Consider the following 67275-nt stretch of genomic DNA (forward strand, 5'->3'; position numbering starts at 1 on the left):
CCCTTATCTGCAACACGTCTGACCCTGGCTGGCCCTGTCCCGTGGGGAACACTGGGACCCTACGGGGATGGCGCTTTCTCCCCTTGTTTATACCATCACAGTAAGTGACTGAAGGCTTGACTGTTACCCTCATTTCAGCTTGCTGTCTTAAGAGACTACTGAGAACGTGGCATCTCAGCTCTTGACAACTCGCTCAACCCGCCTCTTTCAAAACCTTTGTACCAGAGCCTCCGGGTGTCCAGCTCTTCCCTGTACTGGCCTTGGTTCCCATGCCCAGGCTACCCTCAGACCTTCCTACTCTCTGCTCTCCATGTCCTGGCAACCCTCTAGTTCCAGGGTCACATCTTTTTTCATCTGGCTGAAGCCACTTTTGACAAAGCTCTCACTGTGATCTCAAAAAGAGATGCCCTAGTTAGCTCTCCAGAGTATCAGATCCTGCGCTGATAATGACAGCAGCCAGTATTTACTGGGCACTTGCTATGTCCGCCCTGGGCACACGCTCAGTGTTTTCCGTGCATGATCTCGTGAAATGTGTTCATACGTACAGTGCTTAGAATAGTGTCTGGACATACTAAGTGCTCAGTAAATGTGTAACACCCCATGTCACCCCTGTCAGGTACGGACTATCATTCATCATCCTTATTTTCCAATGGAGAAAACTGAGGCCCAGAAAAGCTGAGACACAGTGAATAAGGGGTGGAGCCCATCTCAAGCCCAAACCTGCCAGAGCCCATGTCCAAGCACTGCCTCTCCCGGCCTGCTGTGCAAACGTATTGAATAAGAAACCTCTGGGTAAAATACAGTTCACAAAGGGAATCTCTGTGAAAGACTTCCAACAAAATGGCTTAAAATGTAAAAGATTTCAAAACTTGAAGTAGTAAGCGTCAGTGGCCTGGAGGATTTCCTTTACACAAAACTCCACATTTTAGGAAGGATTCCAAAGAAATCGCTCCCATATAAGTGACCGTTCTCCACCAGCGCCATCAAGGTGCAAAACCACCCTTTTCCCTTCCCTTTGACACTTGAAAGGGAACACAGTGATCTCTCCTATAGGGAGTAGGAGAGATCACTGTGTTCCCTTTCAAGTGTCAAGAAGAACAATAACACAAGCTGCCTTCTAGGCTGCCTCATTTACCTGGAAACTCGAGGTCGGGCTCAGATTATCTCTAAGTGATTTCATATCTCACTGGCAGCAAGGTCAGGATAATTAACAGTCAAGAACAGCAATTACATCTATCAAAACTCATCAAATTGTTCGTCTCAAAAATGTGTAGTTTACTGTACAGGAATCACACCATAATAAAGGTGTTTAAAAAAAAGCAAAGAGTTCAGAACAGCAATTTAAAAATATGGGACACTCCAGGGGATAATGTAGCTGTGTGACTTTGGGCACGTTGTTTAACCTCTCTGATCCTCAGTGTAAATTGTAAACTGAAAACGGCATTAGTATCTAATTCATGGGGCTGTTGCAAGAAGTCAATAAGGTAATGCTTATAAGGCCAGAGTAGGGGCTCAATAATTGTCAGTTTTATTATCACTAAATACTGGAGAGTGATAACTCTGTCCAGAAAGGCTGGGCTTCCTCCAGAATGAAGGCTGATCTTAAGTGAGAATCTGCTTGGCAGGACTTTTCAACTGTCCAGAAGAAACTCCTAGAACCAGCACTCCCTGGGGGCATTATCCCAAGTCCAGCTGAGTTTAAGCCTAGTCTCTGAGCCAAAGTTCTTAATCTTCAGAAAACATGAGAATCACCCAGAGAACTTGTTTACAATGCATATTCTTAGAGCTCTCCCTCCAGGAGTCTCTTCTAGGTTTTGGATGAGGCCAGGAATTGGTTATATTTAACAAACACCCCAAAGTAATACTCATCCAGAGTCTGAAGCACTGCCCTAAACCAGGGATGGGCAGGCTTTTCTGGAAAGGACCAGAGAGTAAATACTGTTGGCTCATGGCCCAGATGTCTCTGGCCCAACTACTCAACTCTGCTGTTGTAGCAGAAAAGCAACTAGACATTAAGTAAATTAAGGGGTATGGCTGTGTTTCAATAAAACTTTACTTACAAAGACAGCTGGGGGGCCGGATTTGACCTGTGGGACATAGTGTGCCGGCCCTTGCTCTTGGCAAGCCTATACATCTTCCATATATAACCAGTGAAGACACAGATATGTGTATTCTTTTTAAAAAGTGGTATTTCTTTAATTTAAAATTATGACCTGGAAAGAACCAGTCAGTTTAAGTGATCTAAACCTCCTCTTTATACCCAATTGGAACAGACACAACATTGGTTCAGATTGCCAATCCCAGAAGGTAACCAAACCAAGCTGCAAACCCTCAGGGAGTCCCTGAAGCTTCTCTGCTGGAGCCAGTAGACTCCATGGAGGGCGGGTGCCCAGGCTGCCAGGGGCCACCGTTTTCTAGACAGGCTGCCACCCAACTCCCTCACCAGCCTGATTCCTCTCCATTGCCCTGTAGCTGGCACTGCACACGTCCCCTACAGAGAGGTTGGTGGTGTAGAAGTCACTGCTTAATCGTCTTTGGGGGCATCTTCCCGTAATTGCGACAGTGGAGCTGAGCGATTCTAAACGTGCCCAGAAGGGCAGCACCTTCATTATTTAGCTGAGATCTGGAGCCTTGAGTTGTAACTATCGGTCACGTGTAGCCAAGGCGTTAGCAACAAAATGGCAAACTTGGGAAATGACTGGGGAAGATGCAAGGGTCTCGATGGTGATTCTGAAAATGAAACAGACAAATGCCATCCGGGTAAAGTCTGTACAAATGGGGAGAAAACATCAGAACAGAACCGGGAACGCCACCTCTTTCAGCACTGAGGTTGGTCTGCTCTTCCCCGAGCACAGAAGTCCAAGATCCCACTTCTTAGGTCAGCTTCAACTCTCCCACGCTGCACATTCAGGGCCAATCAGGCCTCCAGATTCACCCAACCCATCAGTGAGGGTCTCGCAAAAGCATGAGGTGCTGAATGATGTGAGAAAGGAGTCCAGGATGTGATACGATACTGGGCAGGCTTTTTTCTGCACTGAGTTTTGGAAACGCACAGTCAGTAGAGAGGCAAGGAGGAAGGGTGGGGTCTGAGCTGCCCTCCGAGGTCCTAGAGGTCTTCCCAGAGGGGTTCGTGTACAGAATAAATACAACTAGCTTGCAGGAAGCCTTCTGGAAGAAGCCTCAGACCCACTGCAGTGGGGCAGGAAGTAACATTTACAGCACCCAAAGCCTGATGCTTGACCTGAGTCAAAGCTGTCGGGACAAACCACCAAAGGGCTGCCCAAGGACGCAGTGGAAGACCAGATGGCAGCCAAGCTGTCCCCACCACACCCGGCACTGCGGCAGGCCACCGCCTGGGTGTACTGCAGGGGCAGCTCAGGGCACTAACAAGGGCCCCTGCTGTGCCTGGGTGTGGTGGGGTTGGGGGAGAGCATGGCATTAACTAGAGTCCCCTGAGAACTGAGGCACAGTGAGAAGGAGATAAGGGTGGGGTTTCCTCCTCACGCCCACCAGTCACTCTGCCTCCCAAGGGAGGAAGAAGTGCCACTGCCAGCACCACGGACATCTTACTGAAAGGACGGCACCTGGGTGGGGCGGCGGGTATCTCAGCACAGACCCTCGGCTGTGAGACGGCCCCCAGTGACGGCCTTCCCTATAGTTGTTCTGGTCTGAGTCTGGGTCATGTCACAAGCCCTGGCTCATGACAACGTGGGCCCCATCACCAGCGCCTGACCCCCAGGTTGTTAGCAGGACAGTTCCAGGGGTGGGGGTAAGAGAGTTGGGGTCCCAGGAACCCAACAAATTCTTCTTCATTTCTCAGAAACAGTGGACCCCTAAATGTCTCTCACATTGGGAGCTGTCCACATGGCCGGCCCTAGCCTAAGGCCAATTGCACAGCCCACTTACAAGACCATGGCGGTGTCATCCAATCACAGCGGAAGGCTGGCTCGACCCCCAGCCCTCACTGGATGATGCTGTCTGGCTGCCCATTCTGGGCCACTTGTCCAGGGTCAGAGGCAGAGGCGGGGTTAGGCATGTTGCTCTGCAGGTAGCGGCGGAAATCCTTGATCATGGGCCGGAGGACCTGGATGAGGACGCTCAGGGCTGCCTGGGTACCCTCCATGGCCTGAGCCTGGCGCTCCTGGGCGCAGGCCTGCACCTCCTGGGAGCGGCGGATCATCTGCAGCAGGTCGTTCTGCTGCTCCAGGTGCTGGGCAATCTCCTTCACGTGTAGGTTGGTGACCCGCTGCTCCTGGATCAGCTTGGCTGAGTTGAGGGCTATGCGGCTCTTGAGCGCCTGTGGCTTGACCGAGGCGTCCGTGTGCTGGGTCATCATCTCCACTGGGGCCTCGGCCGGCAGGGGCGGGGGAGCCTCGGCCGTGCAGTACTCTACCACTCCCTCCTCCAGCGTGTGATAGGTGGTCTCTGCGGGGACTGTGGGAGAGAAAGAGCAAAGGCAGGGGCAGATCACTTTCTAGAAAGAGTGAGGCTGGCCATGTGGGGTGGAGACGAGGCCATTAAGCCCTGTTCTGGGGAATTCAGGTCTCCTCTAGCTTTACAGCCTTTCGTGTATAAATCTAGAATCTAAGGGGGTTAGAATCTTAATCTACTTAATAACCAAAGGGCCAGCCCCAGATCTGGCAAAAGCAAAGATGCTAATAATAAGACCAGCCAAAAATGTAGAGCACCACTATGTGCCAGGCACTGTGCTAACCCTTTGCACTCATTAGCTCCACGAATCTTCATAATGACATCCAGAGGTCATTTTCAGAGACGAAGAGATAGACTCAAACATGGAGTGCCTTGCCTAAGGTCACACAGCTCATTTAGCAGGTCCAGGAAGCAAATCCAGGTCTCCCTAATATCAAAGTCTAATGTGCTCATAGCCGCTCACTGGGCCATTTCTGGCTAATAAAGGCAGGGCCACATGTTCCCTGAAGTGCCAGCACACAGCAGGCATCCTGGATGGGATTTTCTACAGAACTGTTTGCAGCTAGACCTACCTCCTTCGCTGCTTTCTTGACTTCCATGTCTTTCATGGCCAAGCGAAAAAGGAGATGGGAGTGGGGCGGCAGGAGCTGAAGAACCTAGTAAATGCCTCCCCATCTCCTTGACTACCTTGGTCAATGAAATACCTAAAGGCCCTGCCTGTTCCAGAACAGCAACTGGTGTAGACGAGTGTTTGATCCTCTTTCCCACCTCAATGTCCTTGAGAAATAAGACATCACAGGGGGATGGCACTCACACACACACACCCAGTTCCCTCAAGTCCTATTGGGAATCACTGAGTGATACAGTTTCCAGCCCATCACAAAAAGCAGTTAACAGTCACTGGTTCAAACCCTTATCTGAACTAAAAATTCCAACCAAAGCGAGTTCTCTTGTCATCTGTAGCTGAGAACCTTTAAAGGTACTCTAACTGGGCTGTTCGGGTCTCCACACATGGGGGAAAGATCAGTCTTCTCCATCCTTTAATGCCAACGACAACTGTGTGCCCCCACCCCCACCAGGAAGCCCCCTTTCTCTTTTGAGTCCTTAGGTTCTCCCAACTGACGGTGCAGTTACTCATACATGTGTCTTAACTGTCTGACTAGAATATAACCAGCCTATCTCTTAGACACCTTGATAATCCCAGTGCTAAGCACAGGGTTTGGCACAGAATTGCACTGATGTTTGATGAGTGAATGCAGGAACAGATTAACAACAAGTTCCTCAGCAGTGCCTGATAAATATTCACCACACTGAAAACCAGAATGTCTTTGTCCAGAATCGATGTCCATCTACCTATTCATTCAACAAATATGGCCTAGTATGTGCCAGGCCCTGTGATAAGTCCTGTAGGGATATAAACATGGTCTCTGTCTTCAAGGACCACATGGTTCAGTCATGGACTTGAATGGTGGCAAAACACTGGAGAGCAAGCCAGCCTGTCAGAAGTCCAGACTGTGTGCTGAGGAAGTCCCAGAGAGAACAAGATCACTTCTGTCTGGAGAAGCTCTTGGAAGGCCTCATGGTCTTCCAAGACTCCCATCTGACCTCTGACCCTTAGCGGCCAACCTTCCCTGGGCTGCCCCAGCTCTTGCTGGCCCTTCCCATTTAGGCACGCCGGACTGGGCGGGAGAGGTCACTCACTCTGTGTCAGGGTGACCGTGGCTGCGGCTGCGGTGGCCGTGGGTCCAAGGGTCACGGGGTGGATCTCTGTAGTGCTGGGCAGGCTGATGATGGTGGCCTCGCCCAGCAGGTTGCAGATGCGCTGTTGCATGGGGGTGAGCAGTACTGGGGCTACAGCAGGGCCACCGCCGCCACTACCCCCACCTGTCCCAGGCCCACCAGCTCCGTCTTCCTCAGTGGGCCCTGGGGCCTCACCACCCTCCACGGCCGCCCGGACCTGGGCAACCTTGCGACGGACCTCGGTCTTAAGGTCAGACCACTTCTTCTTGACCTCAGGCAGCTCCCTGCGGCAGGTGGCCACGGCGTTGACCCTTCTCAGGATGCTGTGCCACGCCGCGCTCTTTGCAGCCAGAGGGACCCCAGCGTTGAAGTGGTTCACCAGCAGGTGCTTCTTCAGTTCCAACTCCTCCACGATGATCTCCACCTCTCGCTCAGAGAAGTTCATCTTCCTCTTCTTGGCTGGGACGGCCATGACCTCTCCCAACTCTGCTTTTTAAAGAAATTATAATCCCCTAACGGCCCCAATACCCCTTCTCTTCTTCCTCAGCCTCGCTCGTCACCCACCCCCCCTCTACGGGGGATAGGCCGGGCTTGCCCAAGGCCAAGCACCAGGCCTTTGGTAACCCCCCTCGCTACGTAAAGTGCGTAGGGCCCAGCCCCGACCGGCTCAGCCCCTGCCAGCCAGCTGCGTAATGGCTTCCTGAATCTGCCTCTTCCGCCGGGGTGTGCGGAGATCCGCCCACTTCCCCTCTTCCCGCCTTCCAGAGCCTCTTCAAGGGAATCCGCCCTCCCGGTTGGTCGCGGCTCAGATATCAGGTCGATCACTGGTTCCCTTGATCTGTCGCTCAGCTAAAGGGCACGCCTACTTACTGTAATTGGTCTGATCATTGGTCTAAAGGTGTGTCTGTCGCTGCAGAGCGTTCCACCCAACTTAGCCTTTACTCAGTTCCATTGGAAAATCGTTCTGTCGTTCAATCATCAGCATTATGACTTTAATGCCGTTAAATTCAGCTATTTTATTGGTGGTTTAGGGAGTTAGATTACCCAGACCCGGCCTCCTAAGGATCCCTAGTGCTTTCGGCCTTGAGCCGTTGGCCAATTAATTTTTAATTCCACCCAAGGGCGCAGACTCTGCCTTACAACCACAGTTCACAATTGCTCCTCACGTAAATCCTATTTGCCACCGGAGATCAAGATCTCCCCGTACACGACAGCTCCTCCCATCCTTACGATGCCACTGTCCAAACAGCGCTTTTCAATGGAACTGGGACGCGGGGTCCTTCCGCCTGCCAATCACAAAACTTCTGCCTATCACTGCGTGATCGCCTCTCTCCGGCCCGGCTCAGCCAATCCCTACCGCCCTTAGTTTGAATCGGCCCGAGACTGAGCGGGGGATCGCCCCGCCCTCTCCATTGATCCGGGTAGTCTAAGGCTGCATGGGCAGTCCTCGGAGAGGCTCCGCCCCTAAGGGGGCCGTCCGGGTCTGTGACTGGCCGGCGTGCGGCAGGGCGGGGCTCCCGGAAGCGGCCCATCCCTCCAGCTTGCCGGCTTTTCCCAGCCCGCGCTAGCCGTCTGAGGACACCCGCGTGTCTTCCGCGCTCTCCCCGCCGTCCCGCCGCTCCCGCCCCGCGCCCGTCGCCCCGACCTCGCGCCCGATGGTGAGCAGTGTGTTGTGCCGCTGCGTGGCTTCCCCGCCGCCGGACGCCGCCGCCGCCGCCTCGTCGTCCGCCTCGTCCCCGGCGTCCGTGGACCCGTGCGGCGGCGCCGTCTGCGGGGGCCCGGACCACCGACTGCGCCTGTGGAGCCTCTTCCAGACTCTCGACGTCAACCGCGACGGCGGCCTGTGTGTCAACGACCTGGCTGTGGGGCTTCGGCGCCTGGGACTGTATCGCACCGAGGGCGAGCTCCAGGTAGACAACGCGCACCGTTTGCGTGGGTGGGGAGGGTCCCCCTTCGCGCCCCAGCATCTCCGGGAGGTCCAGGTGACAGGTCTGGTCTGCACCACCGGCTTCTTGGGTAGCCCCTTGGATCTTGGCAGGCTTGGTGGACGACCTCACGGGCTAGCTGGAACCCTCTGGGTGACAGATGGACACCCCACTTATGCCCTGGTGGGAGTGGAACTTAATCTCTGTGAGCGCTTGGGTCTGCGGGAAAGGCTCTTACTGGGTACAGGTGGTCACCCCCTGGGTATTCTTTTGGTAGAAAAGTCCCTTCTTTCTCGGACTTTCCTCAAAGTAGAAGGCCAAGTCTCAAGAGTCTGCCCTATGTCACCTCTGACCTCAGGGTTAAGCTTTGATGTTCCCTTCTAGCCACCATTAAGTGGTTTCATCCATCCTCTTCCAGGGGCACCCCTCCTTCCCCTCTCGTTTCCATGCCATCCGTGGGCCCTGATCTGGTTCCCCTCAGAAACATGTGGGAGTTGAAAAAAAATGGGAACTGGGGTTTCAGGCAGATTGGTGACATGTGGGTGGTTAGACTCATCCCCACTGACTTGCTTATCCAGGAGGTGGGATTGTGGTCTACAGGGCTGCAGATTGAAGTGAAAGATTCTAGGGGGAAATTTTTCCTAAAGGTAAAAGTGTGGTCCACCTAGGAGGGATATTGTTACTCTTGTCCTGGAGTGGGCTCCTGGCCAAGGGGGAAGGGGACAGAGAGGTGCTGTCCTTTTTGTATAAAAACCTCTAGCAGAGGCTGTTTCTTGCCCTGCTTCTCATATGTTTTTCTATGTGACTTTTTAGTTGTAGCTACCCTTTTCCATGTATTTCATTTACTGTAGCTTAACCTGATTTATAACCTGGAGGAGGAATACCAAGTACTTTACCTAGTAACCTGTTTTTCTTATAGCTGTTAGTTCCTTTGGTCCATTTGTACATACCAGAATTAGAGAATCTCTCATGGCTAAGTGTGAAAAAAAAATCTTGTAAAATGCCAGTGAATTAAGCCAATTTGTCAAGTAGGTGTATGTAAAGTGTTTTTAACTTATGTCCAAGATATCTTGGATCAACATCCAAGATATTTCACCTGCTTAGGATGAGCCTAGGAAGACCAAGTATAACACTGTGCAAGATAAAATCATTGGGTTAAGTCCAAGAGCCTTAGAAACAAGTTTAAAAAAATCTTTTAAAGTGTGTTTCATAGAAAATGATGTGAGCTGGATATTTTCTCATCCATAACCGATGAATAAATCACTTGGAAAGACGGGATGGCTAAACTCAAAGGGTCTGTGCCTTGTGGGCTCAGGGAGGTGTGGGCCTAGGTGAACCTTTCTTCTTTTATGAACCTACCACATTGTATATGCCACTAGGCATATTGAGGTCATCTGGCTGTGGGAGTGTATTTGGTGTTTATACCATGCTTTCTGCCTCAACTGGGAATCACAGTGTTCTTTCAGTTTGTGGCACATTTGATAGTGATCTTAATCCATTTTGGGAGCAGTAAATTTCTGAGGGCAAATAAGGAGAAAGTGATCATTTTTCTTTCCAGTGTTGAAAGGAAAACCTTTTTGATTAACCAAAGGGAGCCTAGCCCTTTGGGGTCACATTGGCTCTAAAATCTTCAGCTCTGACTAAGTTCTATGATCTAAAACAATTCTCTTTTATTCTTTTGGTGTGTGGATTTAGTATGGACTCTGTTTCTACAACTCTTTCAGCCTTGAATGGGAAATTATACAGCTTTGAGAGCTTGGGAATGATCCATTTTATTCATTTATTACCGGTGGAGGAGCACAGGTCAGTTCTGTGGCAAACAGTTTAAGAATTAAAGAAAGAACCTTCCTTTTTGTGAATAGCTGGGCAACAGGAAGACAGCCTGCCTCCTGACCCCCACCACCACTTCCTGTTGCAGTAGTATCAGTATTAGCTACAATGCAGAAAAAGTCGTGCTGCAGTTTTACAGAGCTAGCAAAGGCAAAAGAGAATCTGGAGGGCCGTTTAGTTTGAAATGGGTTCTGTGCCTCGGGACTAGGTACTGAAAACCACAGCATCAAACTTTGGCAGCTTCTTTGTGTGACCCTGTAGGACCAGTCTGAGAGGCTCAGGTTTGCACAGGAATCAGCTAAGTGATTTTCAGTAGGTGATGGGTGAACCCGGGCCTTGTGACTGTACAAAGCCTCCTGCTAGGTTACAACCTTTGGGTCAAGTTTTCTTTAGAAATGAACCAGCAGGTTTGGGCATCTGCCTTTGTTTTAGAAGAAATGGGGAGTCAAGGAAAATATACTTAAAATGGCAGTGGGCAAAAAAAACAGTGGCGGCCAGCCAGGGAAATTTTCTTTGTAAAGAGCATGTGAGCACGAAGCCTGTTCGGGGACAAAAGAAGGGAAGAGTTTATTAGGGAAAGAAAAAAGATGACGACAACAGTAGCAACTTCAGGAGATGAGACTTCAGCTAGAGCTAATTATAGCATTGCCTATTTAAGGCATTTCCACGTGACCAAACAAAATGTCTTTCTGAAAACAAATAATAACATAGGTTAGAACTCGGGCAGCCAGTTAAGGAAAGAACACAAGCTGTGTTACATGTCAACAGTTGTTTCTTTAGCTCAGGCTTGTGAGGCTCTCCCAAGGGGCTTGTGTTTGATGCAGGTGAGGATTCTAGAAGATGGTGTGGTTGCGTTTGCCCATTCAGAGACTTGCATACACACCATCGAGTTTAAGCCTCACAAACTGGGCTTTTGGGAGAACTTGAGGAGCAATCCATTTAGAACCCCATCTGTTATTCCCAAAATAGGTGTCAAGATTATCCAGAGGTTATCCTGTCAAAAATGAGAATCCACCTTGCCCTAATTCTCCCCTTAACCTGAGCAGTATACATGAGGCAAACTCTGTTGATTTGAAATAATTGAATGGAACATCTTTAATGTCAAGTTGGTGTTGCTTAATCAGACAGTATTATTGAACTCTATACCTTTTAAATGTTTGGCCATTTGTGGGCAAGTATTTACCTAAGTAGCTGGATTTAGATAAGATAGGCTAAGAAGAGCCATTTCTGTAGAAAAGGGGTGGACATAATTTGATATAATATAATGACCCATTAGAAAAGGAAAAATGCAGACAAAAATGCTGTTTGCAGACTGGATTGAGTTCATACATTAAACTAACTGCGGGGGGGTATAGCTCAGTGGTAGAGCATAGGCTTAGCATACACGAGGTCCTGGGTTCTATCCCCGGTACCTCCATTTAAAAAATTGTTTTTAGTAAATAAATAGATAAACTTAATTACCTACCCCCACTTTAAAAAATTAAAAAAAAACTGACTATGTTATTATATTGTTGTAAAATTGGTTCCAGGCATGAAGAAATTATCCTCAAGTCAACTAGAAGATATTTTTAAAAATTAGTTGATACCTGGAAAGGTGGAGCTAGGTACCCTGATTCTAAAACCAAGTGATAAATAATGTACCAGAGTAGGTCTGATCTGGAGCTTCAAGTGGTGAATTCCTTTGATGTTCAAAGAATCATCAATTGTTGAAGCCTCACAGAAACCACAGGGAAATGAGACAAGCAAATATTTGGCTGGTATTCATTTCTAGTCCAGCTGAGCACACAGCCGTGGGATGAATTCAGTGAACAAAACTGTACTCAGAGAGGACTAGCTTCATTAAACTAAATCAGAGCAGACTTTCCATTTTTAACCCCTTCTTCTTTTACTAATGTGAATTTGGCAGAACCAAACAACTTAGTCTTGGGTGTGGACGGGTCACTGGCCATTATAGGCTGGCCTCCCACCCAGTAAGGGGAGCATTGCTGCTGTGGCTTCCTTCACAGAGGGTCATTCAGCCCCTTCGTCTGTGGACCTAGTCAGGTTCATTGTGAGTCCTTTCTTAGACCAGGCTGAAGTCCGTCTACTTGTTATCTGCTGCTTATTTGCCCCAAGTGATCCAAGGGTCCCTGAAAACATTTGTCTTATCTTCCTACAATCTCTGCTGCTGCTAAAAGCCATAGATTTCACCAGGCTTTTCCCACATGACATGCTGTCCGTACCTTCACGGTCCCTTCACCAAGGCCGTGTACCTTGGAGTTAAGAGTGCAGGCTTTCCTTGCAAACATGACACAAAGTAAAAGAAGTCAGTCCCAAGGAACCATGTATTACATGATCCATTTTCTATGACACTCCAGAATGAGCAAAGTTGTGGAGACAGAAAGTAGATTAGTGGTTGCCTAGGCCTGGGAGTTGAGGGGAACAGAGAGATAGGAAGGTGATAATTAATAATAGGTATGCTTTTTTTTTTTTTGAGGTGATGAAAACAGTCTAGAATTGACCATGGCGATGGTTGCATGGATCTATGAATATATGAAACGCCACTGAATTGTACACTCACTTGAATGATTTGTGGCCTGCAAATTGTATCTCAATAAAACTGTTTAAAAAACCCCACTAGAGGCTTTGTGGTATAAACCTGGGTTCTAGTATTGTCCCTGCCGCTCGCAAGCTATGTGACCTTGAGCAAGTCACTCAACCTCTCCAGGTCTCCTAATCCATCTCCTTATCGTGGTGGTAGGACTACTTCAGTGGGTTGTTGTGGGGTTGAGTTAGATGAAGTCCGTATAGAGCCTGGTACAGGGTCTGACACAGAGGGTGTTCAACACCAAGTGACTTTTCCCCATATCGAGTCTTTCAAAATAAGATGCCCAGAGTTAGTCGTAATCGGTTATATTTTTTTTATAGGTTGCTAAGATGAAACATGGACTAGAAGGAAGGAGAAAGGCTGGGTGGGTGGGTGGGGGGTAATAAAGGATGGTTGGCAGTAAAAGGTGTGTAGCCCCTGGGACAGGACCAGCTCCTGTCAGCTGACAGGGCTGGGCTCTCTAGTCTTTAGGAAGATTAAAACAAGAAAATAATCTTTGGTGGCAGGAGATTTTGAAAAAGTTACTGAAGTGTCACCGTCACTTTACACACAACGATGTCTTTGGCTCACAGGTTTCCCGGAGGGAAATGGGCCCCACGAGCTCTGCTCTCACCAGCCTGTTGCCTGTTTCCCAAGCCATGGATGGTCTTTTCTCAAAGATGGATTTCACTTTGAAGCTGTAAACAGGGAAGCTTCAAGTAGCGCTTAATTAAAACTTTTGGAAATTATCTCACCTTGTCCTTTTGTGGAAGTGGGACTGGGGCTCGGAGGTCAGGCTGATTGAAGGCAAAGGCAATGGCAGAACCCAAGGTTTGGACTCTGCCCAGTTTAGCTCAGCATACACTGCCTCCTTCCTTCCATGGCTGGAGGTCCTTCTAATGAGCCCTTGAAACTTTGCAACCTTTATTTTTACAGTTTAAGACATGGATGTATCTGTGCATGACCTCAGCTCAGCGTTTTTAAGACCCCTGATGGTGCTCAGGCAGCAAATGACTGAAATGACAGGGACATTCTTCCTAACTGCGGGCTGTATGAGGCACAATACCTAAAGAAAAGAAGATGTTGTCTTAAAGATGTGCCTCCATATAAAGTAAATGAATAACCAAAGTAGACCATAAGGAGCTGCTTATCGGCTTTAAACTCTTGGCTGGGAAGCTTGAAAAAGGAGGTGAGTCATGGCTTATTTTCCCAGGGTTCAGGGGAAACTGGAGACGGTGGCTGTCCCTGTTTCTGCTGCTCCTTTGTGAGGCTTCCCACATTCCATCCACCCCTGGCCTCCTGCCTTCTTTCTCCCAGCCCCCCTCCCCCCTTTCTTGGCTGGAGTCTGATGTGACTCTTCTTACCAAAAACAAGGAAAACCACCTAAACTTATGTGAGAAACTACCCCCCCCCCAAAAAATATTGACATGCCAGTGGTGAGAAAAAGATGGGCAGGGAGTAGTTCAGATCACCAAGAATAAAGCAGAGTGATGGATCCTTGTCTTTGGCCTGACACAATTAAAGAGCTGTGTTGGTTGAAACCACTTCTACAGTGGACACCTTCACCATCCTCTTGGCCTGTTCCCCACCCCACTGTCACTTTTGGTTGGTGGCCTTAGCTCAAGTTTGAACCCCTACAATGTTAGAACTGAAAGGGCTTTCAAGGTTTGTCCAGTTCAGAGAGGTTAAATGACTTGTCCAGGATTCTTCTACAGAAGCACCTTCGGGAGAGATGACATCCCGGTAGCAGCCCTGAGTGATGCATTTATGGACACTGATTAACTTTTTCACTTTTTTCATGCATGTCTTGGGTGTAATTTTTTGCCAGACTTGCTTCCTTAACCTATGTAAGCAGTTAAAGTAGAATCTGGTAAATAATACCTTTTCTGAATTGTTTCTGAGTGCCGGCTGGTATAAACCAGTCATCCTTACACGAATTCTCCCAGCTGCCCTTCACACCCTGAGCAGTTCTGATGTCTGTTTGCTGAAGGCAGCCGTCTGTCCGGTGGGTTTCATACCTGAGTCTGGGCTCTTCCCTGTGAAGTCCTCCCCGAGTACAGAGCAAGCAGCCTGTGACAGCTATGTTTGCACTCATTCAGACGGTCTTAATTTTAGAGTGCAATCCTGAAATCAGCTTTAAGAGACTGCAAACATTTAGTGTTGTTTTAATAATAAACCTGCTGCTTTGCCGTTTTTATGTGGGCGAAGAGAAGGAACGAATAAAGATCAAGTGGGCTGAACACGTGCCTATGGTTTGGTTCCCACTGATCAATTTTGGGTTGGTTGAGAAATTTCTGATCATTTTAGGTGATTGGATTTTTGCATGCCGGCCTCAATACCAGATGCTCCCCATCCTCCTTACACTTGGCATATTTCTAATCTGAAAGGAGAACCGTGCTCTTACAAGAGCAGGAAAAGAAGAGGACTTCACGCTGCGTTTCTGTGCAGGCTCTTGCTTCCACAGATCTTTAAGTTACGTGCTACATCTCAAAATCCTATACTTAAAATTGGGTTAATTTTGTACACCCCTAACTTTCCTTTAGAGAAAAGAGAAAGACATCTTTATTAGTTGGCACTGACCTAGAAATTGGGACCTTGGTGGAGACAGGTTTTTTACCAGAAGTTAGCCGTCCAAGAGAATGGGGTGTTTTCTCTGTGGGGCACTTCTCTTTTCCACGGTCACAGGAGTTCGCTTCACGGAGTTTTTGCCAAAGCTAGATTTTCTGGTTTTACTTCCTAAAATGGAAATAGATCGGGGGATTTCACCTTTTTCATTACCGCAGCTTTGTTACCTTCACTGCCAAGTGAGGCCGGTGCCCGGCTCCTCTTCACTGTCTAATTGTGGGCTGAGTCGCGGGTAGGAGGCTGTTTAATTTTAAAGTCCTGCGTGATATCCTGAAGCCATTCCTGCGGTGAGGCGGCCTGGGACAGCACCTAGGATCTAAGTGATTTTTTTTTTAAATTACAACCATTTTTTTCAGGATCTAAGCGTTTAAATTCACCAGTTGTTTCATTTCAGAGGAGAAGGATAGTCACCTTGCACAGTGGTGCCTATGAAATGGCGAATCATTCCTATCAATGTATGAAAGAGATCCTTCAAACTCTTTTGCTCCTGTACCATCTGAAAAGAATTTTAAGAAACGATGGGCCCCTGGCACATTGTTAAGTTGACATCTAAAAATCTGTCAGAAGTTTAGTAGCTGTGGAGGAAATAATTTCTGGCATACAGTATATCTGCTATAAATGTTTTCATTTGTTGGTTTTAGTTTTGGTCAAAACCTTAGAGTTTTGCAGATTTGAATCGTTCAATTTATGAAAAATGCTCTCCACATAACCTACTTGGCCAAGCCAGTCCTCCTTTTCAAATCACATCAGTTTGGCTTTCTGTCAAATAAAATCTGGCTTTATTTTTCAGTTAGAAATAAAGTGTTAATAGTTTTCTGACAGCATCTCTTCTGAATGCTAATTATAATTCTAAGATAGATGGGTATTAAACCTGGTGGAGACAGACAGGGAACATTGCCTGGAGTCGGTCGTGGGAGAGCTCTCTGCCCTGTTACAAGACTCCCTCAAGGAATCTCCAGTTGTCCTGTGTGATGTTCCAGGGTCTTTTATACCCTGGGCAGTTCATCAGGATAACTTGGAATGGGTTCCCACCAGTGGTCCATTCCATTAGAATTTGTTGTTTTCTCTGAAAAATATGGGTGATCCTGTGACACATTTTTACCTGCCAAGTCTCTATTTTCTAGATTCTTGGAAGAGTGGGTTACTTCTGCAGGTGATTAGCCTCATCTTAACCAGGTTCTGTTGATGTTTATAAATCTACAGTTACAGAAGGGTAATGCTTGCCAACCCTGTCTCATACCCAAGAAAGTTAAGTGAGTGGAGTTGTGTTACATATACTAACTGCAAATGAAACTACTGGTCTACCAGATACTGGTGGTTTTGGTGATGCTGTGGTATAACGAAAGAGATGTACTGCATTAACCCACGAGGAAATCAAAGATACTAGAAAAAGTGCTTTAAAATAAAAAAATTGGCAAAAGTATGCAATTGAACAGATTTTCATTAATCCCTGTGTTGTTATCAAAAATTCCTGCGCTGGATGCACAGTGAGGCCAAACAAACCAAAACAAAAAAGTCTGGATCAGAAAAAGGTCTATTGCAGGGCCGAGCAAGGAGGACGGGTGGCTTATGCTTGAAAGACCCGAACTCCCCAATGGTCTGGGGGGGAAAGCTTTTGTAGGTGAAATTTGGGGTGAGAGCAGCAGGGTGTGTGACTTTCTTCTGATTGGCTGCTGGGGAGGTAACGGGGCAGTGTTCCAGGAATCTTGTGCTCAGCCTGAACTTGACACCCTCCACCTGGGTTGGGGCCTTAGTTCCTGCCAAAGAACTCAGAGATACTGCGATGTATATTCCTTAAGAAGGAGCCAGGACACTGTCCCAAGGCTGCACTATTGTTTCTTGACTGTTCCTCCCTTGTCTCTGCATTCCCTCCCTTCCCTGATTAGCAACTGTTTGAATCTGCCCTTTGGAACTCAGGGCAGGTCTAGGAGGCTGAATGAAGCCTATTTCCTACAAACAAGAAACAGGGGACACGGAAAGGCTTTGTACTCAGGAGGACCCCACAAGGTCCTGCTCTGTTTCAGTCTTAGGTGCTGGTCAAGGGAGATTTTAGGACAAATAAGGCCTGGTCTCTTCCTTGCCTAGTTATTTTTTTTCTTCTGCTGACTTTAGGTTTAATTTGTTCTTTTCTGGTTTCTTGAGGCGGAAACTGAGGTCACTGATTTGAGACCTCTGTTTTCTGATGCAGGCACTCCCTTCTAAGGACTGCTTTGGCTGTACCCCCCAGGCTTTGATGTATTGTGCTTTCACAGCATTCCAAATACTTTCCAGTTTCTCTTTTGATTTTCTCTTTGACTCATGGATTATTTAGAATTGTATTATTTCATTTCTAAATGTTGAGGTATTTTCTGGATATCTTCCCATTATTGATTTCTAATACAATTCCACTGTTGAATCCTTTTAAATTTCATGAGACTTGTTTTATGGGCCAGAATATGTTGTGTGTGTGCTTGAAAAGAATGTGCATTTTAGTCTTGCTGGGTGGAATGTTGTTATATAAAGGCCAATTAGGTCAAGTTGGTTGATAGACAGTGTTGTTCAAGTTTTGTGTGTCCTTACTGATTTTCTGTCTGCTTCTCTATCATTTACTGAGAGAAGGGTGTTAAGATCTGACTATAATTGTGGATTTGTCTCCTTTTCCTCACAGTTCTGTTGGATTTTGTCACGTGTTTTGAAGCTCTATAATATGGTACAACAACATTTCGGATTGTTGTATCCATTCTTTTACTTTTAACCTGCTTGTATCTTAAAAGTGTGTTTCTTATAGGTGACAGATAGCTGGATCTTGCTTTTTTTAATCCAACCTGACCATCCCTACCTTTGAATTGAGATGTTTAAACCGCGTACATCTACTGTGTTGATAGGGTCGGGTTAAAATCTGCCGCCCCCCTGTGTGTTCTCTGTGTGCCATCTGTTCTGCTTTCATTTCTCTCCTCCTGGCCTTTGTGCTGTGGTTCTCATACATTTTTACTTCTATATTTGTTCTAAACCCACAATACATTATTTTATTTTATTTTTGCTTTAAACAGTCACTTACCTTCGAAAGAGATTTAAATAAAAGGAAAAAGTTCTCTATTTACCCACACAGTTACCATTTCTTGTGCTCATCATTCCTGTCATTCCATCCCTCATCCGGTGTCATTTCCTTTCTATCTGAAGGACTCCTTTAACATTTCTTGTAATGCAGATCTGCTGCTGATCAATTCTTTCCGCTTTTGTAAGTCTGAAAAGTCTTCTTTTTGCCTTCCTTTTGGAAGGTATTTTTCTAGGTATAAAATTCTGGGTTAACAGTTTCTGGTGGAAAGTCCCCTGCCATTCTGATTTTTCTTCTTCTGTGTGTCATGGGTCTTTTTCTCTAGCTGCTTTTAATAAAAATTTTTCTCTTTATCACTAGTTTTCAGAAATTTAACTGTGATGTTTCAATAAATTTGGGGAAAATCTCTCCATTATTGTATTTCTTTAAATATTTTTTGTCTCCACCTTCATGAACTCCAGTTGAGTCACGTTAGTTAGTGGTTGTCCCACAGCTCACTGATGCTCTGTCCATTTTTTTTCTATTGTTTTGTTTTTTTCTCTGTGTTTCATTTTGGAAAGTTTCTACTGCCATGTCTTCAAGTTCGTTCACCTTTTTTTCTGCATTCTCTAAGTATAAAACCACCTAGTGTATTTTTCATCTCAGCCATTGTCGTTTATCTAGAGTATCTGCAGTGTCTGTAACATGCTTGGTCTTTCCGTTAGCTGCTTGAGAGTGTGGGATACACGTGACTTTTAATATCCTTGAGTACTAATGCTATCAAACATGCCATTTCTGGGTCAGTTTCAACAGATTGATTTCTATTCTCATCACAAGTCATCTTTCCCTGCTTTACACTGCTGTTAATTTTTTATAGGGTTTTATCTTGGGTATATTTGTATTCCTATAAACATTCTTGAGCTTTACTCTGGGATACAGTTATTTGGAAGCAGTTTGAGCCTTTCGGGGCCCGCTTTCTAAAGCTTTGTTAGTCAGGCAAGAACAGCATTTAGTCTAGGGCCAGTTTTGCCCCACTATTATGGCAAAACCCTCTGAGTACCCTTCCTGAACCTTCCCGTATTATGAGGTTTTCCACACTGGCTGGTGGGAACAGGAACTATTCTCAGCCCTGTGATGCCTTTGGACTGTGATTTCCCCACCCTCAAGCAGTTTCCTCTCAGTCACGTGCTGTGATGCTTGGGGGCCCTCAGCAGATCTCCAGAGCTCGCTTTCTGTGCAGCTCTGTCTTCTCTGGTACTCTGTCCTGCAAACCCTGGCTGTCCTGGCCTCCCAGCTCCTTCTCTTCGACAGGAGGAGACAGCTGGGCTCTGCTGGTTACCCATCCGCTGCACCGGAGCCTGGAAACTCCAGGTAGGAAGCTGGGGGTATGAGGGGCTCGTTTGTATAGATATCTCAGGAGTCACTACCCTTCATTGCCTAATGTTCAACACCTGGAAAACCATTGTTTCTTACATTTTGTCTGGACGTTTAGTTGTTATAGGCAGGAAGGTGAATTGGTTCCTGTCAGTCCATCGTGGCTGGCACCCGCTGAGTTCATAACTCAGTTCTGTAGTATGGAGGAGTCCATGAAGTGAAAAGCCAGTGACCTACTGAATGAGAGGTTCCTCTCATGTTTGCAGAGGGAGGCCCGAAACATCACCATCTCCCCCAGTTCACCAGATTTTCAATGCCTAAAAAAAAAAGATTAATTTTCATTAAAGGATTAGTTATTTACTTAGGGATTTTAGCCCTGAACTGGCTCTTCTTTAGTATTAAAACTGTTCAGTTCTGTGAACTCACAATCATTTTTCTAGATAAAATGGCGAAGATGTACTCTTCTAAGAGCGTCATACATTATTTAATTTAGCCTGTAGCCAACTCTGCGAAGTAACAATACGATTCTTTTACTAGCCCCATTTGGCTCATAAGGATGTTTAATGCACAGAGAGCTAAAGTAACTTGACCAAGATCACACAGCCAGTGAGTGATGGCCAGGATTGAACCTGGGATCTGGCTCCAAAAACTAGACATTTAATCGACACACAAAACTACTCCTAGGTAAAGTTGTTCTGTATATCCAGTGAGAGGGCAACCGATGCAGGCTCCTGAGCTTGCTTGCTTTTTTTTTTTTTTTTAATATATTTTATTGAAGTATAGTCAGTTTATAATGTGTCCGTTTCTGATGTACAGCATAATGCTTCAGTCATACATGAACATATGTATATTTGTTTTCATATTCTTTTTCACCATAGGTTATTATAAGATATTGAGTATAGTTCCCTGTACTATACAGTATGAATTTGTTTATATCAGCTTTCAAACAAGCAGGGCTGTCTTGCTTTCCCTTCTCATGTTTTCTTTTTAAATAATTACTGTGTGTATGCATATATGCATGCCTGGTCATACATGCTTATGATTTGGTTTCACAAGGTAAAAGAGGATATTCAGTGAAAATAAATCTCCCATCTACCTCTCTCCCATCAAACCCCAAGTGCTCCCCTGCCCCAAACCATCCCATCAATCTTAGTGCATCTTTCCAGAGAGATTCTGCACGTATACAGGCTTAGGAAGAAATGGCAGCATGCTATCCCCTTTGTTCTGCACCTTGGTTTTTCCATCTAACAGGATATTTTTAGTCATTCCATAGTAATAGATGCAGGGCTGCCGCTTTTGGGGGGATGGGGTGGGAGTGGGAGGTAAGTTTGTTTAATTATTTTTTTAAATGGAGGTACTAGGGATTGGACCTAGGATCTCATGCATGCTAAGCACCACTTGAGCTCTGCCCCCCACCTTACTTCTTTTGACAGCTGCCTAGAACGCCGTTGTGTGGTTGTGCCTTAATTAACAACCCACTTCCCTTTAAAGAACTTTAAATTATTTCCAAATTTGTGCTGTTATAAATCAGGCTTGCAAAAAAACCTTATGTTTTATCACATGTATGTATAACATATATATCATATATGTATGTGTGATTTCTCACATGTGCAAGTATATGTGCAGGGTAAATTGCTAAAAGTAGAATTGCTATTAGAGGCTTTCTGTTTTTGTCACGTTGGTAGCAGTGACTATTTTGCTCTCCAGAGAGATTGTACTGATTTACACTCACAGCAGTGTATGAGGGTGTGTGTTTCCCCATACGCTCCCCAACACAGACTATCAAACTTTTCCCGTGCTGTTTGTTTTTAAAATAGTGATTATGAATACTGTATCAAAGAGTTACCTTTGTGAAGGTAACTGGACACTGCATTTGTCTGTTAGTAAATTAAGAAACAAATGACCAAAGATTAACTCCCTTTTATTCGTGATCGTTTACTCAGTTCAGTCTACAGACTTCACCTGTGCCTCGCTCTGGGTACTAGGGGTAGAAAGATCTGTGACTTTCTTCAGATCCCTGTCCCCAAGCAGCTCATGGTGTAGGAGACATGGAGGAGAAGCAGCTCTGAGATGGCGTACATTATGTGACACGCAGTTGCAGAGAACGGGATAATGGAACAAGGAAAGTGTTACTAGATGTCCTCGGAAGTGTTGCCAGGGTCTCTTGATGGTGTTAAACTTGATAGTGAATGTCATCCCGGAAGCAGCCTGGTGGAGAGGAGGAAGTTGGGTTCCGCCGGACCGGCCAGCCCAAGGTGGATTCTGTGAGACTGGAAGCCCCTCTGGAGGTTGCCGCGGGCACCTCCCTGCAGAACTGCCGGCCGCCTGCAGGGAATTGGCCGGCTGTGATTGGAGGGGTGTTGCTGGTGGGGATAAAGAACTCGGTAGTGTCGGCAGAGGTGATTGGCCGCGCCCTGCTGCAGTGAGAATGCAGGCTGGATGCTCGGGTCCTCGCTTATGTGATGCTCATTAGTTGAGCGAGGACAGCTGAATAATTGGGCACTCGAAGTTGCTTCTGCCTCCGGGAGAGGTCTGTTGGGCTATTTCTTTTTCCTTTTTTTTTTTTTTAAAAACAAAACGTTTGATTACCATCCACCTGCAAAAGTGAGTTTTTATTGAAGAAGCTCCAGCTGCTCTCTCACTGCCAGCAACCCGGCCGGGCTCTCGGAGTGAGCTAGCTGCTTCTCAGGCCAGGCACGACAGCAGTGCTAGCAAATTTGAGAAAGCAGGAAACAGCCACTGCATGCAGAGCTGCCAGCCTTACAACTCCCCTGGCTAGTCTTCCCAGCAGCTGTGTAGCCAGAGACTCTTGGTACCGTGGTCACATCCCTCCTCAAAAGTGAACGGTCACCGTTGGCGACATTGGGAGGAAGCCGTGATGTTGCAGATGCTGTGGCATTTTCTGTCTAGCTTCTTCCCAAGGGCTGGGTGCCAAGGATCCAGAGAGGGGAGTGATAACGAAGTCACAGGCACCCCGGCTCCAGCTCGGGGAGACCAGATGCCAAGCTTTTTGGGGAAACAGAACGGAAGGGCTGAGGCCACGGAAAGGAGACCCACCATTTTGCTGGTGGTCGGACCTGCAGAGCAGTTTCCTAAGGTAATGGCTATATCAAGAGGACCTTCTAGTTCAGGGGCTTGCCTGGGATCATTTTCCTGGAAAAAGCTGGAGTGTGGGGAGGAAGAGAGGACCTACGAATGAATCAGTTTGGTGCAGGGGGCTGGGGAGAAGTTAGACAAAGGAGAAGCCCAGCTCCAGTCCAGAATCTTCCTGTGGCCACTGCACAAGCTTTATTACCCTGTTGTGACCACTTCAGTGTGGCTTTTTGAGGAAGGAAGTTTGAATGCAGTTGAAGATTTTCCTTAGGATTTGTCACTTTGGCCCCAGAAAGCCATTCGGAGGGAAGGGACAGACAATTACAGCATGTCTTAGATCTTAGTGTACTTGAACAGCGCGGGGAGGACTCAGCTCAGCGGGCAACAGAGTAAACCTCCAAAGGTGAACCCAGCTTCCAGGAGCTGCGGAGGGCTGGCCTGTCCTCCATCCCGAAGGTCAGACCCTTGGCCTTGGTCTTACCTTTCGGTCTGGGAGGAAGGGAGTGATGGCGTAGCATTGAGGCTGGAGTCTCAGTGTGCAGAGGCCTGCATTCCTTGCATGTCTGAAGGTCCTCACGAGAGCCAAGGTAAGGGTAGTTATCCCCATTTCACAGATGAGGAAATTGAGGTGCAGAAAGGTTAAGTAATTTGCCCAGGATTAAACAGTTACGAAGGGGTGGAGGTGAGATTTCAATCCTAATTCATCTAGGACTTTGCCTGTACTGCCTCCCTTTCCCTTAAGAAAGCCGTTTTTAACGGAACCAGTTGAATTCTTAGGATTCGAACAGAAAGGCTCTTTGGCTGAGATCTCTCCTGCCTATGGTTAGGAGTACCCTGTTCACCTCTCCTGAGCTTGCATTAGTTTGAATCTTTTCTCCTTTCTCAGGATGAAAATCAACTGGAGAAGGGGAGGAGATTCTGCCCTGTGTCTGGTGCACTGTGGAGTCTGGAAAAGGCTCTGCTGAACTGAGTTGCTACATTTAGGAAACAAATGTTCAGTTTTCCTTTGCTAAGGGGGACTTCTTATGCAGCAACTTCTGCAGTGGTTTCGGGTTAAGCATTGAGGAGAATCCTTGGTCCATGATGGGCTGGTCCGGGACGCAGGGAGTCTGTATTGTGCCTGAGATGTGCTTCAACAGGTGTCGCTTTCTACCTTTCGATCATTTTAGAGGAGGTCGGAAATGGTGGTGGCACTGTGTTTTGTGAGGATCTTTTATCTACAGACCTGCTGGCCTTATGACCAAGGGTTTAGGCATTGGCTAGCTCCCTTTTAAGTTCACCTACTTTTGACTTTAATAATTAACTGCTCCATTTCCCAGAGTCACACCGACTGGCACCTCTTGCCAGCCCTCCACCTCCCCGACTCCGCTCCTCTGGGCTGGCCTGGCACCAGGACTTTCTGTTCTGAACAGTCCTGGCCTGCAGAATCGGGAGCAATGCAGGCTGAACCGGAGACCCTGGCACTTTTCCCCAAGAGAGAGACGGATCAGTTGGCTAGGGGTTGGGGAGCCCCAAGAGGGAGATGGGTCAGCCGGTTTGGTTTGAAGTAAGCAAGAAAGCACATCTGGGCGGTGTGGGCGCTTTCAAAGCTGATAAACTAAAAATTGGACTAGAGTGTTTCAGCAGCATTTGTGCTTCTCCAGTGCAGCTGCTCTTGAAGGTGGGGGTTGAGGCTTGTGATCGCTGGCCGCTGGGGCCTGGCCTCGCCGTTTCTCTCAGGAAGGGGCTTCCACTGCATTCTGGAAACCTCATAGAGATGTTCGTGTTGGTTCTCAGGCCTTTCAGTTTCCCAGCCGCACTACTTTGTTTTACTCTCACTTCCGTCTTTTAAATATGTCTACTAGTGAGTCGGGTTCCTGCAAGTTTTCATTCTAGGAACTGTTCCAGTATTTCCCTTTATCTTTGTCTTACAGTTGATCTGCAGTTGGAGAAGAGAGCCATTAGTCTGGAGTGGGAGGTGCCCTCAGCGGCATTCAAGCTTTCAAATCCCGAGGGGCCGTCTTCTCAGAAGCTCAGAGAATTTTGCTCATTGTGTGTCTAATTGCCAAGTGTAGGCAGGTTTCATTGGAAACCAGCTACACTGGGCTGTCATGGCAACCTGATCATCAAATGACACTGCGGCCACAGCAGCAAATGAGGTTCGAGCACCTTATGGGTGGGCGGGGCCGGAACAGCCGGATGCTGGCAGGGCTCCTTCACATATTAATATTTTGGGCTTGGTCTGAGTCATTGTAGAGGAGGGGGGGAAATACTTTCTGAGCTAATGCTACGCTCCCAAAGGTGCTCTACCTGCCCTGTCCTTACGGTATTCCAGCACTTACAGGAAGTACCTGTTTCTTTGGCGTGAAACAGAGTGGTAGAACGAGGAAAGCTTGTGAGGTGGGGCACTGGCAAATCTGAGGGGGAGAAGGTGCTTGTGGGAGGAGCTGCTTTACAGATGAAGCGAAATCTAATGCCATTCAATTCTAAGGGACCCTGGAGTAGCTGTCATTGTTTCTGAGTACTAGCTGCTGTAGGAATGGGCATCGAAAGAGAGGAAACAAAAGTAGATCTGGGTCACAAAATTAGAACAGGTAAAGAGAGCAGAGAAGAAGCTTACACAGCAGGAGCGGGAGAGGAAGCACGTTTTGTAGGGGTCTTGAAGCACCAGGAGCTGGTGTGAAACATCAGGGATGGAACACAAGCCTGGCTTTAGTCTTCTTCCTTATTTGTATTTCTCACGTATGTGTTCAGAGCTGTAACAGATACAGTTTTTTGTGGGTGTTTTTATTTTTGTTTTTTTGCGAAGGCTAGCTGAACTTGCTCCACCACACCTGCCGCCTTCCAGTCTGAGGTACCACTCACTGTAATTCTCAGGGCCAGGCTGGCAACTGTTCTTAGAAACTGCTTTCTAAAATCTTTTTGGTAAGTGTCAGGTTTGGTGCTGTTTTAAGTGGTTGTTGTAACAAGAGCCGGGCCCTGGGTGAGCCTCAGCTCTGCTGCCAACCGGCTCTGGGGTCTGGGCAAACCAGGTAGCCTCCTCTGGTCTGTTTGCTCATCTCAGAGATTGAGAGATGACCCCTGGGCCCCTCTGGGGCCCAGTGTCTGTAATTCCAGGGATGGAGCATTTCGTGGGACACCAGGTGCCTCAGGATTGGCTCTCCTGAGAAGTGCCAGTTTCTGTGTGAGAACAGAGTTCTGCATGACCTTTGAAACTCAGGAGGACTGGTGGTTGAAATAAATAAGCAAATGCCAGTTTATGTTTGTTCAATGAAGACATTCTGTTAGACTCAGTCACAGTTGCAAAATAAAATTACGTTGGAGCCCTTTTTCAAAATTAACATTGGAATAGAATTAACGTTAGTGTTGTAAAATAACATCTTGACAGGCACGTGCAGAACTTTTCAGAGAACGTTTCCTGACGTTGTGATACCACTAGTCTGTAATGAGCTTTGTTATAAATAAGGAGATTCCATTCTTTTTTTTGCTCTAGAAGATAGCTGCCCTTATTTGATAATGCTTTAATCATTTTTCTTTATAAATTGAATATCGATTTCACTTCCATTTGGTATTTTCAGATCTCTTCTCAGATGTCTTGTAATACAGCATAAAACTCAGTGGTACAAAAATAACCTCAATGGTACAGTTACGTTTACCAAAATTATTTGAAAACTATAGTGTATTAGGAAATGAACATCTCCAGTTGAACAACTTACTTATTCAGTCAAAATATTTGCCATTTTGTAGGCAAATATGGAAAGATTGTAGTCATCGTTGAAATGACTTCAGGCACTTCAACAGATCTGTGTAATTTATTTCTGTTTCAGAAGCAAACATGAATAATTTAACAAAGGAAGCTCAGCATTTTATTTTATTTATTTATTTAAATGGGGATTGAACCGAGGACCTTGTGCATGCTAAGCATGTGCTCTACCACTGAGTATTCCCTGCCATCGGAAGATGAGCACTTTAAAAATTCAGCTCTTTTATTTATAAATGTGAACTTTCTTTGAAATAAGAGTAACAGTACAGTATCTTGTTGAGGTGGACAAAATACCCTGAAGATTCTGTTTGTAGACACTTGGAAAAACAAACCTAATGTCTTCATCAAAAGTGATCATGTTTGTTTTTCGGGGTCTTAGAGCCCTGCCAAGCATGTTCATTCATTCAGAAACTGCTTTTATCCAGCACCTTCCATGATCAAAGCAAAAGCAAGGAAGTACAAAGGTCCATGATCAAATTCCAGGCAAGGAGGTACAAAGGTCCTGCCTTCAAAGACCCCAACAGTAGAGGTAAGATGTATGTAAAAATAGCCCCAAAGCAGAACGTTCTGGATTGAGTGGCTTAAGAGACAACTGAGTGTTGTGGGTTTAGGTGGAGGCTGAGCAGGAATCTGCCTGGATAATCCTGTGTTGCCTCTGGATACCTCATCAGTTCCACCCTAGGGGACGGAGGAAACAGCCCAAGACCTGTTTTCACAGAGTCATCTTCAGATCTCATTTAGAAGGGCGGAAATGTCATATAAGTTATTAAAATCTGTTTCATGATGTTGTACATAAGCATCAGCATCTTATTTTTGGAACTTTTTTCAAGTTCTTAACAAAAAGCTCTTTAGTGAATTAAGAAATTCCTTTTAAAACTTTTGTGGATCCCCAAATGATAACGATCTGTTTTTAATCCATCCCAATGGTGAGGTTTTGTCTATATTAGGAAGTGGTACACTATAGAAGGAACAAGGCGAGACGGATGCCTTTTTCATCTCTGTGACGTGGTCTCTTCCTCTGCAGCACGGATCTGACACTTTCTGTGGGAAGGAATGAGGTGGAGACAGCAGGCTGGCCCTTAAATAGAGCTCAGGTCTTGACTTTCTAGGACCCATGTGGCCATGAGACTGAGGAAATGAATTTTTAGTTTCATTTAATTTTAATTAATTTAAAATGGAAAAACTTCTGTATCGAGCAGCAGAGTCCTAGGCCAGGAAGCTACGGTTCCACTGAACTTTGAAGTGGTCTGAGTGAATGTGGGCTCTGAAGACTACGTCTGGGGGTCTCAAGTGAGGTTGGGCTTGAGATCGGTGCTCCTGAGGCGTCTGTCCCCCAGCACAATTACCTTTAGCCCAGAGTGTCCTCTTCCTGCCCCCACCCTGCCACCTCAGTGCCTGTGGGGTCCCCAGGTGAAGCCTGCAGGGGACGGGGTGCTCACATGCAGAGTGGCCTGGGGAAGGTCACTGGAGCCGGCCGGAACTGTGCCCGAAGGCTGTGCGGCCAAGGCAGCCAAGTCCAGGGCTCACCGGCTCAAGGGCAGCTCCCCTGGGGATGAATGAGCCCCACTGAGGGGCTGCTTCTAAGATGCCCCCCACCTTACCACCCCCACAGACTTCTACCCTCACAGCTAAACTAGGCCCAGTTCAGCAAGCTGTGATTCAATCTCATTCAATCTCTCATACTTTTCTGTTGGGAATGACTTACTAAGGGGAGAAACCATTGTACTGTGTGACGCGTTTGGGGACCTTGTGGAAAAACAGGCCAGAGGCTGTTTGTTTGGAGGGCTTGGCTGGCAGCCAGCGGGTGAAGGTTTTGGGGCCGGATCCCACGGCAGGGCAGAAATCTCTGCCTGTCTCCAAAGGGTTAACGGGAGCAGGTGACGTCAGTCCTGATCTTTATCCCTCTGAACTGGAACAACCCCACGCCTCCTCCTCCTCCTCCTCCTTGCAGGGGTCTGTGCTCATTGGCTGTTAGAGGGACTTACAGTGAGAAGACTTTTTCAATTAAGTAAAAGGGCAGGGCTGAGGCAGCCAATGACAGCTGCGCCCCAGGATATCTTGTGTCTGTGTGCCGGGCCAGGCAGCATTCCCCGGTTTCCACGCCGTCTGAACCTGCTCCAGTGGTGGCCTCGCACCGGCTCCTGTCAGCATGCTTTGCCTGTGCCTTTATATGCCCGTCCTCGGGGAGGCTCAGACCGAGTTCCAGTACTTCGAGTCCAAGGGGCTTCCCGCCGAGCTGAAGTCCATCTTCAAACTCAGTGTCTTTATCCCCTCCCAGGAGGTCTCCACCTACCGCCAGTGGAAGCAGGTCTGTGCGGAGCGCGAGAGGCAGTGGGTATTTCATCAGTGTCGGAGTGAACGGATGAGTGATGGTAGCGGGTACGCACGCCTCAGTGTGCCCACCATCCCAGGGGAGAGAATATCCCAAGTGTGCCGGTTTTTTCCCCAGCTGTCATGTGGCTGTAGCCGGCTAAAGCTGCATCACTGGAATGACGGGCTCTCATGTGACTCCCAATAAGGCCTGGAATTACAGGGGAGGCACTTGTGGGAGGTGGAAAGGAATTCTCTTGCAGAGGGCTGGGTTCTGAGAAGTACAGGGCCAGGAAGTCGGGGCACAGTCTGGCTGCTGCAGGGCTCTTTCTCTGAGCCTGAGGGGCAGAGGGAGGGGAAGACCCCTCACTGGAGGCCCAGGGCTTGGTGGCTATGGCGGCTGGAGCTGGCAGGGCTGTGCTTTGGGTGAAACAAAGCAACAGGCAGCAGTGGGTGGTGAAGGGAGGTGTCTCTGGAGCAGGAGGTGGCAGAAATCAATTACCATTTTTAAATATGGGGAAACAGTTACAGAGTCTCTGGGGGTCACCTGCCTTGTAAAGGGGCACCCCGACTTCTCCTTTTATCAGATCCCACGCTGTCCCCCAGTGCTCATGATGGCAGTGCAGGTCAGAGGTCATGCAGGGGGTGATGATTTGCATATCCTAGGAGGGAGACGGGGCTGAGGTGGAGGCGAGGACTTAGAATATCTTGAAATCAGCTGTCTGAGCACATCCTTGGGTTGTCTGTATCACGGGGCACCCACACAACGAGGATCATAGATCGCGTTGGAGGCAGAGCCGCCCAGATCCAATGAGCTTCATGCCTACTGCTCCCTCCTCCCTAAGTGACATGGAGATTCTATTTCTGCTCCTGCCATAAATCTAGGATGATAACCTATATGTAATCTGTATCATTCTTGGCAGAGAGCACAAATGTCTGCAGGAAGTTAACGTATCTCCAGAGAGCTGACGGAACTTGTACCAGCATCTGTCTCACATTCCAGCCACACCCCCGAGTTGTTCTTTGGATCATGTTAGGTGACATGGTATCTGTCCAGACCTCCTCCTAGCACCCTTGGTGACTGAGCAGTCACAGCCATCAGGCGATTCAGAGCACGACTGTGACTGGAATCTTTTGAGAGTGCCACCTAGCCTGGTGGTCCATCAATTTCCAAACCCAGTGGCTCAGAAGACATTGCTTTGTGGATAATGTGTGTATTTCTCGCTGAGAGAATTGGGCAACACTGAGGGACTATAACCATCTTACCTAGGAGACTCTCGGTCCTAGTTTTAGGGGTTGCTGGGTTGGAGTGACTCATGTGTGTCCGCCACCTTTCTTGAGATCAATCTTTAGAATGGCAGCCGGATCTCTAGGGAGGTGGCTCTGGAGTCCAACAGGCCTGGCTTGAATCCCGCCTACCACTTCCTAGATGTGTGACCTTGGATTAATTACTTAACCTCTCTGAGCTTCTGTTTCCTTCTCTATAAAGGGGGGGGGGATGATAGTACTACCTCCTAGAGCTGTTTGCAAGGACTCAGTGGGTTACTAGAGGTAAAGCATTTCGTAGATCCAAGTGCTTGTGCTTTTGTGGCAAACTTCCAGTTGCTGAGCATCTAAAACGGACTGCAGCTGCTGAACAAAGCACAGATTTTTTTGAAACCTCACTTCCCAGGAACATTGTCTCTTAAAGCCTCCTTGGGTCACTGAACTATTCCTGAGTAGAGCTGCCCTGCTTTTTAGTGCTGGTTAAGGGAGCTGAGGTTGGTTATAACATCAGGCTCCCCTGAGATCCGAGACAGCCACCAAGCACATGCCCAAGAATAGTTCCTGTGGCTCTTACCACTCCTCCATCGTCCAGGAGTTCTCTCTGGCAGGGTTTCCACCAAGCAGGCATTGGCAGGGGGCAGCCTGCCCTGTCCCTTCTTCACCCTGGTCACACAGTTGTTCTTGGGCCAGTGCCACTTTTAGGGATTAAAAAGAGCAAGCTGCAGAGTTTCTGATGGAATCTGGAGCCCCAAGGCCACCCAACGTTTGGGCAGAGAGCATGTGGGGCAGAGGCCTGGCTCCAGGGACAGAGCTGCAGGGGAGCCAGGCAGCTGACCTGGTGGGACAAGTTGGTCTTCCGAACACATGGGACGAGAAAGCCTCTGTCTGAAGGGTTCCTCCCGGAGGCTCCTTTTCCCTCTTTGCTTGTGAGGGAAGCAAGGTGGGCTCCTGGCTGGGTTCTGGCTGGCCCTTGGGGATCCAGGTGGTGGCCCTGGGAGTGGAGGAGGGGAAGCATCTCGGGTCACTAGGGCCACCTCTGTTCACAGACAAGCAGTTGTCTCCTGGGGTCAGGGCACCACGAGGGACAGGAAAAACTGGGGCGTGAGCTCAAGGACGAAACCTTACTTTTGTTTTCTAGAAAATTGTACAAGCTGGTGACAAAGACCTCGATGGACAGCTAGACTTTGAAGAATTTGTCCATTATCTCCAAGATCACGAGAAGAAGCTGAGGCTGGTGTTCAAGAGTTTGGACAAAAAGAATGATGGTGAGCATTGCCTCCAGAGCCGGTGGCCGACCCCCTCCTGGGCCTCCCCACCGGCCTGGCTCCGGGCTCACAGCCTCTGTTGTTCCAGGGCGGATTGACGCGCAGGAGATCATGCAGTCCCTGCGGGACCTGGGAGTCAAGATATCTGAACAGCAGGCAGAAAAAATTCTCAAGAGGTGAGTGCATAGCCAGCCTCTGTTTCATTTAACAAAAGTGTGACGAAAGAAAGGTTCTTGGACTAACTCTGTGGTGTGTTAACTGTATTGACCTTGTTCTTCGAACTTTGGCTTTTGATGCCTGGAAGGGGTGAATAAGTAACCCCTCCCAGAGATCAGCCGCTCCCTGGGTTCCAGGTCAGCTCTCAGTTGAAGAATCACAAATCACTTGGCAGGGTGCCCAGGCAGCAGTGACCCATGAAGAGAAAGACTAGTGGGGGGATTTTAGTAGATGAAGGGCGAGCCAGGAACACCCTTCTCTGCCTGGTGGTGAGGGGGCAGGGCTCACGTGGCAGCCCTCCATGCAGAGTAATTTCCTCTTAACAGCAGAATCAGTGTGCCGCCGCCCAGGGAAGCCCGTGGGTGAGTGGTGGTCCTGGGGGCCGGCATCCTTGTTGCTGTGCTGGGAAGTCGCACAGCGTAGCCCTGGAGCCACTTCCTGTCCTCCGAGCCTCCCGGGATCCCTGGGGTCCAAGGCCGGCTGGGCAGGGACAGCAGCCTCTTGCCCTCGCTTCCCCGGCGCCATGGGGGCGCGTCCTCATGCTGTGCCGCGCTGTGTGCTTGCCTCACTCTGCTCAGAGCACTTATTTGTGTGTTTCTCCTCTCTCCTCTGCATCCTCCTTTGTCTGTCTGTCAGAATACGAACGGGCCACTTCTGGGGCCCTGTCACCTAGTAAGTATCCGTGTCACCCCGGGGACCGCCTCCCTCCTTGACCTCTGTGCCTGACCAGAGCGGGGTTCTTGTGGGCTGTGACACCCATTTTTGTGCGAAGTGGGGCGTGGAGCCACCCTGCCTTTTCTCCTCGGGGGCAGAGACGCCTTCCGTGGTTTCCTGGTGGCCACGAGCCTGCCCTTGGCTCCCCTGGAGGTGGGAAGTGCGGCTGACAGGTGAGGCCTGTTGACACGTGGGCGACCGTGCGTTTGCCTTGCAGCATGGACAAGAACGGCACCATGACCATCGACTGGAACGAGTGGAGAGACTACCACCTCCTGCATCCCGTGGAAAACATCCCCGAGATCATCCTGTACTGGAAACATTCCACGGTGAGGCCCGCGCACCCGGGGCCTGAAGGCAGGTTCACAGGGTCCCCTCCGCCCAGCGTCAGCCCCCATCCCGGTGGGGGTCCCTCTTCAGCAGCAGGACTGTCCACTCCTCCCCAGGCCCCACGGAGCCTTCCAATTCCCACATGCCGGCCAACCTGAACGGCTCACCCGTTCCCCAAACACAAGGTTCCCTCTGCCTGACACCCTCCTGTCTACATGCTGCCTGTTCTTCAAGGTCCACTTAAAGCACCTCCCTGCTCCTGCTCTTCTCCCAGAGCCAGTGTGATTCCTCCCAGGAGGCAGTAGGGGGCTACTCTATAGAGATCAAATAGCAGGGCTCAAAGTTTCTTGGGTCATTTCTGTTGCAAAAGGATCCGTCCCCACAGCCGCACACATGCTGGTCTTTCACGCCCGGTCAGAAATACACAGAGCTCCACCCCCCAACTGGTAGCGACCACATGACCGCGTCAAACCCCTGCCCATGAGCATCCCTTTCTGCTGGTCCCTGCTGAGCGCCCCTGACTGCAGCCTTACCCACCTGGACTGTGGGCTCCAGAGGGGAGGCCGCCGGCGCTCCTCCTCCCCTGCTCCTGCAGTGCCCTCAGGGGACACCTGGCGTCTTTGTTGGGTGAGACTAAGTGGACGCTCCATGGGGAGGAGGGGGCTGACCCGTGGGTCTGGCCGGCAGCCCCAGGGTCAGAGCCGAGCCGGCTCTGCCTGATGCCGCGCAGGAAAGAGAGTGTTACACAGGCATTGCAACCCTCTCATGTTTGCAGAAGCCTTGCATAATGTTCTGCCAGCGTGATCCAGTTACACATCAGGTTTCAGAAGAATTTTTACCCTTGACTTGATCCTTTCGGTACAGCCAGCCTGGTGATGCTCATCTGACATGCCTTTGTAAGCTATTCTTGCCGCAGCCCCTGGCAGTGTTGGAAAGGGCTGTCCGCCTGGCTTTGTACCCACTTTCTTCCAGCTGTGCTCTAAGATTCTAACCTGGGCCTCTCCAAGGCCACAAAGAGCCCAGAGCTCTGCCACCTTCACAGAGAGAAGGGGAAGGGGCCACATCAGTCTCCCACCCAGAGTCCTTGGCATCCTCACCATCTGTGTGGCCCCTTGGGTTGTCGTCCATTCTAGACAGTGGGAGGTAGTGGACCTAGCTGTCTGCCAGTAGTTCTGCCTCCATCAGGAGCCTGCTTGATTTATCTTTGTTGGTCTTGCTCACAGATCTTTGATGTAGGTGAGAATCTGACAGTCCCCGATGAGTTCACAATGGAGGAGAGGCAGACGGGGATGTGGTGGAGACACCTGGTGGCCGGCGGTGGGGCGGGGGCCGTATCCAGAACCTGTACGGCCCCCCTGGACAGACTCAAGGTGCTCATGCAGGTACGCAGGAGACCGGCCCCCCAGCCGCCTGGTTCCACCTGGGGGCTCTGGGCGGGTTGGTTTCCCTTCCTTGACTGGGACCCTGCTTTGGGCCCATACTTTTTTAACCCAGTAAATTAGATTGGAATTATAGCTCCCACAAGGGTGACATTAGATCCAGGCGTAGGTGACCTTTTGCACGTAGCTGATCTAATTTTATCTGAGGCCCTTACGCCAGGGTCGCATTACAGGACTGCAATGTGGGCAGAAGACCCCAGTGAGAACTGGGGTGTGGCAGGGACCTGATTCCTTAGACGCATCTTATGTAGGCCAGCACACGGGGGGTGGTGCGAGTGGCTGCTCATCTGACCCAGTTACCATTACCTTGATCGGACACCTGACTCCACGTCCACAGGGCAGAGATTAGCTGGACCCACGTCAGGGGCCAGGTTGTGAAATCGGCCTGCATGAGGACACACCGTTAGATTTCAGTGTCGTCTAAATGGTGGCCAGTCACCCCCTTGTCTCCGCGCTTGTGTTCTGGCACTTTTTATGCCAGGAGACCTGCTCAGAGGAGGCGTTATCCTTTCCTGCTCCCTCCGCCCTCCTGGGTCTGTCTGGGTTTGAGCAAGGACTGTGGACGGAAGAATGAGAGCTCCCCTCTCGTGCTGAAATCAGGGAGGCGGGGTGGTCCAGGGAGAGGGGCTCTGGGCCTAGAACTCTACTAAGGTCTGACTCCCCCAGCTGGGTGACCTTGGGCAAATCACTTCACCCCCAGGACCCCATGCCTCTGCGAACTGAGGGGCTCGAACAAACTGCCTCGTCAGTTTGTTCTTCTTAGCCAAACCCCCAGGAGCGCCCGAGAGATCAGAAGCAGTCCTGGGTGAAATGACATAAGTAATAAATAACGGGGGCAGGGACATAGGTTGGCTGTGGTTTGATGGTCATTGAAGCTCATTATGGGTTCAGGAAGCTCACTATGTAATTCTCTATACTTTTATATGTTTGAAAATTTTCTATAATAAAAAGATTTTTCTTCTTCTTTTTTTGTAATTTTAAAAACGAGTCCTTGTGGAGGTGTTTAACATGATGTTAGCACCAGCAGGTGCACAGTAAAGTCTAGTTGGACCACGTTTGATTCTCAGGGTGCTGAGTCAGTCTCAGAATACCAAGAGCGACAGGGCCCGCCTGCCAGCCTCCATCTTGACTCTTCTTCCTGTGGCCGCTGAGCTCCTTCTGACCATTTGTCCTTCCCTCCCCAGGTCCATGCCTCCCGCAGCAACAACATGTGCATCGTGGGTGGGTTCACCCAGATGATTCGAGAAGGAGGGGCCAAGTCACTCTGGCGGGGCAACGGCATCAACGTACTCAAAATTGCCCCCGAGTCGGCCATCAAATTCATGGCCTATGAGCAGGTGAGGACCCAGCTCCCCAGGGAGAGTCACCAGTCGGCAGCTGCTTCCTCAGCTTCCCCTGGAGTGAGATCCCCACCCTGTTGATTCCCCAGAACCTGGAGCCAGTCCTGGTTCCTGAGGGACAGGACAGCAGGGCACGGTGGGCGGGAAAAGGCCTGGGTCTGACCCCAGCTCTACCATCAGTTCCCCTGCAGACCTGTCCCTTCCATTTCTGCGCAGCATCAAAAGTGCCAGGGGTACCAGGTCTCAGCTAAACTCGACCGGCTCCTTGAGGGAGGGTGGGGCGGGAGCAGGGCTGCTGGTCTCTGGAGTTCATCAGTTTATTTGCTCCTTGTTCCAGATCAAGCGCCTAGTTGGGAGTGACCAGGAGACGCTGAGGATTCACGAGAGGCTTGTGGCAGGGTCCTTGGCGGGGGCCATCGCCCAGAGCAGCATCTACCCGATGGAGGTGAGGGCCGCACTGGTCCTGGGGCGGGCAACGTGTGGCGGGGGAGACAAGGGTGAGGAGTGGGCCGTGCTCATGCTAACGTCACTCCTGTTGGGCCTGCAGGTCCTGAAGACCCGGATGGCCCTGCGCAAGACAGGCCAGTACTCGGGCATGCTGGACTGCGCCAGAAAGATCCTGGCCAGAGAGGGCATGTCTGCCTTCTACAAGGGCTACGTTCCCAACATGCTGGGGATCATCCCGTATGCGGGAATAGACCTGGCCGTCTACGAGGTGAGGCCCCAGAGTGCTCAGGCCCCTTGAACAGCAGGAGAGATTCAGAAACTCCTTCCTAGCCATGTGTCAGGACCCCGACCCCCACCAGCTCCCTGCAGTTGTCTCCTTCCCTGATAGGCCACTGGGGACAGCTGGGACAAGGAACAGCAGCAGAGGTTCCTCCCAGACCCAGCTGTTTATTGCACAGGTCTTCTGTCACACTGCCTCCCCCTGGCAGCCCCAGGGGCTTGGCAGGCAGATCTACAGAACACGATGCCCTGGGAGCTTCCTGGGCCCCCAGAAGACTCCAAAGCACAGGAGTCAGGCTCTCTGGGGAGGGAGGGGGGTGCTGTCCCCACCTCATCCCTGCTCCCTGTCCTATCCAGGAATCCCCAGTGACAGCAGAAACAGAGGGCAAGCAGGCCAGGAGCCCAGCAAGCCCCAGGCTGGCCCAGGCCACGCGAATCGGGTTACAGTGGCCTGGTGGATCCCATGTGACGGGAAATGCCTCCTGTGTGGATCCAGTAACTGTCCCCAGCCCCTCAGTCTAACTGCCTCACAAGCTCTTCCTTACTGGGGTTTGCAGCACTTTGGCTCATCCCGGCTCCCCTCTCCCTTCCAGACGCTCAAGAATGCCTGGCTGCAGCGCTATGCGGTGAACAGTGCAGACCCCGGCGTTTTTGTGCTCCTGGCCTGTGGCACCATGTCCAGCACTTGCGGCCAGCTGGCCAGCTACCCACTGGCCCTGGTCAGGACACGGATGCAGGCCCAAGGTAAGGCTGGTCCTAGGCCAGTCAGTCCCCAGGGTCCCATCTCCCCAGGCAGGTGAGGACCTAGGGAGGAGCTGGCGAATGGCCTCTGATGGGCATCCTCTCTCGCTGCAGCCTCCATTGAGGGCGCCCCGGAGGTGACCATGAGCAGCCTCTTCAAACAGATCCTGCGGACCGAGGGGGCCTTTGGCCTGTACCGGGGGCTGGCCCCCAACTTCATGAAGGTGATCCCCGCCGTGAGCATCAGCTATGTGGTGTACGAGAACCTGAAGATCACCTTGGGCGTGCAGTCGCGGTGACGGGAGGGAGGGCAGCTCCACCTGCGGACTCGCTGATCCTGGGCCTGCAGCCCTGGGATGTGTAGCCATCTCATTCTGTGAATGTGCCAACACTAAGCTGACTTAAGCCAAGCTGTGAAAACCCTGGGATGCGCCTGCCCAGGAGAGGGGAAGAGCTGGCAGGCCCACTGGGTTTGTCCTGCTGTCCCTGGCCGACCCCTCTGTCTGTTCCAGGAAGACCCTTGGGCATCCCTTGGGGTCCAGGGCTCAGCAGGACACAGGCTCATGCGCGTGGGGACAGAATGTTTCCTGCAGTGCCTGCCAAGCAGCAAAGCTGGGAGGCCAGCTTAGTTTTTTCATCGTGTCCTCGCGGCCTGACCATTGGCGCCGGCCACCTTCTGGGCTGCTGGGCATCTTCCCCAGGCCCACCTTGCTTCCTTCTTCGCTGCTGTTTCAAATGGTAGAGGGAGGGCCACTAGCCCACTCCCCACGCCCTCCTCACTCCTCTCTCCTCAGTCTGTGGGGAAGAGTTGTTCTACCTGACTTAACTCCGACTTCCTGACCTACAGCCTTGCTGCTGGCTGGGTTGTGCAGGGGAGGGGGAGGAGTCTGGCTTCTGAGCTCCCCCATCTGAGCCCTGCTATTGGCTTCTGGGCTGCCTCTGATGGGCACCTGGATGCGCATGTGCCTGAGGTGGGCAAGGGGCTGCCTGGCATCCTGGCGCATGGCTGCACGGAAGGGCCTCCGCTCCCGGCTGCCGGGGGCTCCTGGGGCTCTGAGCTGGCCCCAGCCTCCATCAGGACTGGCACCAGCTCAGAACCAACTCCCTGTCCCCGCACTGGCATGAGGGCAGCGGGCGTTGTGTTGGAGCAGGAAGGGCAGTTTCTGCTCCAAGTCTGCGTGCCCTGTTGAGAAAGAAAAGGTGTTCAAGGCCTTAATTATGTATTGTTGGGAAAAGGGTTTTGTTCAGAAAGACAAGCTGGACAAATTTGCAAGTTCCGTTCTTCCAGAGGGAAGACAAAGGGAGCCGATGGCTTGGCCGATGCATTAAAGTCTGTTTCTGACGCCCCGGGGGGTTCGTGTCCAATCCCAACGGGGACAAAGTGGGACCAGCCTCTCATTCCACTGATGCAACATATCACACTGCTTGGAGCCTATTTATTTCGTATTTATTTGAACAGAGTTATGTCCTAACTATTTTTATAGATTTGTTTAATTAATAGCCTGTCATTTTCACGTTCATTTTTCATTCGTATTTATGTTCACGGTCGATTGTACCTTCCCAGCACCTGCAAGGTGAGATGGGAAAGGGAGGAGGGGGCCACGGGAGTCTCCCTTCACCCTGCTGTGTCATGTCTGTCCAAAGAAATTCCTCTCGGAACTGGTGACAGAAGAAAGACAAGAAGGTAGAAGGCCCCTGATCCAGGGGAGACAGTCGCTCGGCCGGTCAGGCAGGGTCAGCACCCAGGAAGCCTTAGGATCTGAGGGCTTGACTCGGGGACAGGAAGAGTGGGAGAAATCTCAGCTCTGTTGATGACAGAAGTCCAAATCTTTTCTGGACCAGGGGGATTTCTTTATTCACCCTTTTTGACTGACAAAGGCGGTGAGGTGCCTATCACTGTGAGTTTGGGGTGGGCTCCCCACCCACACCTGTGAAGCGGGCTCCCTCTGTTCCGGGGCCCCCACTGCCTCTGCTCAGTAACGCTGGTCAACATGCAACTTCGCAGTCCCACTTCCGTTGCACTAGAATGGCCTGATGAGGATAATTTAAATAGGATGCAAAGATCAATGCAAAAATTATTGTGATATAAAGAGTTATAACTGGGATTTGTGGAAAAGCAAATTAAGAAAGGATTGGAAGTTGTCATTTAAAACAGCCTTCTAATAAAGTTGTTTCAAAGCTGATGATGCTTTTTCTGATCTGGGCTTGGGGGCTGTGGGGCCATTTACATGCTGGAATATGAATCCATTTTTCTCATCAGAGAAAATGAGAGAGCTACCCACTCTCAGAGCAGCTACCCGCTCTGGCTTCTCCAGGCACTCCCCCTTTAAGACGGCTGTTGGATGGCTTCAGGGTTCTCTGACAGGTCACCGGTGCCCCTTGAGTTGCTGAGTCATGGTCCTTCCTCAGCTATCACCTGATGCAGCCCATCTTGGGCAGAGCGATGCCTCCCTCCAGCTTGAAGCACCTCCAGACACCACGTGCCCCTCATCCCCTCACTGGCCACTCTGCCCCAGCCTCAGAGTTGGTTCCTGTCCATCCTCCTGACTTAGAGAGGCTGGGGGGTGCCCTGACATTATTTGCTTTCTGCCTGTGTCCCCAGGAGAGAGTGAGGCCTTGGGACAGGGCACGTGTTTGTAGCTGTGTCTCTAGCACCTTAGTGCCTGGTGCACAGAGTGCTCAATGAAATGCTCATTAAATAGCTCCACAGCCCAGAACCCCACCTCCCGACCCCAGCCGACAGCCCTGGGTTCCATGGGGCCAGGCAGGTGGGGGACTGTAAAGCAGCTTGGGGAACATGCCAGGGGGCTCTCATGCAGGGAGGGCCCACAAGTGTGCTCATGTTAACTGGCATATACCACTTGTGCTGGGTTGAATAGTGTCCCTCCCAAAGTTCACATCCAGATGTCACCTTATTTGGAAATAGGGTTTTTGTAGATGTCAAAGTGGGGTCACTCTGGATGACAGCAGGCCCCAAGTCCAATATGACTGGTGTCCTTATAAAAGAGGAAGAGTTGGACACAGGAGAGAGCCACGGAAAGAGGCCACACAATGAGCAGAGTTTGGGGTGATAGGTTTACACGTCAAGAAATGCCTAGGGTTGCTGGCAGCCAGCTGAAGCGAGAAGCGGGGCAAGGCCGATTTCCCCCTCAGACCCTCTAGAAGGAACCAACCCCGCTGACACCTGGATTTCTGGCCTCTGGCCTCCTGAACTGTGACGGAATTCATTTCTATTGTTGGCCGTCCAAGTTTGCGGGGATTTGTTGCCGCAGCCCTAGGAAGCTAATGTGCCGCTTTCCCAACCACTGGGTCTTGTCAAGCTGGTCCCCCCAACCTGAACCTGCTGTCCCACCCTGTCCAGGCTTCCCCTTCGGATGGTGGCCTGGGTCCTTGGTTCCCAGGTCCTCAGTTCCATCCCGCTGGGAGAGGGGCTTGTCCAGCGCAGAAGTGGGAGGTGCCCTGAGTTGGGTGACACAATGTGTCACCAAGCCAACCTTGTGTCTTCCCTGGCCACTGTACTTACATGGCAGCCCTATCCACCTGCTCAATCCAGCCGATTCCCTGTCCTGTTTGTTATCTCCCTAGCAATTTTCACCACCAACTAGAGGGTGGGGGTACTTCTCAGCTACCTCACTGCTGTTCCCAGGACGCGCCCGGCGCCCACTACATGCTTAAGGAATAGTTACTAATTAGATAAAACCCATCCAAAAGTTCTCTGGTGTAGGGGGCAGAATGACACCCCCTCCCAAAGACACCCAAGTCCTAATCCCCAGAACCTGTGAATTAGGTGACATGGCAAAGGCTAATTAAGGCCACAGGTGGAATCAAGGTTGCTAATCAGCTGACCTTAAAATAGGGGGGTTAGCTTGGATTACCCAGGTGGACCCAGTGTAGTCACAAGATCCTTCCACGTGGGAGAGGGAGGCAGGGAGAGAGCCAGGGAGACAGGACAAGGAAGACTCAGCCCAAGGTGGCTGGCTTTGAAGGTGGAGGAAAGAGCCCCAAGTCAAGGAATGCTACAGCCTCTAGAAACTGTAAAAGGCAAGAACCAAGTCTCCCTGAGAGCCGCCGGGAGGAATGCTGCCCTGTTGACCTTGATCTTAGCCCAGCCAGCGAGACGCATTTCAGACTTCCCACCTCCAGACTTGCCTGGAAGGGCTGTTGGAAAGTTGAAATGAGACAGGAAACGGAAAGGGCTGGTCTTTAATAAAGTTTTATCTCCCAGCTCCCCTGCCCCATCCAGGATTCCAAATACACAGAGAAATTTCCCCTAAATGCTTTTCATTCCAATCCACCCCCCTGCTCCCCTCCACCATGAGGAGACCTGGGATCTCTGGCAAAGGGGGGTGGGGTGCCACTCTTGCCACGGGATCCAACCAGATCCTCTTTGTGCTTCCTTCCTGACACTGAACCCTCTTGTCCCTTAATCCCTGGAGCATCATTACTGAGCGCCCGCTGGGCTGCACACACAGGAGAGGGGACCGGTTCTGCTGCCGCCTTGTCCCCATTTTACAGCGGCAGAAACTAAAGCTACAGGAGGGGAAGGGACTTGCCGAGGGCCTCGCTGTGATTAGGTGACAGGGCCTTGAAGGCAGGCTAGAGGACCCTGCATGCTTGGGGGTGAAGATAGGGTGGGCTCTGCTGGGGACCTCTGCCCACATCAGGTCCAACCAGCTGGAACCCTGACACAACCCACCTGTGGGGACCTTCCCTGAGGGGCAGGTGCTCCTTGGCTCATCTCAGGTAGGTGACACCTGGTTCCTGACAGCTCTCCCGGGCCAGGAAGCCACAGAGAACTTGGGAAGGTGGGGTGGGCCTGTGCTTGAATCCTGGAACCCGGCACGGTTATCTGCGGCAAATCCCATGCCTCTCTGAGCCTCAGTTTCCTCATGAGCAAGATGGGCACAATACTTTCCTTACTGGTCAGAGGAGGAAGAGTGTCGTCGGGGTTCATACAAAGGGCAGATGTTGAGCTGAGATTTAAACCAGCTTTGCTGACTCTGAAGCTATGTTCTCAACCTTGGTTTCCAGCTGGGCTGCCCCCAAACCCGATCTCACTGGACTGAGCGGGTTGGAACATAGGGGACGGGTGAGACGAGGTGCAGCCTTGGGCTGGCCCCGCTGCCCGGGTATGTACCTTGGTCCCTGCCCTCCAGGGCCAACCAGGAAGCTGGAGCAGACCAGCAAGGCCCGGTCCGAGGGGCTGGGAGAGGCAGGCAGGAGGCGGAGGCAGTAGGGCAGGGAGGAACCAAGAACGAAGAAACAGAGGCCAGCGGGGGCCTGAGGCCTGTCCCAGCCCCCCAGGGGCCGGGACAAGCCTAGGCCTCTTCTGCTCTCCGCTTCCACACACAGAGGCCAGTAGGAAGCGGCACAAAGGAATGGTCTTTGACCATTTGCTATCGCCCCTCAGAACAGCCCTGTAGCCCTGGAGGGACCATTATCTCCCCAGAGCAGACTGGAAGGGTGATGGCCTGGCTGCACCAAAGAGCCCAACCCCTACCCCTCATTTTACGGAGGAGAAAACTGACATAGGCCAAAGGATTTGCCTGAGGTCACCTGTAAACATGTGCTACCATGTCTCTTCCCTGGCTACACTGGTTTGTACCCGTTGTATTGGTGCCCTACAGCTGCTGTTACAAATCTTTGCAAACAAGGCACCTGAGAACAACACAGGGGGTGGGGGTATAGATCAGCTGGTGGAGCGCATGCTGAGCATGCGCGACGTACTGGGTTTGATTCCCAATACCTCCAATGAAAAAAAACAAATGAAATGAAAACAGTACAAATTCATTTCCTTACAGTTCTGGAGGCCAGAAGTCCGAAATCAGTTTCACTGGGTGGAAATCAAGGTGTCCCGCAGGGCAGGTTCCTTCTGGAGGCTCTCAAGGACAATTTACTTCCTTGCCTCTTCCGGCTTCCTGGAAACCGTCTGCTTTCCTTGGCTTGTAACCTCTTCCTGGTATCATTCAAGCCTACTTCCGGCCTCACGTCTATCTCTTTACTCAAGTCTCCCTCCGCCTCCCTCTTGTAAGGAGACTGTGATTACATTTAGGGCTCACCTGTATAATTAAGGAAAATCCCTGCAGCTCAAAATCATTAATTTAACCATATCTACAGAGTCTACCATGTAAGGTAACATTCCCAGGTTCCACGGATTGGGACCTGGGTATATTTGGGGGCCATTATTCAGTCCACACCCTGTTCCCAATCAAACAGTTCTGACTGTCAAAATCCTCCCCTTTTGACTGGTCAAAGAAATTAGGCACCAGTCATCCAATGGAACATGGAATACTATCCTATTATTAGAAATGGTGAGGGAGAACTCTTACTGACCTGGAATATGTTCACGATTGAGGAAATAGTGTGTGATCTAAATTTTTTTTAACCATTTTATTTTTTATTTTTTTTAAACATTTTTTAATTGAGTGATCTGAATTTTTATTTAAAAATGTATATAGAGACAGACGAGTAATATGACATTGTGATCAAGATCATGGGCTCTGGAGCCAGATCTGGGTTCAAATCCTGCCTTTGCCACTTGCTGTGTGACACCAGGCAATTTACTTAACTTTTCGGATGACTCAGCTTCCTCAACTGTAAAATGGGAATATTTGTACTTACCTAATAGGGCTGTTGAGAGGATTAAATGAGGTAATATATGCAAAGTGCTTAAAACACTGCTTCCCACAAAATAGGCCCCATTTAACTGTTGTATATATATATATAAATGAATATTACATATAAAATATACATGTAAAATACAAACTTTATGTGTATATAATACACACATACTATATGTAGGCTACATAAAAAATTAGGCTATACTTCAAACATTTTAAAATTTTTGATTTAAAAAATGTTTAATCTGATCGATGGGTCTGTGAATAATCGGTGTCATTTTTTTGCTTATCTGCAAGTTCTATTTATGTACAAGTATTTGCATAATCAAAATAAAATTTTAAAATTCAACCATCTAACAAACAAAAGCAAACTGGAACCCTAATCCTTAGGGAGCCCTCCCTGACTCCCAGGGAAGAGTGAGCTCACTGTTCTCATGACTCTTCCCTTCTTATTTCCTGGAGCTTTTGACCATGAACTCCAGGAGCCCAGCTGGAAACAGAGCAGGGAGTGTGTTCTGAAAACAGACAGTGGATCCTTCTGGCTGCAGAAAAATATCCCTCACATACTAATGGTGCACATCAATTTTGTGCAGCCTTCCCATCCCTGATTACAACTCTGTGAAGGGTAGCTGGCCTCTGAGGGCTTGCCCACAGATGGGCAAGGATGGGGCTTGCCCAAGGTCACAGTGAGCAGATGCAGAGTTCCCAGCTCAGACCTTCTGCTGCCACTTGGGCATGACCAAGATGGGGCAGGGGTTTCTGTCTTGGGGCTCTTTTCCCTGAGGAGTATGACTTTACCTACCTGCCCATCTTCAGATCCTTGCATGGTAAACCTTACAAATGGGCAAATAGAAATTCCCAGAAAACGAAGTTTCAAAGACATAATCCCTAAGTTGGCCACAAGGTGGCAGCACAAGCCCTTGTTTCCATCACCTACAGGGCTTCGCATCGCTTCGCATCCTCTACCGCCCTCTGGTGGTTATAGGGGGAAAGGTCCGGGGCCTGACCAAGGAACATTTGGGGGAAACTGAGGCAAGGTTGTCGCCTCTGGGGGATACTCGGTGACAGAAGCAGGACTCAGTCAGTGCTCCATGGTGTCCTTGGGTTAAATGGCCATTATCCAGCCCCAGTCACAGGGGACGGGTCTAGCTGGCACAGACCTTGTACTTTTCATCAAGGTGACCATTCAGAGGTGGGTGAGGAGGGGCTCCTCTCTGCCTGCAGCAGCCCCAGGGATAAAGCCTCAGTCAGGAGTCAGGCCCCTATCCCCAGCATAGCTCTCCCATCAACCGTATCCTCCTCAGAAATGCAAAGACAGAAGAGAACATCTCAGTCTGTGAAAACGAATAGTGGGGCAGTGATAGCTGGGGTCTGGCCTGCACCAGGGGCCTCCTTAGCCAGACCAAGCCTCAACAGGAAGCTGAGGCTGGGAGACACAATCTCTGGGCTGAGCAGGAGGAGCAGAAAGGGCAGGGAGCACAGGGTGGGGTTGTGGGTGGCGAGACTCTCCCCAGGCCGTGGACAGAAAGTAGACACCTCGTCCCAAGCAGGTCACATCAAATGCTCCCTTTGGGAAATTAGTGGGGGTTTTTTGTTTGTTTTGGGGGGAGGTAATTAGGTTTATTTATTTACTTATTTATTTTTGCTTGTATTGTTTGTTTTATGAAGGGCAGGTGATTAGGTTTATTCGTTGATTTCTGCTTGGAGGAGGTACCAGGGATTGAACCCAGGACCTCGTGGGTGCTGAGCATGCGCTCTACCACTTGAGCTACACCCTTCCCCCCTTACTTATTTTAATGGAGGTACTGGGGGTTGAACCCAGGACCTTGTGCATGCAAAGCACACACTCTACCACTGAGATATACCCTCCTCCTCTTTGGGGAATTTGTGATTGAGACAGAGCAAGGTGAGTCAGCCTCCTTGAGCAGCTGGAAAGGTACCAAGTAACCTGAGATGGGTAACAAGGAAAGGATGTGAAGAGAAGGGAACATGGGGAGGGGGCAGGGATACAGGAAGGCCCTCCCCCAGCGCCCGCTGACACCTCTGGCCTAGTTCCCACTCTGCTGCGGGAGGCTCTGGGGTCCACAGGCCACCCCAGGTCCTAGGAGCAAAGGCCCCTCAGGACTTAAAGGCTGACCAGTGAAGGGGGAACAGCATTCTAGCTCGACAGTGGTTACTCTGGGGACCCGAACACCTGCTGGCCCCTCGGAGGTGGCTTCCTTGGTTCCTCACCCCACCAGCCTGGTGTGGCCTTGGCTTCTCTCCTTCCTCCCACAGGAGGGACACACCCAGGAGGACAGGAAGGCCTGGCGGGTGGGCTGTGGTGCACCCACACGTCGGAGCACGCTGCAGCCGTGAAGACAGCCAGTGTGACACACGTGCCAAGGACGGATGCTCACAATGGGCATGGGGAATGACACAAGTGGGTGGCAGACAGCCCCGCGGCAGAAGCTGAGGCTGCTGCTTCCAAACATGACGCTGTCTGCCTCCAGAGCTTGGCACGTCCTCCTTATTTGAATGTTTGCTAAAAGGAGGAACATTAATTATTTTTATGTTTCAAAAAAATTAATAAAGAAAAGTGTAAAACTCTCCTGAAAGGACTTGAGGGGGCTGTCCAGTCACTCCCCAATAGGGAGGGCCCAGAGGATGGAGTTCAGCACCCTGGCTGCCGGTCTGGCCTCTGGAGGGCCACCTCAACCGGCCCCTCATCTGCTGAAGCCAGAGAAATGGGGACCTCAGACCCAGGGTGCCCTGCTCTGAAGGGACTCCACCCACAGCCCCTCGGTGCTCCCAGAGCTGCTTCTCCCTATAGACCTCTGTCCCAGCGCCCACCCCCTGTGAAGTCCCAGGCCTGGGACTGAAGGCCTGCAGTGGCCATCTGCTGCCCAAGGGTCCTGGAAGGGACTGTGTTCTCTGAACCTCAGCCTCCTGGTCTCTAGAGAGGACTGGAACAACTCTTGACTGAGCAGGGCATCCTTCTACGCGCTGACCTGCACCCTGCTGTAGAACCTTTGCAACCTCCCCTTCAGGTGGGGAGTACCATGCCCATTTGACAGATGGGAGACCCAGGCTCAGAGAGGGATGCCCCTGCCCAGAGTCCCAGTCAGTCAGGAGCAGAACTGGACTGGTGCCCTGGGCCATCTCTGAGCCTCCCTGCAGGGCATCCCATGGCAGTGTCCCAGGGATTACGGGACACAAAGCCTGCTGAGCCTTGCACCCCCACCTGACATTTAGTAAGCACTGGGCAAATGGTATTTACCATCAGGGCTGGGCTGGCCTCATTCCAAAGCCCCCCCTAACCAGCACTGGCCGCAGACCTCCACGACAGCGCCGCCACGCAGGGAGCAGCAAACCTGTTCTTTATTGCAAATATGACACACAGTCCCGGAGGCACCTGGGAAGAGCAGGAACCAGGGAGAGCCAGGGAGGCCCCCCAGAAACCAGACGGTCCCTACTTCCTTCGCCCAGGGCGGAAGCCCAACCAGATTCCCATCCACAGGGCAGAGGCAGGGCAGCCTTGAGAGCCCCAGGGAAAGCTGAAGAGCAGGGAGGCCCAGGAGGGGGTTGGGGAGGGTCAGCCCTCTGGGGCTGGGGTGGGAGGTAGCCTTCCGTGGCCCTGGGGGAGGGCTGTGAATGAAGACAAAGTCTTAGCCTTGTCCCCCAGCATCCCAGGGCCCCAGCAGGTGTCCAGTGATAGAAGCGAGGGGGCTGGGGGTGAGGTGGGCAAGAGGCTGAATGATCCTGTCCCCTACTGCACAGCATTGCAGCAGCCAGGTGCTGGCTCAGCGACCCTGGTCCCCCATAGTCGGTATCTTCCACTGTCTCCCCGCTCTTCCCAGCAGGGATGCTCAGTTCACTGGGGGGCCTCAGCGATGGCCTTCTCCACTCGTAGGTACCAGGGCTGGATGCGCGTGTGACGCATCATGTCATCAAAGGCCTCCAGGCCCTCCATCACACGCAGCACGCCATACACCGCCTGGGGTGGGTACACAGCAGTATCCACACCAGGCCTGCCCTCTCCCAGGTATGTGCCCGGGGCCCATCACCTCCCCCTCTGAGAGCCCCATGACCCTCTAAAGGGCCAATTTGCACACCGGGCTTTGAATGAAGTGTGTGGAATGGCTGCAGGTTTCACCTGCCCCGCATCCGTACCCACTTCTGGGCAAGAACGGCCCCCAGAGTTTCCTTTGTGTAAATGCCCTCCCCCACTCTCAGGTCCTAAGGTTTGCGGAGAGGGGACCCCACCATCCAGCTCCAAAACTCAGACCTGGTAATCAACACATTCCTCCCTGGCCAGAGGACTGCTTCAAGGACTGGCACTGAAGCCAGGTCAACAAGACACAGTCCCAGGACCTTGGCTGGGGAGAAACCTGAAACCCTGGTTTTCCTTAAGCGCTTGACAACAGGCGGAACCAGGTGACTCCAGGGTGCAGGAGCTGTGAGACGTAGGTTTTGCCCACATCTGGGCTTTCCCCACCTGGGCCTCCCCCGCCCCAAGGACAGATCCTTCATCCTGTGCACCCCCTGCCACCACCACACTCACCAGATCAGCCAGGTTTGGCTTCTGGCCCCCCATGAAGGGCCGATCTTTGCCCACCGCTGCCACCCACTTGTTGGCAGCCTCATAGAGGTCCTCACGCACATCATCCCGGAGGTGGTGCCTGGGCAAGGATGGGGACAGTCCATCAGGGGAACTTCAACACCTGGCCCAGGTTGGGCAGCGAGAGGGACTGGGGGCCAGGACTACTCCTGGCAGGGCTAGAGGGGACAACAAGAGACCCGACCATGGAGAAGGAAACAGAGGAAAGCAAAAGCAGGGACCCAGCTCTGGACTCCAAGGCCAGCCCTGCTTCCCCTGGGGTAGGGGAGGCAAGCGGGAGCTCAGGGTCTGAGTCCCAGCTTGGCTGACGCTGGGGCTCGGCGATGGCAGGCCCCCAGGTATGCGTACGCGTGCGCACACCGCGCACCATCACCTGCTTTTGAGCCGCTTGCTGATGATGTACATGGCGGCTGCACCCATGTACTTGGCCATGGCGCCCTCCACGGCCCCGAAATTGCCCTCCTTGACAATGTAGTCAAAGGAGGCCAAGGCCTCGGCCGGCGTGCGGTACACATTGGGGGAGATCAGGTGCACCAACCAGTCGTCTGCCCACTGCCGCCACTTCATCTCCTCCCTGTGGGCAATGGGGGGACAGGGGGCGGGCCAGGTGGGCTTCCTGAGCCAGGGTCTGGGAGGTGGGGAGCAGACGCACTATCCCGACCACCCAGTGTACGGATGGGAAGCCGAGGCCCGAGCAGGAGGTTTGCAAGGAGACTCAGTCCCGCCCGTGATGGCCCCAGCCCTTGTGGTCTCCCGTGCTGCTCCCCACTCACCATGTGGCCCCCTCTGGGGAAGACTCCTGCCCGTCCGCCCGCCTCCCCAGGGCCGGCCCCAGCCCCACTCACGTCCTCGCCTCCTTCCCACCATACATCCGCTGGGCTTCCTTCTCATCGAGCATGAGCCAGTACTTGTTGCAGAATTCCGTCACCTCCTTGCCCTGGTCATTCACAGCCTTCATGGGTGGATAGTAGGTGATGATGTCTTCCAGCGGCTGCCTTTGGGGAACATCCAGAGTCGCACCCCAATTCCTTCTTCCTCCAGGAGTCTGAACCCTCATCTCAGGGTGAGCATCTACCCCAGCCTGATCCAGCCCAAGAGGCAGCCCACAAAAGCTTTCCACCCTCTTGTGAGTGATACAGGAGGTCTGGCAGCAAGAGGGATTTGGGGGCAGACACCAGAATCACTTCCCTGCCAGGGGGAGCAGTGCAGAGGAGAGGAAGGAGGAGTTTCGAGTCAGATGCCCACAGACCATTCTGGAACTCTATGTAGCAGCCCTGGCCTGCTCCCAGGTGAGGCCTCCCTGAGTTGGGAGAGGAGGTGAGATGTAGCACCAGCCTGGGCCTCAGGCGCGCCTTACCCTGACACCAGGTAGGTCTTGAGGGCGCTGATGATGACGGAGGAGTCGTTCAGTTGTTGCTGGAGAAGAGGACGGTTGAGATCAAAGTTGGGGCGGGGGCCGACCAGCCACTGCCAGGGTCACCTGGGACTCTTAAACAATACTGACACCCAGGCACACTCCAGAAACTGCTCAGGTGGAACCTGGGCATTGTTCATCTGTCCCTGGGGGCTCACCCCTAAAATCCACGCCCCGTGGGATTGCCCCCTCCCTCAGGGCCCAGTCCCCGCGGTCAGGGCGGCCTGCCCCGAGTAAGGGAGACGCCAGTGTGGCTAGCAGGGAGGAGGGTGTGGGGGAGGACCCAGGGCCTGGGCCCCGCTCACTCACACGCTTGGCCTCTTGAGCACTGAGGGGCAAGGCGGACTCAGCAGCTACATTCTAGGAGCCAAGCCCTACACCCCCAAGAGTATGGTTCTCTGTTGATTAGTGACGCTAGTCAAGAGAGGCTAAGTGACTGGCTCCAACGCACATAGCCCGTGAGTAGCAGAGCCCCACGTTGAACCCAGACCACCCTGACTTCAGAACCCACACTGTGAAGCTCCATGGTGCTCTGCCTCCCTTAGACCCGCTGGTTCATAATCCTCATAATCCTTGGCCGAAGCCTGGACAAGCCAAGCTCCTTCCAGGGCTGCAGGGCAAGGCCTGACTCAGGGGTATTACAGGACAACCTGAGACACTCGGAGGGGAGGCTCCCCAAGGCTCACCAAGCTCTCTCCTTCCTGGGCCAGCAGGATGGGCACCTTCCTGTAGGAGGAGAACTTGATCTCGGCCCTACGCACAGGGTTCACCTCCACCACCTGGTAGGGCAGGGCATGGAAGTCGAGGAAGGCACGGACCTTGCTGCAGAAGGGACACGTTTTGTACTGGTACAGAGTCAGCTGCAGGCGGCTGGACAGAGAGAGCTGGGTGAGGAGCAGAGGAGGAGGCTTCTGAGACCTGGTGGCCTGGCCCAGACCCCACTCCCAAGCAAAAGTTTCCCAGGGGTCTTCTAGGATGATCCTGAGAACATCAGGAGGAATGGGGGATGGGTGGCAGGGAGAAAGGGAGGTGCAGGGAGGTGGGGAGCAGGCTCAGAGGCCCATCCAGTGGGCTCCCCAGGCAGGAAGTCTGTTCTGTGTAGGAGGAATCCTCCGGTCTTTGCTCAACCCTAGACAGACATCGCTCCTCTCCTTCCTGTCCCAAGGGAACTTCAGACACCACCTGGTGTGACCGCCCCACAGATGCAAAGCAAGTGTTTCAACTAGGAGTGCCCACCTCTACTCCTTCAACCCAAGGAACCTCGGGGTGAGGAGGTAGAGCCTAGTTTGCCAGAGTGGGTCTTCCTCAAATCTCCAGGAGGGGAGAGTTGTATTTGGGCCACCCGCCTGCATTGGGCAAGTTAAGCAGGAGAGAGAATCCCATGTGGTGTCGCATGTTTGAAAGCTGCAGCTGCAGCCTCCCTCCGCCATTGTTCATAGATGGGAGACTGAGGCAGGACCATGGAAGTGGGTGGGCAGGGAGATTCGGAGAACTCCACCCCTCATCTACCCACTCTGGTTCCCCTGGGACTAGGAAAGGGGCGCCTGCGGGTGAGTGCTGCTGTGTAGAAAGAATCACAGGGCAGCTGGGCCACCACCAGGCTGGGGGGACATCTCCTGCCTCCTGTCTCAGGAGCTGGTGTCTGAGACATCAGTTCCATGAAAATATAAGTAATAATACCAATAAATAAATCCAAAACCTCAGGATTTGGAGATAGTGGTAGGCAGACGATCAAATGTTTGGAAAATGATAAACTGTGGAAGAGGCTTTACCTTTTCAGTAATCTCCAAATCTTTCCGTTAAAAAGTCTTTAAAAAACGTTAGAAAACGACTTTAAAACAAAGACAATTCTAGTTAGCAGGCATCAGTAGCTCCCCCATTTCACTGATGAGGACGCTGAGGGAGCGGGGGCTTAAAACCAAGCCATTCGCCCAAGGTCACGAGCGGACAGAGGAGGCGGTTCCTGACCCCGCCGGTTCCCAGAAGTCCTGTTCGGCGCTGAGCCCAGCACCCCTCCCGAAGGTTCGGTCCGGCCTGGGCTTACCTGCACGGCTGAGCGCTCCGCGCGGAGGTCCTGGGCGCGCAGGTGCCAGCGCGCCGTGTGGTACAGCCCCAGGGCGCCCCCCAGGGCCAGAGCCGCGGCCCCCAGGAGCCGTGGGCCCCCCTTGCGGGCGGTAGCGGCGGGGCCAGAGCCTCCCGCACTCCCTGCGAAGCCCGCCCGGCTCTGTGCGGGGAATCCCAGCGTGGGGCAACAGCCCAGCCTCCAGGCCAGAGCGCGCCCGCGGGGCCACAGCACCCGTGCAGCGTGTGCCATGTTCGGTCATCCGGCGCTGCGGGCGGGCGCCAGAAACAAAGATGGCTTGGGCTCAGGCTTCCCTTAAAGGGGCGGGTCTCCGGGGCCCTACAGGTTACCAGGGGTGACAATGACGCCGAGCGAGAACAGCCCACGCGGGACCGGGCGTAACTCCCCAGCGCCCAGCTTACATACACTCGTCAGAGCCGAAGAAACACATCCGGTGATGTCTGGGAGTTGCTAAATGCCCCAGCTTCTAAAGTGTAGCTGTAACTGGTCTCGGTAGTGACCTGGGGCCGAATGCAGGAACTCGGCCACGTAGCTCGCCTTGCGACCCTCTGGTAGTATGCACCCAATCGAAAAGGACTGACCCCTTCAGAGTATCACGGAAAGAGTAAAGGCCTTGAGTCCAAGAGAGACACGGAAACTGACCCGTCCAACCCACATTAGGTGGGCGCCCTCGACTCTGGCTTTTTCTGCCCTCCCGCGCCCCTGAACCGTTTCTTCTGTGACTCGAACCATAAGATTCTTCATACACTAAGGGGGCCTTAGAAACCACGTGTCTCAGATTTCGCTCACCGGGAGGCGCCGGCGCGCCGACCAGCAGCAACCCAGCGTCAGGATGGGGCAGAGTGGGGATCCCAAGCTTCCCTGCCCCTCTGCCAGGCTCTTTCGCCCTAACTGAGGACCCGAGCCTCAACCACCTAGGCTTCTCGGCGGGCAGCCCCAAGGTAGCCCCACCCGGCGACCGGGACAAGGGCGGGGCTCGGGGAGTAGGCAGGTATCTGACGGCCGAACAGATTCTGGGCGGGGTGGGGCGGAGTCTGAAGGCTTGGTCCTCAGAGACCTACGCACCGGGGATGAGGCGAGGGAGCTGGGCAGCGACAGGGACGGGGCTCTGGGTAGGGAGGGACGGAGGACGGAGGGGATAGGCGCGCGGTCCCGGCCACCGGGCCCGGTTCTACCGAGGCGTTCCGCTCTTCCCGCCCCGAGTTCCATCCCCCGCCTCCACCCCGCTCACCTTCCGCCTGCCGCTCGCCTTCTGCGCGACGTTCGCCGTGCCCCATCATCGTGCGACCCTAGTGGCGCCCAAGCCCCTAATGTCAGGCCCCAATCGGGACCTGGGCATGTTGGTGGAGGAGGGCACAGAAGGCGAGAATAACGGCTTCGGGGAACCAGTTGACCCGGGCGGGGTGTGGGGGCTGCTGAAGCGACCTTTGCTTTTTAGGGGGTGCCCTCCTGGGAATGGAGAATCAAGCCCGAGATAGGGGCCAGGAAGGAACCACAGAGCCCTCCCCATCACCCGCCCCAGGGTGGGTCCGGAGTTGCAAGTTCCCTCCTGGGTTTCGGCGAGAGCACCTGCGAGCTGGTCCCTGGAAACTGCAGCATTCTAGAACTGTGGGAAACTGGCCCCGTTTTACAGATGGGAAAACTGAGGCTGCTTCAGGGTCACTCGCCCTTTTTGGATTGGGATTCGCTCAAGCCACTTTTTCAGCCCCTATGAAGATGGAGGCTCCTGAGGGAGCAGGGCTGGGAGTGGACCATGTTGGTTTAGCCAAGGGGCTATCTGGATGGGTTGCCACCCTGCTGAGTCAGCACCCCCTGCCACCTTTGCTGGTGTGGCCTGGAGCCTTTGTGAATGTGACTTGCTTACAAAAGCTGCCTGTTGCCTGCACAGCACTGCAAGAGGAGGGGGTAGAAAGAACCATCAGCTCCCTTCTCACCATCTGGAGCCTCAATTTCTCCATCTGTAGAATAAGGATAATGGTTGGTGTCTCCTGCATTGAAATGTATCAGGATTAAATCAGAAAATGAATGGGGAGAGGCTGGAGTCTAGTGAGGCTTGCGCCTTAAAGACCCCTGTTTTTTGCCCACCTAGCAGCTGCTCCACCTTTGCCAGACAGAGGAAGGAAGCCCAATGACCGTGTCCTCCACCAAAATACTTGGCAAATTCTCCCTTTGTCATCCTGGCCAAGATTGGGGCCCACACCTCTTGTCCTGCCTTCCCATGCTCACTGCCCTTGGTCTACGCTGCCTCTTCCTTAATTCATTCCAGCCAGGGGCCTCTTGTCTATGGCTGAGCTGGATGGATCCATAGGCCCAAGTCTGAGCAAATCCCAGGGATGTCTATGCTCTTTCCTGTTTCTGTGGGACACCTGGGGACAGGTGGCTGAGACCCAGGGTTCTCACACAGAAGAGAGAACAGAGCCTCTGTGTATGCACAGCCCAGATCCTGCCAGTCCAGGAGCCCCATTCCGGGCTATAGCTACTGTGACCTCCCATTGGTATCTGACCCTGGTGGCCAGTCTCCTGGGCACATGCCCCTCAGTGGGTTCATGACCCCATGCTTGCTTATTTTCCTTCAACCTCTCTTCTGCAGCCCTGCCTCTTAAGAATTGGGCCCCCCTAGGCCCCATGCACACGGTCTTGGCCACCTCTTTCTTCCCCAGAAACAGATGTTTTCTGCTACCATCTGGATCATGAATGCCCAGCCTGTGGTTTCAGGTCAGCCCTATCCTGGGTTTACAGCTGCCTCTGGGACACCCTAGGCACCCCACTTCCATCCTGGCACAACCACCCAGTTGGTTATCTTCCCCACCTAACCATTTTCTCTTCTTCGGCTTCTGCCTCCATCATCAAGGGAGAACCCATGATTCCTGCCAGCTTCTTCACCCTCCATGACTGCCCAGCCTCTGCTCTGCTGCTTCTCCTGACCCTACCAGTTACCCTCTCTAATATCCCAGTGGGTTCTACCCAAATGTCCCTCTGCCCCTTCATCTCACTCAAAACCTACCGAAGAGATGAACCTCAGAATAATGATGCTGAATGAAAGAGGCCAGGCAATAAAGAGAATACTGTTTGGTTCCACTTACATACAACTAGAAAAATTCAAACTAATCTATGGTGACAGAAAGCAGATTGGGGGTTACCTAGGGGTGGGGAAGGGGGTTTGTGATGGAGAGGAACAGGAGGGACGGGGCATGAGGAATCTTTTGGGGGTGATGCATATATTTAGTGTCTTGACTGTGGTGGTGGCCTCATGGGCCCTTATACATGACATGACTTAACAAACTGCTCAAAAATCATAGTGAAAGGGTTATGTCAAAAGGACTTAAGAGCTCCCAATGGCCAAAGTTGGAACAATTTTTAAAAATTTTTTTTTATTTAATTTATTTATTTTGAGGTGGGAGAGGTAATTTGGTTTATTTATTTACTTACTTATTTATTTTTAGCAGAGGTACTGGGGATTGAACCATTCTAAGCATGCACTCTACCACTAAGCTATACCCTCCCCCACAAAGTTGGAACAATTTGATCAACAAAATTAATTAGTGTTGGATTATAACCTAAAGTATAAAATAAATAACCGTGAGTCCATTCTGATATAAATAAATGATTGAATTAATTAATAAATGGGGGAGAAGAGACAAATCTCCTGTGCAGAAGAATTTCAAATAATTTGTGTAGACACCTTGCCCTCAAGAAGGTGGAGCAAAACTCCCCACTCCTTAGATGTGGGCTGTGCAGAGGGACTTCCTTCCCAAGAGTGTGGGAAGGGGGAAGTGGAGTACCTGTACTGGAGAAACCTGACGGTCACCCCTCAGCCAGGTGACCAAGGTCAACATCAACAGTGATTAGCCATGTTAATAGTATGTACCCTTCGTAGGATGTGATGTAAAAGTAGCACTTGATCTCCACCCTCTACCTCCCTAAGCCCATAATCCCTGTCTAACCATGGGGAAAACATCCAACAAATCCCAATGGAGATATCTGACCGGTGTGCCTCCAAACTGTCAAGGTCATCAAAACCAAGGGAAGTCTGAGAAACTGTCAGAGTCGAGAGAAGCCTAAAGAGACATGGTGACTAAATGTCATGTGGGATCCCAGATGGGAACCTGGAACAGGAAAAGGACATTATGTATAAACTAAGGAAGTCTGAATAAAGCATGGACTTTAGTTAGTAATAATGTATCACTGGTGGTTTGCTAATTGTAATAAGTGTACCATATAAGATGCTAATAATAGGGGAAACTGGGTGCAGGGTATATGGGAACTCTGTAAACTATTTTCACAGTTTCTCTGTAAATCTAAAACTATTTTTAAATCAGAAGTTTATTTTTGTAAATAAACAACAAGGTCCTACTGTATAGCACAGGGAACTAACTATATTCAATAGCTTGTAATAATCTATAATGAATAACAATATATATATGTATAACTGAATCACTGCTGCACACCAGAAACTAACACAACATTGTAAATCAATTATACTTCAATTTTTTTTAAAGTTTCTTTTTAAAAACTTGTCAAATTGTGCAGCTTGAACACAGACGATTTATATTGCTAATCTGGTATCCTCTTTGTGGGAAGATTCGTTAATGACTGATTTGATTTCTGTGATGGTTATAGGGCAGCTCAGACTTCGTTTTTCTTCTTGAATCCATTTTGGTAAGTTACAGTTTCCTGGGAAATTTCCTGTTTCATTACCTGTGGCACTCACCTATCCTTTCATGTCTATAGAACGTATGGTTATATCCCTCTCTTCTGTGTATGTGTGCCTTGTATCTTTCTGTCCTTCTAAATTTCCATCTATGTCATTGGTCTTTTCCAGGAGTCAGTTTTTAGCTTTGATATTCCCTTTGTATTTTTCTCTTTTATTAATTTCTTCTCTTAATGTCATATTCTCCTTCCTTCTGTTTCTTTAGAGTTATTCTGTGATTTCTAAATTTTTATTTTGGACACTTTGCTCAAGACTGCAGCCTTTCTACTTATTCTAAAACACACCCTTAAGGCCATGCATGTCCCTTGTTTATTGTGAGTCTGGCAGGACACTAAGAATCTGTTTCATGCTAGATCTAGTTGTCTGGCAGAGGGAGGGCCCTTAAGACTGTCCAGACTTCTGTTCACCAGGATTGCTTTTCAGGTAGATACTCCCCAAGGTCCCCATGGGCCACAGGAAGACCAGGCTCCCCTCCCTGCCTGCCCTTCGGAGCAGCAACCGCTCCTCTACAGCACCCCCATCCCTGCCCTCCAGCAAGGGCTGATCCTGACCATCCCTTGCCTTTCTTGGCAGTAGCCTCACTCCAGTCCACAAGCTCTAAGATCAGAAGTCAGCCCCTCACCTTCCCCAGCAAGTCCCCAAAATAGCCGTCACTGGGCAGGAGCTGGAGGAAGCAGCTCCCTTTCAGCCCTACTCCTAGTGGGGGTAATTAATAGATGAAATGGAGGGGCTCTGGTCAGAGAAAGAAGGGACCCTGAGGCCCTTGAATACCAGTAAGGCCCTCCGGGGGGACTCTTTCCCATCACTCCTAATACAACACAAACTTGGCGGGAACACTTGGTGTGCACTGGGAGACTGTGGGAACCCTTAGCCATACAGGAAAGGGGACATCTGGAGGCAGGAAGAGGCACAGACTCTGGGAGAAGGGCAAGGTTCCCACACTCCAGCCACAGCACCACAGCACCTGCCAGGGCACCCAGGAACCCTGCCTGGGACAGAGCTGAGCCCTGGCACTCCTCCACCCAGAGACGCTAGGGGCTCTGAGCAGCCCAGCTGCCGCTGCCTACAGAGACCAGACTGCTAGGGTCCAGAGCCCTTCCTGAATGAACCCAAAAGTCCCTTTGTGAGCAGGTCGGGGGTGTGGATGGCTCAGGACAGGTGGGGCCTGAGGTGTGAGGAGAATGGGTCTATATGGGACAAGGGGACTATGGTATGCTGAAAAATGGCCCCCCCAAAAGGTATTCATGTCCAAATTCCTGGAACTTGCAAATGTAAATGTGATTAAGTTAAAGATTTTTTTCTTCATTACTACTTTAAAAAATTCTATAACAGTTAATGTCCTAACGACTGATTTTTAAGGCATACAAATTAAATGTGTGTGTTACTGTCTTCAAAAACAAACGAAACAAGCTGTTTTTTCCATTGGTATGGCCCTGATTTTTTTCCTTTCCTGCAGATTGACAATATGCTAATTCCTGTTTCACAATATGATGGAGTGCATTCTGTTTTCAACTTTCTAAAATAATAAGACTATTTTCACAACTCACCAATATTTGAATTGTGGAAGACTGGTGTTCTAACCTGACGATTGGCTTTTTCCTTCTCCTTTCCATCTTTCCTTCCTTTTTTGCCTTTTAAATAAATTGGGGTTTTGACATGAGATCATCCCAGATTATCCGAGTGGGCCCTAAATGTCATCACGAGGGTGCTTATAAGAGGGAGGCAGAGAGAGACTCCACACACAGAGGAGAGGGCCAGGTGAAGACAGGCAGGCATTAGAGTGAAGGGGCCACAAGCTCATGAGTGCCGGCAGCCACCAGGATCTGGAAGGGGTAAGGAACAGTCCCCTGGTGCCCCCGGAGATTTGATTTCCACAGTGAACTTCTGATTTTGGACTTCTGGTCTTTGGAATGTGTTGTTTTAACCCAAAAGGTTTATGGTAATTTTTTGTAGTAATTTGATGATTTGGGAAATTCTCAGTCTATCCAGACTGCAGAAGATGCTAAAAGTATGCAATTCACTGTTAGGAAAAGCCCAGGACCTAGGATGTGGGGAAGAGGTGGCCCAGGACAGGGAGACCCAGTGGCGTGGGGAGGTGGTGGTCTCAGCGCATTCGGGCTACCGTAGACTGCGAGGCTTATAAACAGAAATTTAATTCTTACAATTCAGGAGTCAGGGAAGTCCAAGATCAAGGCACAAGCAGATTCAGCGTCTGGTGAGGGCCCACTTCCTGGTTCACAGACGGCTGTCTTCTCGCTGTTTCTGCACATGCTAGGAGGGGTGAGGGAGCTCTCTGGGGTTTCTTAAGGGCACTCATCCCATTTATGAGGGCTGGACTCTCATGACCTAATCACCCCAAAGCGCCCCAAGCCCCACACTCCTAATACCATTGCATTGGGTGTTAGGATTTCAACATGAATTTTGGAGGGACATAAACATTCAGTTATAACTGTGTCCCAGGACTGGGGGACCCAGGAATGGGGATAGAAACCAAGGAGCCGTGGGTCACTCCAATCCCGGCACACTCCGGCTGGCCCCTAGGGAGGGCACTTGGGCTGCACGGACCCTGGGAAAGCAGTGCCCAACTAAGCCCGAGGGACTCTGGGCCCAGAGGGGCACACAGACCTTTGCCCTGCGCCCCTCCACAGAGGGTTCCCACCCCTGAGGTGATTCTGAATCATGAGAAGGAGGAAGAGCCCAGCCCAAGGTCCCCCAAAACTCACACTTCCCCAAGACCCCTACCAGGTACCCCTGAGAATTAGACTACAGTGGGGCCATGGCCAGTCCAAGGCCAAGGCCCCAGTGAGCATTCTCAGGGTTTCATTCTCCTCTGCTCCCTGCACCACCCTCCCTGGCCCCTCGCCCCACTGTCCACTGGCCCAGGTTGGCCCCTTCTCCTTATGGAAGTGAACACGCTGTCCCTTTGGAGCCTGAATTTGTCCTCACTGTCACAGTCTTACAATGGCAAGAGTAGGGCAGAACTGGGAGGAGCAGGTCTTGTCCAGTGCCAGGGCCACGCCAGGCACAGGCCTACGATAGAGGTAGCCCTGCGCAGCTCCACGGGAGCCCAGCATCCGCCCACCGCCTGCTGGATGCCTGGTGCCCACCGCAGACCCTGCTCAGAGCAGTGGCCTCCAGTCCCCTGGCCCCCTTGTGGCCGTGATAGGCCCTCTCGCCTGCGTGGGAGTCCAGGCCCCAGAGCGAAAGGCAGGAGCACCCATCAAAGACACATGCGTGGGCCGGGGACCCGAGGATCAGAACCAGGATGCGGCCGTGGGCCCAGACCTCATAGGTCTCCCACCCAGTAGACCCCAAGGATTTCCCCAGAGGGAGGAATCCAGTGGGTATATTGTGAGGGCTGTCAGGACGGGCTGCCTTTCCAAGCTTTTCCACCAGTTGGTGGAAAGAAGAGGAGACAGGAGATCCTCTAGTGAGCCCTGGCTAAGAGATGAGAGATGGGGAATGAAAGCTGTTTCTGGAAACTCGAGACTCAAGCCAAGTCTCTGGAGGAACAGGCACCTCACACTCACCAGTTCTTCCTCCTCCTGGGTGTTTGGACCCACAGTGGCCAAGGAGGGCCTGTCGGTAGGCACCAAGAGTTCCTGCTTCATTGACTGGCTTCCTGGGGGCACCTCGCCTTACAGGCTGCCCCCAGGCGTGGCCTTGGCTCTGAGGAGCATAATTGCCCCTGTCCTGCCATTCAAGCAGAGGAGAGAGGGCTGCTGCTTTTGCCCCAAACATCCGAGGCTGGGCTGAACACTGCTCACAAGCTTCCAGAAACAAATCTAGGGGGTTAGACTGGATTCCTGAGATGCAAAAACTGTCAGAGAGCATTTGGCTGACTTCCTGATTGGATTAGACCAGGGGATGGGGCGTAGGTCACTCTGTGAGAGGTCAGGCCACCGTGGTTCCTCCCGGGCATGTGGAGGGTGCCAGAGACAGGTTCGGAACAGCCAGAGTTCTCTGGCTTCTTGCCACAGGGACAGCCAGGTGTGGATGTTTTCAAGTTCCTGCCATTGCTAAGGTGATTCAGCAGGACTTGGAAGGTCCAGCTCTGGCTTCTCCCAAGATGGCCTTGGCCTCAAGACTTCCGTGTGACTAGTGGTGGCCTCGGGATGGCTGCATCTCTCAGAGGGTGGGGAGAGCTGGTAGGGGTGGCCCTGCAAGACTGATCCAGCGGCCACGGTGGAAACCAAGAGAGGGGCCAAGGGGAGGCGGAGGAATACCCGGTGTGCGTCACACGGTACCACCACTCAGTGCAGAGCTTTCTGAAGCCCCAGAGCCCAGGGGCTGCCCCCAGCTCTGGGCAGTGTGAACCCTCGAGTCCCCTCCTTGGCCAGGGCCCAGGCCCAGTGGTAGGGTGGTGGGCGAGGAGTGGGGCCTCCAGTGTCCTGGCCACCTATCTTTGGGAGCAGCTCAAGTCCAAACAGGAGGTCTACACCGCAGTCCTCACTCAACTCTCCTAGTACCTAGCTCCACAGCTTCTGTGAGGCAAGTATGCGTGTTGAGCTGACCCTCCCCCGAAGCCCAGCTGGACTCTGAAGAGGGTGGGCAGAGCTTTTCACCTTGATCCCCAGCCCAGCCCACAGGACCTCTCCCTTCCTAAGGCAGACGGCAGCAAGCACCTCCAGCTGATCCTACCCTCCCCTAGTTCCAGACAGCCCAACACCCACCTCTTGTAGGTTGGGACCGGCCACAGCTTGGCCTGACCTCTGGTCCAGCCGTGGCCATGACCATCCTTGGGCCCCCCACGAGGTATGGCTGGGACACTGCACACTGCTAAGACTCAAATCCCTGGACAGACCTCATTTCCTTCCCTCTTCCCTCTGCTCCTGGACCAGCCCAACCCCCAGGGCTGGACCAGGAGAGAAGGCAGGAGGCAGCCAGGTGAGGAGGGGGTGATGGCATGGTCATCGTCAGGTATCAGCTGAGGCCACGGCCACATGGAGATAAGGACAGAGAGACAGAGACAAGGCCAGTGGGTCTGAGACAAGCCTGGAGCCAGCACAGAGAGAAAAAATGGATCCTGCATGGGTTCGGTCAGAAACTCAGGGGTGATCTGAGGTAGAGACCTCGACGTGTGTGCACTGCTGCATGGCCTGGCAGGATCTGCGTGCAGCTCTCTTTATAGAGGGGGAAACTGGGGTAGGGGGTAGGGGCAGGGTACGGACAGAGATGTGCAAGCACCTAGAGGAGGCAGGATTCAAACAGGGCCATCTCCCTTCCTGCACGCCAGCCTGGTTTTCCCATGCTACAGACTCGGCCCAGACCTCCACCCCCAACTCACACCAGGGGCATTGGCTACCCTGCCTTTTAGAATCTAGAATATTCCCTCCAGGGTTCTGCCCCTCTTTCACTCAAAATTCTTGGAGGCTCCATCCATCAGTCTCCCCGATACCCAGCAGTCACCGCAGACTTAAGGATACCTTTTAAGGTCAAAGAGAAGCAGGGGTGGAGGCCCTGGGGCTGTGAGCAGAGATGAGAGGGGTGGGGGGTGGGCACGGGCTTCGGTGGCAACAACCCTGAAGCTTTGCTCATCTCTACGTCCTTCAATTTCATCATCCCGACGGGCCAGCAGGGCAGAGCCTGAGGGGGCAGGGTTCCTGTGGGGGGCCTCTCTGCCTCAGGAGAGTGTGTTCTACCCACCAGCTCAGGACCCCTCCAAAATGCCTTCCCTCAGGGCCCACTTTCCCAGAGCCTAGGCTGAGGGAGCTGATTCCCAAGCAGCAGGTGGGTAGAGCCAATAAGGTCCCTGTCAGTGTCATCTGAGGCCAACAGACCCTCAGTTGAGCCACAGGACAGGTGTCCAGGCAGCCTCGGCCCTCATGATGAGCTATCTGTGAGACACTGCCTGGGGGCTGGGACCCATCACTGCCTCCCAAGGATGGCCAGGCCCCCAGTGAGGAAATTGCCTCCCTCCAAGGACAAAGGGATCCCAGGCCCAGGCTTCTTCTAGGGTCCCTGGCCCAAAGCTGGGGCCAGAGACAGCAGATGGCCTCAAGGACCTCTCAGAGAAAAGGCCAAGTCCTTGCACTCCCTGTGACCCAAAGCACCTGGTGTCCAGAGCAGTAGGGTGGACAGCCCACCTCAGATCCCAGCCCCCAGCCCACCTCACCCAGCGCAGATGCCTGCCTCCCGCTGCCCCTACCAGCGTGGCGCTGGGACTGCAGCCTCGCTCTGCTTTGCTGAGCATCCACATGTGGTTCTCATGCCTTGGGGTCTCTGTCCACTGGGCTCACAGCAAGGGCCGAGTCCTTTAGGGGCTAGCTGCGATCTGAGTCCATTCCCGCACACGGGGCATGCAGTGAGGGGGAGAGGCCGACTCTTAGGTCAGCCCCTGGCCTGGTGCCTGGCCCCTGGGAGGGCCAGGATCTGGGCTCTGAGAACAGGGCACACATCACACCGTCCTTCTCTGTTAGAAATGTTCCCTCTCAGCTGTTCCACCCTTCCCTGTCCCTTCTGAGAACCGGGAAACAGCATACAGGCAGCAATTCTGTTTTCACTGGGTATGGGAAGGGGGGGGGTCTCACCACACATACCCCACCCTGGGCTTGGGTTGATCAGGGGCTCCTGGAAGCCAGAGATGACGGCTTGTCCCAACCGGCACCACTAACCACATACAGAGCCAACCAGAGGTAAAGGGAAGGGGCACAGAGAGTGTGGAGAGAGGTGCGGAGCTCTGGAGAACGTCCCCTCCCGACCCCCTTGGCCTGCTGCCCCTGGTCTTGCACAATCCTGACCAGCGGGGAAAGGGGCAGAAATCTTGCCAAGTGTTTCAGCAGGAGAGCTGGCAGTTGCCTCACCCTTCCTGGATTTGGCAAAATATGACTCACTCCATCCAGGGTGGGTCATTGGTCAGGTGGGTCATAAATAGGGTCCCCAGGCAGCCTCCTCACTTGTCTCCTCTTCCTTCAGCTGCTGTCTGGTGCGCCAGCCTCCTCAGCCCTGAAATCATGCCCCTAGGTCTCCTGTGGCTGGGCCTCACCCTGCTGGGGGCCCTGCAGACCCAGGCCCAGGGCTCCACCCAAAAACTGATCCCGGCCCCACCTCTGCTCAGGGTCCCGTTGCAGCCTGACTTCCAGGACGACCAGGTAAGGGGCCTGGAGGGACAACAGCAGGGTGGGCCCCGGGGAAGAGTGTGAGCAGAAGAGAGGAGAGGCAAGTTAGGGCAGGATGCCCAGCCTGCCCTGGGGCCCCCTGATGGAAGCCACGCCCCATAGCCCCATTCCCACCCTGACCTTGCTGACCAGAGGACCACCTGGACAGACTCCCCCATAATCCCCGCAGTCTGTATATGGCCGGAACATCTTCAGTTCCTCTGCATGATGAGGAAACTAGGGCACAAGGAGGCCAGCTGGCCACGTGCCTAGAGTCACCCCATCCCTGCCAACCTCCAGACTCCCTCCTGGCCTGGCCGTCTCCAGCTCCCACCAGCTTCATCAGTGCGGGTCCAGCCCAGATCCGAATGCCCAGTCCCAGGCTGTGCTGCCTTGTTAGAGGGGCTCCTGGTTCAGGGCAAGCTGCCCAGAGGAGCCTGCAGGGACAGAGCAGTAGGGGGGACCCCTAGGGATGTTTGTGGGCGCTATCTATTATCAGCCCCCCTGCAGTTCCAGGGGAAGTGGTACGTCATAGGCCTGGCAGGGAATGCAGTTAATAAGGAAGAAGAAGGCGAGTTTAAGATGTACACCACCACCTACCAGCTGAAAGAAGACCAAAGCTACAATGTCACCTCCACCTTGCTCAGGTGAGAGCTGCCACCTCCTTGGGGAATGTGGGGGAGACCTGGGGGGCTACCCAAGGGTGTAGAGGCAGACTGATGTCACAGCCAAGGGCTGAGACCTAGTCATTCATCCTACCGCTCAGCACTGGATACATATTTATTTCTTCCTTCCTTCATTGGATTAGCATTTACTGGTCACTTCAGTACAGACAGTGGTGGGGATGGACACAGTCATCAGGAAACAAGACAAAGAGAGCTGGGGTGTCCTGGATGGGGAGGATGGTCTCCAAATCCAGCCTAGAACCCCATCCAGGGCTTCACTGAGGGCTTACAAGGACGTGGCCTCTGGACTGGGCCTTGAAGGCAGGGGTTCTGAGTGGGAGAGAACCATTCCTTCAGGAAGCAGCAAGCTGTCAGGTGGCTGCCCTGAGCAGGAGCTGCTGAGTGGCCTGGCAGGGGCCTCATCACCAGTACAGAAGGGATCTGCTGAAGAGTGGGTCTGAGCATGGTCCCTCTGGTGTGGTGGGGAGATAAATGGAAGGGTGCCAAGGATTGCCCAGGTCCTCTGGGTTTCTGGCTGTGGCACATGGGAGGATTGGGGCTGGGGTATTTGTGTAGCAAGAAACAGAAGAAGGGTGGGTTTGCGGAGATCAGCTCTGGAATACCAGGGGGCAGGGTGGGACTCAAGTCAGGGTTGGCCCAGGAGCTGTGGGAATCCTTGGCATGGAGCAGACTGGAACCTTGGAGGGTGGATCCCCCAGGAGAAGTTACAGAGAGGGAAGCAGCAGAGAGAAGACAGGAGTAGGGGATAAATGTTGGGGGCGTCAGGGTAGGGGGCCAGCATGGAGGGAAGGCCACCAAGGCGAGATAGCCCTGAAGAGGGAAGAACAGCGGGTGATGGAGGGAAGGTCTGAACAGGGTCAGGTGGCGCAGGGCAGACAAGGCAGGGACAGCCAGGAGGAGGGTCAGAGGGGAAGACCCAGGCCCATCTAAGCTGGGTGGGGCGGGGTCTCCTGCTGTGGTGAGGGATGGGCTGTCATGGGCTGGGCTGGATGAGGGGCATCAGAATCCAAGAGCCTCCAGCTGCAGGCCTGGCCCCCACTTCATCCAGCCCAAAGAGTCCAAGCCTGAGTCCTCCACCCGCTCACTCACCCACCCTTTGCTCCCACAGGGACCAGCGCTGTGACCACTGGATCAGAACTTTTGTCCCAAGTTTCCAGCCCGGCCAGTTCAACCTGGGCAATATTGAGCGTGAGTCCTGAGTGAGGTGGGCCCTGGGGTGGGGCTTCCAGGGAACAGGGTCCCCCTGCCCACCCAAGATAGATGCTGTCCTGTGGGGGATCTCCTACAGATGGGCTGAGGAGAAAGGAGTGGCTCCCTCCTTCCAGCCATGGCGGGCTGACCCCTCGCCATCAACCCCACAGGCTACCCTGGAATACAGAGCTACACCGTGCGAGTGGTGGCCACCAACTACAACCAGTTTGCCATGGTGTTCTTCAAGAAGGTTTCCAACAACAAGGAGTACTTCAAGATCACCCTTTACGGTGGGTCCTCACCTACCGTGTTGGGGACCCAGCTCCTGGTCACACTGTTGAGGGGACAGGCCCATCCCCTCCCAGCCCCCAGGGTCCTCTCCAGTGCCAGCTCTGAGCCCCTGGGTGAGGGGCAGGGAGGGAGGTCCTGCAGACCCTCCATGAGGAAGGGGTCTGAGGCTTTGTTCATGCATTCAACAATGGAGTGTTTGCCGGTCACTCACTGTCATCTTGGCCACAGGGAGGACCAAGGAGCTGACCCCTAAGCTGAAGGAGAACTTCATCCGCTTCACCAAATCCCTGGGCCTCACCGATAACCACATCATCTTCTCTGTCCCAATCGGTAATGGCCAACTGGGGAGAGGAGGAGGGGACGTGGGGACTGTCCCCCACCAGGGAAAGCAGTGCGGAGGGACTTGGTCCTCTGCTTTAGTCACTAGAGTCCCTGGAAGCCACTCTGGGTTCAGGAAGACCCTGCCCCACCCAGAGATCTGTGGGGCACTCAGGAATCTGGGCTCCAAGTGTTCCTCCCCAAAAGATGAGAATTTCAGGCCCAGGTCCAGGTTTCCCCAGTCTCACTGCTCTGGGCAACTTACACCCCAGGCCCTACCATCCTGGACCACCACCTCCTCACACCTCCTTGTCCTGGGCCACTATCCTTGCTTTGGGGCCTGCTCACCACTGACTTGAAAAATGCCCTTGTCTTCAGACGACCTGGCTGGGCAGGGGGCTTCAGCCAGGCCACTCAGCCTCCCCAAAGCTGAGGGGCTGCCAGGGTTCAGCAGGTAAATAGTTGCGAGGCCTGGGGGCCCGAGCAGATGTGTGGCTGGGCCTCATTCTGGAGAATGGGGGTCAACCAGGTCGGCTAGTCCTCAGGCCCTTCTCCCAATCCTCTGCTCCCCCTAGATCTGCCGTTGCTGGGCCAGGCTGGGGCCCAGAACTCTTGGGGGCAGTGCAGGGGTCCTGGTGGGCAGGGGTCACACACACACACACCTGCCCATTCTGATGGACTCTTTCCCCCACAGACCAGTGCATCGATGACGAGTGAGCATGCAGTGAGTACAGCCGGGGAGGGGGCTGATGGGAGCGAGGATGCCGCTGGGCGGAGGTCTCAGGCCTGCCCTTGTCCCCCCACCCAGCACTGCTGTCATCACTCCTTCCCTGCCTCCCTCTCAGGTGCCTCCTGCCTCTCTCCACTCCCATCACCCTCATGTCAGCCTTTGCCAGGCCTGCTGCCCAGCTGTCCCCACCAGCCCAGACACGAGTGAGAGGAGAGAGCCAGGAGACCCTTCTCATGGCACTGCCCACCAGCTGCTCCCTGGGCCACCCTGCTGACAGAGCCCCTCCTTGCCTGCTAAATAAACACATGCTCTCACCCCCTGTCTGTGCTTCTTGACCCCTGAGCCATCTGGGAGGAAGATCAGCAAAGGGTGGGTTCACATTAGCATCATTCCCAGACCCCCTTGCGGTCCTCAGCAAAGGATGGAGGCCACAGAAACCATGGCCAGCGGCAGCTCTTACATATCGCTGCCTTCGAGGGGTGCCTGTCCAACGACCACACCTCGTTCTGCCATCTGAAACAGGTCCCACAGTAGCGGCCCACCCAGGGCCAGGGAGCTGGAGGGGGCTAGGAGGGCTGAGATGCCGTTACTTCCAACTCACCAGGACTCCTGTGGATGCTGGAAGAGGGCAGCCAGGGCAGGAGGGGTGCACACTGGATGGGGCAGCAGCATGTCCAGCTTGAGGCTCTGCTAGGCAGATAAGAGTTGCCAGGGGTGGTCCCCTCCCTCTCTGCCAGCCCCTTTCGCCCCATAGGCCCAGTGCTCATTCTCTTGCTCCCACTGGTGGGTGGTAGCGTCCATGCTGACTCCATTCAGAGTGCTGTCCTCACCCACATTCCCCTCTATGA

At 52.0% G+C, this 67275-nt stretch overlaps 4 protein-coding genes, 1 long non-coding RNA gene and 1 other non-coding gene across 15 annotated transcripts in view; 2 read left to right on the plus strand and 4 right to left on the minus strand.

Annotated features, from left to right (window-relative positions):
- Window positions 1-1290: 1290 nt before the first annotated feature.
- NAIF1 (nuclear apoptosis inducing factor 1) lies at window positions 1291-6876 on the minus strand. Its single transcript, XM_006205476.4, has 2 exons — window positions 6133-6876; window positions 1291-4434 (listed from the first exon to the last, which is right to left on the minus strand). The coding sequence occupies exons 1-2, from the start codon at window positions 6641-6643 to the stop codon at window positions 3962-3964; spliced, it is 984 nt and encodes a 327-aa protein (XP_006205538.1). The 5' UTR covers window positions 6644-6876; the 3' UTR covers window positions 1291-3961.
- Window positions 6877-7709: 833 nt separating this feature from the next.
- Window positions 7710-38869, plus strand: SLC25A25 (solute carrier family 25 member 25). 5 transcript variants are annotated; one of them, XM_006205472.4, is made up of 10 exons: window positions 7710-8081; window positions 31054-31180; window positions 31269-31356; window positions 32328-32439; window positions 33664-33822; window positions 35064-35216; window positions 35557-35664; window positions 35767-35934; window positions 36539-36689; window positions 36801-38869. In XM_006205472.4, exons 1-10 carry the CDS (start codon window positions 7827-7829, stop codon window positions 36983-36985), a joined length of 1506 nt encoding a protein of 501 aa, XP_006205534.2. In that variant the 5' UTR covers window positions 7710-7826; the 3' UTR covers window positions 36986-38869. The 5 variants fall into 5 exon arrangements, with proteins under 5 accessions (XP_006205534.2, XP_006205535.1, XP_072816286.1 ...); XM_006205473.4 differs by lacking the exon at window positions 7710-8081 and adding an exon at window positions 21978-22601; XM_072960185.1 differs by lacking the exon at window positions 7710-8081 and adding an exon at window positions 26812-26868.
- Window positions 38870-45103: 6234 nt separating this feature from the next.
- TRNAA-UGC (transfer RNA alanine (anticodon UGC)) lies at window positions 45104-45176 on the minus strand. The gene has a single exon. It is a non-coding gene; the product is annotated as a tRNA-Ala (tRNA).
- A 1472-nt stretch (window positions 45177-46648) lies between these two features.
- PTGES2 (prostaglandin E synthase 2) lies at window positions 46649-51678 on the minus strand. Of its 5 annotated transcripts, none has more exons than XM_072960186.1 (7): window positions 51365-51678; window positions 50007-50099; window positions 49264-49322; window positions 48752-48901; window positions 48280-48480; window positions 47850-47967; window positions 46649-47282 (listed from the first exon to the last, which is right to left on the minus strand). In XM_072960186.1, exons 1-7 carry the CDS (start codon window positions 51632-51634, stop codon window positions 47160-47162), a joined length of 1014 nt encoding a protein of 337 aa, XP_072816287.1. In that variant the 5' UTR covers window positions 51635-51678; the 3' UTR covers window positions 46649-47159. The 5 variants fall into 5 exon arrangements, with proteins under 5 accessions (XP_072816287.1, XP_006205532.1, XP_072816289.1 ...); XM_006205470.4 differs by having other exon boundaries at window positions 50007-50204; XM_072960188.1 differs by lacking the exon at window positions 51365-51678 and adding an exon at window positions 51093-51277 and having other exon boundaries at window positions 50007-50204.
- Window positions 51679-52136: 458 nt separating this feature from the next.
- Window positions 52137-66741, plus strand: LCN2 (lipocalin 2). 2 transcript variants are annotated; one of them, XM_072960190.1, is made up of 8 exons: window positions 52137-52394; window positions 63030-63205; window positions 63722-63858; window positions 65006-65085; window positions 65259-65378; window positions 65608-65709; window positions 66392-66421; window positions 66543-66741. In XM_072960190.1, the coding sequence occupies exons 2-7, from the start codon at window positions 63068-63070 to the stop codon at window positions 66412-66414; spliced, it is 600 nt and encodes a 199-aa protein (XP_072816291.1). In that variant the 5' UTR covers window positions 52137-52394; window positions 63030-63067; the 3' UTR covers window positions 66415-66421; window positions 66543-66741. The 2 variants fall into 2 exon arrangements, with proteins under 2 accessions (XP_072816291.1, XP_006205650.2); XM_006205588.4 differs by having other exon boundaries at window positions 52137-52344.
- The window catches only part of LOC107033635 (uncharacterized), an 11657-nt gene continuing 2625 nt past the window's right edge, over window positions 58244-67275 (minus strand). Inside the window, exons 3-4 of the long non-coding RNA XR_001459141.3 lie at window positions 67029-67114; window positions 58244-58385 (exon numbers count right to left, since the gene is read on the minus strand). This is a non-coding gene — a long non-coding RNA (uncharacterized lncRNA). The remainder of the gene's footprint in view (window positions 58386-67028; window positions 67115-67275) is intronic.

Source organism: Vicugna pacos, chromosome 4, assembly GCF_048564905.1.
Source record: "Vicugna pacos chromosome 4, VicPac4, whole genome shotgun sequence".
Lineage (NCBI taxonomy): Eukaryota > Metazoa > Chordata > Mammalia > Artiodactyla > Camelidae > Vicugna > Vicugna pacos.

What these genes read in the sequence shown, in the direction of transcription:
- PTGES2 (XM_006205470.4), bottom strand. Translation starts at nt 51,634, where the DNA reads ATGGCACACGCTGCACGGGTGCTGTGGCCCCGCGGGCGCGCTCTGGCC. An exon ending in CGGAGCGCTCAGCCGTGCAG is followed by an intron (nt 50,205 to 51,364) that starts GTAAGCCCAGGC and finishes CTCCTCACCCAG; the next exon opens with CTCTCTCTGTCCAGCCGCCT. An exon ending in CCCAGGAAGGAGAGAGCTTG is followed by an intron (nt 49,323 to 50,006) that starts GTGAGCCTTGGG and finishes CCTCTTCTCCAG; the next exon opens with CAACAACTGAACGACTCCTC.
- NAIF1 (XM_006205476.4), bottom strand. Translation starts at nt 6,643, where the DNA reads ATGGCCGTCCCAGCCAAGAAGAGGAAGATGAACTTCTCTGAGCGAGAG. An exon ending in CACGGTCACCCTGACACAGA is followed by an intron (nt 4,435 to 6,132) that starts GTGAGTGACCTC and finishes TCTCTCCCACAG; the next exon opens with TCCCCGCAGAGACCACCTAT.
- SLC25A25 (XM_006205472.4), top strand. Translation starts at nt 7,827, where the DNA reads ATGGTGAGCAGTGTGTTGTGCCGCTGCGTGGCTTCCCCGCCGCCGGAC. An exon ending in TAGACCTGGCCGTCTACGAG is followed by an intron (nt 35,935 to 36,538) that starts GTGAGGCCCCAG and finishes TCTCCCTTCCAG; the next exon opens with ACGCTCAAGAATGCCTGGCT. An exon ending in GACACGGATGCAGGCCCAAG is followed by an intron (nt 36,690 to 36,800) that starts GTAAGGCTGGTC and finishes CTCTCGCTGCAG; the next exon opens with CCTCCATTGAGGGCGCCCCG.
- LCN2 (XM_072960190.1), top strand. Translation starts at nt 63,068, where the DNA reads ATGCCCCTAGGTCTCCTGTGGCTGGGCCTCACCCTGCTGGGGGCCCTG. An exon ending in GTCACCTCCACCTTGCTCAG is followed by an intron (nt 63,859 to 65,005) that starts GTGAGAGCTGCC and finishes TTGCTCCCACAG; the next exon opens with GGACCAGCGCTGTGACCACT. An exon ending in CAACCTGGGCAATATTGAGC is followed by an intron (nt 65,086 to 65,258) that starts GTGAGTCCTGAG and finishes TCAACCCCACAG; the next exon opens with GCTACCCTGGAATACAGAGC.